The sequence below is a fragment of the Alligator mississippiensis genome, chromosome 15 (genome assembly GCF_030867095.1).
Source record: "Alligator mississippiensis isolate rAllMis1 chromosome 15, rAllMis1, whole genome shotgun sequence".
Taxonomy (NCBI): domain Eukaryota; kingdom Metazoa; phylum Chordata; order Crocodylia; family Alligatoridae; genus Alligator; species Alligator mississippiensis.
The window spans coordinates 16,120,779-16,190,306 of record NC_081838.1 but is presented as its reverse complement, the minus strand read 5'-3'; the positions used below and the strand labels follow the sequence as shown (position 1 = coordinate 16,190,306).

The 69,528-nt window shown below is 55.0% G+C and overlaps 2 protein-coding genes across 3 annotated transcripts; one reads left to right on the top strand and one right to left on the bottom strand.

The window, feature by feature from the left end:
• Positions 1-9,609: 9,609 nt before the first annotated feature.
• On the bottom strand, positions 9,610-13,913 carry LOC132245513 (natural killer cell receptor 2B4-like). 2 transcript variants are annotated; one of them, XM_059718033.1, is made up of 4 exons: positions 13,823-13,913; positions 13,194-13,293; positions 12,827-13,114; positions 9,610-10,909 (listed from the first exon to the last, which is right to left on the bottom strand). In XM_059718033.1, the coding sequence occupies exons 2-4, from the start codon at positions 13,252-13,254 to the stop codon at positions 10,773-10,775; spliced, it is 486 nt and encodes a 161-aa protein (XP_059574016.1). In that variant the 5' UTR covers positions 13,255-13,293; positions 13,823-13,913; the 3' UTR covers positions 9,610-10,772. The 2 variants fall into 2 exon arrangements, with proteins under 2 accessions (XP_059574016.1, XP_059574015.1); XM_059718032.1 differs by having other exon boundaries at positions 13,194-13,508; positions 13,823-13,903.
• A 19,564-nt stretch (positions 13,914-33,477) lies between these two features.
• On the top strand, positions 33,478-40,655 carry LOC132245873 (T-lymphocyte surface antigen Ly-9-like). The gene is made up of 6 exons (XM_059719074.1): positions 33,478-34,093; positions 34,173-34,457; positions 34,816-35,178; positions 35,824-36,084; positions 36,429-36,548; positions 40,537-40,655. The coding sequence occupies exons 1-6, from the start codon at positions 33,799-33,801 to the stop codon at positions 40,653-40,655; spliced, it is 1,443 nt and encodes a 480-aa protein (XP_059575057.1). The 5' UTR covers positions 33,478-33,798.
• The last annotated feature ends 28,873 nt before the right edge of the window (positions 40,656-69,528 follow it).

Sequence of the window (69,528 nt, the reverse complement as noted above, 5' to 3'; positions counted from 1 at the left end):
TCTCACTCCTGAAGTGCGCGCTGTTTGCTGTTTTACTGTCTTTTTTTCACTCTTAGTTTAGCATCTTCAAAGCATTCTTTTAGTTGTGTAAATCAAGAGAGTCCCAAGCAGTAATTGATGGGATAATGCTGTTAATTAACCTGCTCATTACTGGTTATCAGAAATTTCTAATTTGAATGAGTTACCTTCTTCAGTGACAAGAGGCTATCCAGTTTGCAACATATCAAGAAACTGATTAACAGCCAGGAAAAACATACTAAATCAGGAGGAGACATCTATCACTTATGGAGAATGTCTCTTCCTGCACATAAACACGAGTTAGTCACAAAATAAATATTTACCATACTAATTAATGAAGCATGGACATTTCATATGGTTACACACCAGACAACTAAGAGTCTGCCTGAAATCATCCTGAATAGAGCAAGATAAGCTGGGAGAGATACTTCATTATTCCTTCTTGGATGGCCTAGCCATGAACTCGCACCTTCTTGCATTATGCAATTAGCATCAGTATTCTGTATTTTAACTTTTGTGAGTAGGCCCAAGCTTAGCATGAGTTTCAGAGTCATCACCCCACGTCCTCCATCCTCAGGTCGGTGATTTGTGCTGAGAGGTCACCGGGGAGCTGCAGGTGGCCCCTATAGCGTTTGTCTGTCACATTGACACCCGGGCTGGGGGTGGGGGTCGTCTCCTGGTACCAGCACTGCTAGACTGCCTATGCCAACAGTTCAGGCAACACTCTTCAATCTCTCCCCTCCCGGGATCCCAATAAGGAAGGTGACTGTCTCCCCTGGTGTCCTGGCCAGCTGCATCAGGGCTGCATCTGCCCCTGCTCTGGACCATCCTGCACTTGACAGGGGACAACGCAAACTGAGGGTGACAGAGCTGGATCCCCCACGAGCACAGGCAATGCTCTGCCCAACCCCGGGCAGCCCTTCCTGCACAGCCCCAGCACCTGCCTGCAGCCAGGCAGGGGCAGCTCCGAGGCTCTCGTGCCCCCTGCCCTGGCCTTTGTGCCCTGATTCCTCCTGCTCCCACCCCTGCCCATGAGCAGCAGGAGGAGGTGCAGGGCTCTGGGCATCCTGGGCGCTAAGCTCTATCCTCCCCGCTCCCTGGCCCAGCCCCCATGCACATCCACAGGCCCAAGCAGCAGTCCCCCATCTGCAAACTCCTCCCACATGGAGATTTCTAAAACTGCAAAAGTTTCTTTCCAGAATCAAAAGAACCACCCCCGCCCCCAACACACATACACACAATTTCCCATTTCAAATGCATATAAAGACCCAATACTCTTTGACCGAGGTCTAGGAGACATTCAGAACAGAAACCTTCGGAGGGCAGTAGCTGGTGCTTACAAGGCCACTAAGCTGTTTGCAGGCTGCCTGCCTCATGTTTCTGTGTAGTGCTCAGTGTTATCCCCTCACCCCCTGGCACAAGTGACAGTGCTAATACCAGTGTAAGTGCCCATGTGGCTGCAGCTCCCCGGAGCTCCCATGCTGGGGCAGTGCTGGAACAAAACTGCAAGACCAGAGACCATCCCTGCCTTGCAGAAACCAGCAGTCTGCGTTCACCCCCGGGTTACTCAGAGACGTGGTGCAATTTCCATCCCTGGAGGTTTTTAAGACCTGGCTAGACAAAGCCTTGGCTGGGATGATGTGGCGGGGCCTAGTACCACTTTGAGCAGGGGACTGGACTAGACACAACCACCTGATGTCTGTTCCCACACCAATTATCTGCACCGGGGGAAACACAGCCCCTTCTTACTTAACCTGAGTGTGGAAATGCAGGAGGCACAGCAGAATGGGACAGAGAGCTTCCCCCATTACAGCAGGCATTTGAAGGGCGAGCAGGCATTGGGGAGCTAGGCTTGAAGGAGTCAGACAGAGACATGACTTAGGAGGAACCAAGCCGACTTCCCCACAGAGGGGTCTGTTTCTGCAGGCCCCGGGTGCTCATGGTGCATGCAGCAGGGAGGACATTACTAGAAAGCAGAATTGCTTCTGGTGAGACTGAGCCATGCAGACACCCTTGCTATGAACAGCAAAGACATCAAGTACTGAAGCAGACCTGAGTGAGCCAAAGGGATGTGGTTACAAGCTGGGACAGGTGTGACGTACAGCGGCTTTTTGGGAGGGCTTGGCCCCCGCCTTGATACGGTGAGAGCTTGCAGAGACATGACCAAGAGGCTTCTTCCACGCTGCAGACACTTCCACTGCAGCGGCTGCATGCTTCCTGCCTCACGTTCCTTCTCCTGTGTGGTTGGGCACTGGCCATACAGGGTGCAGAGCACTCACGGCAGTGCCAAGAGGTATATAAAGCTTCAGAGGAGTAAACCTCATACCTGTTCTGTCATCACCTTAGCAGGAAATACCAGCAAAGAGACAGGTGTGGAGTTGGGGGCGGGGGGGGGGGCTGGAGGATGGAGATGGCCACCCAGCACCTGCAGCTGCACAGTGAGGTGAATGGGAACATTGCACTTGGCACCCATGGCATGAGAGGTAGGGCCATGTGAGGCTTTGGACAGAGCTTCGGATATGGAGAAGCTTCGGACACTTCGGGGTCCAAACCAGCACATCTGGGTCAAAGTGCTGGCACCAAATTGGGCTACCCAAACTGGTGCAGGGGTTTGAGGGGAACTGCACCCCAAATTCTTGCAAGCAAAACTCATATCACGTCTAGGCATTACAACATGGGGAGGGGGCGTGACAACTGCAGGGGTGGTAGCCTATGCTGAGGCCACAAAGCCTGCCAGGTTTGAAGAAGATTGGTGCAGGGGTTTGAGGGGAAATGCCCCTCAAGCTGTGCACAAACAAAACTCGTGCCATGGGTGACACTGCGTATGCTAAGGTGCAGCGGGGTGATAGCTGCAGGGATGGTGGCCCCTGCTGTGACACCGGCCAGCTGTGGAGGAGATCGGTGCAGGGGGGTCCTGGGGCCCTGCACCCCTAGCTGCTGACAGGCAAGACTCCTGCCATGGGTGCTTGTGGGACTGACTATCTGTCTTGAGGGGTGGGAGACACTACTGCAGGCCTGGCTGCTAAGCTACTGTGTTACCAGTTACCAATCAATCATGATTCACTGGGGATCAGCTCAATACACAGGACCTAGCTAACGTAGCCTGTTAATTGCCATCAATGAGCACCTACAAAACCAGGCTAAGGAGAGGAAAGAAGCAATACAGACAATCAACTGCCCAAGACAGACATGGAGGTGGGAGGCTAACTCTGCATTACCCGGGTCAGGATGCTACTCCACCGAGAAAGTGCTGCTCGCCGCTAGGTGCGGGGCGAGGAGCGGCCAGGAAGGCAGCCCAGAGCTGGCTCACCTGGGAGGGAGGCTGCGGGGGCGCTTGGCTTTGGCCCAGCGAGCTGCAGCTGCCCGGGTCCTTGACCGTCTCCCTGGCGGCCTTCCTGCCTGATCATGGCCGCTGCCCCTGGCGGATTGGTACAAGAGGCACTGGGCAGCGCAGCCTGGACAGAGACAGACACGGCAGGGTGCGGGGCGGGATTGCCGCTGAGCTGCGAGCAGGGAGGCAGCGGTTGTGGGTGCCAGTTGCAGGTTGGTGGCCCTGGGTCTGTGCTGGGCAGTGATGCAGTGCGCACCCTGCATCTACGTTGCGTCCCACTGGATCCAGCATCAGCCCTCCCTGCTCCCCTTTGGAGCTGCCCCGAGGCAGGGACAGCGGTGCCCCAAGTGTCAGGAGTGCAGAGGTGGCAGGGGAGCTGTTGTGCCCAGTGCAGCTATATTGGGTCTTGTACAGGGTACAGAGACTAAGGCACAGGTGTCCTAAATTAGAAGCACGTTTATTGAACCCTGTCGGATACAACCGTAAATGAATAATGAAGTATTTGCAGTGGTTATAATTATAGACCTGTACTTAGTGCAAAGCAAGAAAAGATGCTGACCACCCCAAGTTTGAACGGAGGTGTTGTCACTGCATGGCCAGTCCATGAGCTCTTTTCCAAGGTTCCCAACTCTTTTGTCTGCAATATGGATGTTAGATAGGCAACTGGATCATTCAGGACTAGGTTCAGGAGGGTACATGCCCTCCCCTTTCTTTACATACCAGATAGCTTGCATTTCTTAATACAGAAAATCAACTTAAGCCTTCCTGCTAATGCATATTAACAATCATGGAATCATAGAAAATAAGGGTGGGAAGGGACCTCAGGGGGTCACATCCAGTCCAACTCCTGCTCAAAGGAGGACCAGCCCCGACTAGATCATCCCAGCCAAGGCTTTGTCTAGCCGGGCCTTAAAAGCCTCCCAGGATGGAGATGGCACCACTTTTCTGGGTAATCTGTCTTGGTGTTTCACCACCCTCCTCATGAGAAAGATCTTCATAACATCTAACCTCAACTTCCCTTGCTGCAGCTTGAGCCCTTTGCTCCTTGCTCTGTCATCTGCCCCCACTGAGAACAGCCCAGCTCCATCCTCTTTGCAACCCCCCTGCAGGGAGCTGAAGTCTGCTATTCAACCCCCCCTCAGTCTTCTCTTCTCTAGACTAAATATGCCCAATTCCTGCAGCCTCTTCTCACAAGTCCTGTCTCCCAGCCCCACAACCATTTTTGTTGTCATATGCTGGACTCTCTCCAGTGTGTCCATGTCATTTCTGTAGTGGGGGGCCCAAAATTGGACACAGGACTCCAGATGTGGCGTCCCCAGTGCCGAACAGAGGGAAGAATCACTTCCATGACCTGCTGGCAACACTCCTAGCAATGCAGCCCAGGATGCCATTAGCTTTCTTGGCAACAAGAGCACCCTGCATACCCTGCTCATACCCGTCTTCTTGCCCACTGTCACCCCCAGGTCCTTTTCTGTGTAGCTGCTGCCCAGCCAGTCAGCCCCCAGCCTGTACCGCCACATGGGATTGCTCCGTCCTAAGTGCAGGACTTTGCACTTGTCCTTGTTGAACCTCATGGGACTCCTTTTGGCCCAATCCTCCAATTTGTCTAGGTCACTCTGAATCCTAGCCCTATCCTCCAGCGTATCTACTACTTCCCCCAGCCTGGTGTCATCTGCAGTCTTGCTGAGGGTGCACTGCATCCCATCCTCCAGGTCGATGATGAAGACATTGAACAAAACTGGCTCCAGGACCAACCCTTGAGGCATTGCTCTTGATACCAGCTGCTTCTGTTTGCCAAAAGTGGTTACCTTTAACTAGGAGTCTCTATTCCAAGGTCATCTTTTCATTCTTAGGCTGGGGTAGGTTTGCTCTCACTGTTCCTCTTGTGCTCAGGCTATATTTATTCAATTTAGTTAGCCAACTCTCCAATTTGTTTTAAGCCAGAGAGAGTATTATTCCAGCTGCTCCTTTGCCTGGATGCTTGTCTTGACCACAAGCTAAGTATGCACTTAAGCTAATCACAAAGATCAAAACCCAGGCCTGAAGGCCTCTGGGTCCCAACACAGCACCCTGCGGGGTCCCTGCTCCTGGGTCCAAGTCTGTGTAAAACCTCCCCATAGGCACCAGGGCTGGTGTCTGCAGGAGCAGCAGGGCGAGCCACCTGGCCGAGCAGTGTCATGGCTGGGCAGAGGTGCAGAAGCAGGGACCAGGCCAGACACCTGGGAGGGCATGTGTCCAGGGCTGGTATTCAAGGGGGCACAGAAGTGCAGGGACTATGACATGGGCAACACTGATGCCTGAGCATGTCCTGAGTGCTGTGGTGCAGGCCCTAAGGCTCTTGCGAGGGTGGGGGAAGCATTGCCCCTGACAGGGTTCAGAGACGGAGGAGGGAAGGTTTGTTTAGAGGCTGCAGTTGCCCTGGGGCAGTGATGTTTGGGCCCATAAGTTCAGGCAATCCCTGCCTACAGATGGGTCCCGGGGTCTGCTGGGTCTTCTGGGCAGGGGAAGAGGCAGCTGTGGGGGGGCACCCTGTGTGCCAGGGTGCCTGTGGGCCTGTAGTGCTGGGCACTGCATTAGGGACTGGCCTCTGACACTCACCGATGGACCCTGCAGACCCACAGCCTGCTGCTGCTCTGTGCTGCACCCTCCCCCAGGCTTTCCATCCCAGAGGGAAGCAGGGTCCATGTGGGCTGGGCCCTGCTCAGTCCCGTTTCTCCTGCTTGCCAGCCATGATGTACACTGCCACGGTCCTGGTGATCATCGCCCCAGCACCAGCAGCAGGATGTGCCCCTTGGCCTGGTAGTAGGACAGCGACAAGGCTGGATCTAGAGCAAGGCAGTGGGTCAGAGCCAGGGAGAGGGGCTGGGTGCCCCTGGGGCTCAGCACGGGGGGCGGCGGGGAAACAGCACCCTCAAACTCACCAAGCACAAACAGCTGAAAGTAACTGGTGACATTAGAGCCATCCCCCAGCTTCAGGTCCATGGTGTAGAGGCCACTTTGTTTCTCTGTGACCGAGTTAATCTGCAGCGAGAGATTGCCAGGGTGGAAAGAGACTCTGTCAGCAAAGGGCAGTAATGGATTGGCCGAGGTACTTTTCTGATCGTGTCTGAGGATCCAGTAATGCTCTGAACGTAGTTTCACTTTCCATTTGACTGCCGCCCAGTACGACGGCCATGTCTTGGGCTGCAGCTGAACCGTCTCCCCAACAGCAGCCTCCACTTTTACTTCTTGACAACCTGGGGATTCAGAAGGGCAAGGGGGAGAGAAGGGTTCACAGACTTCTCAGCTCCTTACTTCTCTCCGGAGCAAAGGAGCAACACGGATTGAGGGCAGTGGTGCTGGATCCCCACGCACACAGGCATTGCCTTTCCCAGCCGCAGACACCCCTGCCCGCACAGCCTGGGGCTCTGTCTGCTGCCAGGAGCAGGAGGAGGCATGGGGCCCCAAGGCCGGAGACCCAGCCCCACCAGTCTGCCAGGCTCTTGGATGCACTGATCTCTAGTATCCAGGAGGTTGATGAAATGGAGCTCATAGGCTCGTCTTTGGGAAGTGTTGTGTAAGTTTCCTTTGAGGATCAGGACTGAGAGATTGGAGGAAGAGTGGCTCTCCTGTGAGAAATGTGCCCCCACCGGTAATTGGGTATTTCTGTCTTTAATGGATTTCCGGTGTGCATTCATTCAGGTGCGCAGTTGTTGTTTGGTCTCTCCAGCATATTTTCCATCAGGGCATTTGGTGCATTGGATGAGGTATGTTACATTTCTGGAGGTGCAGCTGTAAGATCCTGGGATGCTGATGGCTCTGTTGTGGGGTGCAGTGATAGTGGGGGTGGTGGAGATGTGTTGGCAGGTTTTGCATTTCTTGTCATGGCACGGTCTGGATCCTTTTGGTGTGTTCTGGCCTTGAGGGAGTTTGCTTCTGGTGATGAGGTTGGTGAGGTTGGGTGCTTGTTTGAAGGTTAGGATGGGTGGCCCTGGGAAGATCTTTTTAAGAATAGGGTCTCTTTCTAATATGGGTTGCAATATTTTGAGGATGGTGCAAAGGAGGCACTTATCTGTGTAATTGCACAGCGGTTCGACATCGATGGTGGCCGTGCCCCAGCTGATGGCATTGCTGACATTGCAGTGATAGAAGGTGTTGCTGCTGCTTTTAGTGATCTCCAGCTGCAGATCGGCTTGATGTTCTTGGAGCCAACAGTCCTCTGGGGCTGGGCTGGAAGATATGCCTCGAGACCTGCTGTAGGTGACCCAGGCAGCTTTGGGCACCAAGCAGGACAGGGTAAGGTAGCAGCGTCCACGCTCCTGGGAAGTAGATGCCTTGATGTTGGGCTGCTGGACACAGTCTGGAAGAGGAAGTCCCAGTGAGAGGGGCTGGGTGCCTCGGGGGTGAGCACGGGGGGAAAGCGGCACCCCCAAACTCACCCAGCACAAACAGCTGAAAATTATTGCTGATTCCAGATCCATCCCCCAGCATCAGGTCCATGGTGCAGAGGCCACTTTCTTTCTCCGTGACCGAGTTAATCTGCAGCGAGAGATTGCCAGGGTGGAAAGAGACTCTGTCAGCAAAGGGCAGAAACGGACTGATCAAGGTGCTGTTCTTATTATGTCTGAGGATCCAGTAGGTCTGTGAACCGTGTTTCACTTTCCAGTCGATTGCCACCAGGACAACGGCCATGTCTGGGCTGCAGCTGAACCGTCTCCCCAACAGCAGCCTCCACTTTTACTTCTTGACAACCTGGGGGTTCAGAAGGGCAAGGGGGAGAGAAGGGTCCGCAGACTTCTCAGCTCTTTAGAGAAATACAGGCTGCCGCACACTTCTCTCGGGTGCAAAGGGCACTTAGAGGCAAGCCGTGTCTTGTATTTTCTACAGAAGAAGTAGAAAAGATGCTTCTCCCTGGAAGCTCCTGCTGCTTTTCGATATCCCTCATCCTAGCCCAGGGCTTCCCTCTGCAAAGCACGGCACAAACACGGCTCCCAAAGACAGTCTCTGCTCCAAAGACCCCCCTCTCCCATGCCTGAGCTCGCCCCAGGCTGCACCCAGAAAGTGCTGCTCGCCGCTAGGAGGAAACCCGCCTGCCTGGGCACGGTCTTTCCCCCGTCAGGTGAGGCCAGGAGGGGCAGGAGGCGGCGCGGGGCCCCGGGCATCCCGGGCACGGCGCTGGGCGGCCGCAGGCTCGGGGCCTGGAGGCGGCGGCGCACGGACACCGCTCCCGGCCGGACACGGGCTCCCCGGGCCCGGCCCGGCGCGGCGAGCGGCGCACACGGAGGGGCCCGGCCCGGGCTGCCCGCGGGGAAGGCGGCGGCGGCGGCGGCACCGGGGCCAGGAGCTCCCCGCGCGGGGTCAGCGCCGAGCCCCACGGCCCGCGTCCAGCGCCGAGCACCGGGGCTGCCCTGCTGCCGGCCCGGCGCGGCCCGGCCCGGCCCCCGGCTCCAAGGGCCCGGCCTGGCCGCCAGCTCTGCCGGTGCCTCTGCCCTGCAGCCCCGGCCTGGCCCGGGCACGGAGCGCATGTCAGGCGGAGCAGCAGCGTCCGCGGCGCGGAGCACGCACGAGGAGCCGGGGCTGCCCCTGGGTGTCCGGCCCGGGCCCGGGCAGCGAGGCCGGCGCGGGGCGGGGCGAGGAGCGGCCGGGAAGGCAGCCCGGAGGCTGGGAGATAGGCTGCGGGGGGCGCTCGGCTTTGGCCCAACGAGCTGCAGCTGCCCTGGTCTTTAAGCGTCTCCCTGGCGGCCTTCCTGCCTGATCATCGCCCCTCTTGCAGCACATTACGGTCCCCGCGCTCCTGTGCCTGCTACCCCCCTCCCAGGCTACTCAGATGCCCCGGGCACCGCTGCCCCCGGGGGTTGCTACAAGAGGCACCGGGCAGCGCAGCCTGGACAGAGGCGGACACGGCTGGGGGGCAGGGGGCATCTGTGGCGCTGCCGGGTGAAGCGAGACAGGGGTTAGGCAGGGGCGGGGTTGCCGGCAGGGGGCCCTGGGGCTGTGCCAGGCAGCGATGCAGTGCCCACCCCGCTGGCACTAGGCCGGGCTCTGCTGGGGGGTTTCCAGGACTGGCAACTGCTGTCTGAGTGCCAGGCAGAGGCAGGAGGAGCTTGAGGCTGGAGCCGTCCTCCTCCTGGGGACAGCATCAGTCCCCCTCCGCTCCGAACTGGTGTGGACGCAGAGACAGCAGTGCCCCTGGTGAGACGAGGGCATGGCGTGGTGTGGGAGCTGTTGCATCCAGTGACGCTGTATTGGGTCTTGTACCAGGTAAGGGGACTAAGACACTGTTGTCCTAAACTAGAAGCAAGTTTATTGAACCCTCTCCTTTCTTTACATACCAGATAGCTTGCATTTCTTAATACAGAAAATCAACGTAAGCCTTTCTCGTAATGCATATTAATAATTTTACTTGTGTTTGCCAAATTATGGTAACCGTTAACTGGGATTGTCTATTCGGAGGTGATGTTTTCATTCTTAGGTGGGGGTAGGTTTGCTCTTTTGTCCAGGCTATATTTATTCAAATTAGTAAGCCAACTTCTCGATTTGGTTTCAGGCAGGGACAGTATTTTCCCACCTGCTCCTTACACTGCGTGCTCATCTTGACCACAATTCATGCAAAGCACAGAGCTTAAGCTAAGCCCAAAGCTCAAACCGCAGGCCAGGAGGACTCTGGGTCCCAACAGAGCACCCTGCGGGGCCCTGCTCCTGGGTCCAAGTCTGTGTAAACCTGGGAGCCAGGGCAGGTGGCAGCAGGACAAGCCCCTTGGCCCAGCAGTAGAGCAGTGCCCTGCCTGGGAAGAGGAGCAGGAGCAGGGGCCAGGCCGGGCACTGGGGTGGGTGCAGTGGAGGCAGGCTTTCAAGGAGGGGCAGGAAGTGCAGGGGCAGGCAGCAAGGCTTGTTGGGAGCTTCCCCCTGATGGGGCTGGGCTGGGTTTGTTGCAAAAGAGAAATGGGGGGGGGGAAGAGGGTGCTTGGGCATTACCCCTGCCAGTGGAGATCCTGCCTCCCAGGGACGTTGGCACCCACAATGCTGATGGCTGAACAAGCCCTGGGGGCCACGGTGCAACCCCATGGGGCTCTAGGGGAGTAGTTGGGGGAGGATTGACCCTGAGGGTTCAGAGAGCAGACAGTGCAGAGGAGGGAAAGTTTGTTTAGAGGCTGCTGCTCCCCCGGGACAGCGGTGTTGTGTCTTGCCCGTGTCTGTGGGTCCCTGAGCCCAGCCAGTGACTGCCTTGCAGACTGGGGGCCATGGTCTGTTGTCCCCGCCGGGCACGGTAGGAGGCAGCGATGGGGTGGCACTTCTCCTCCAGGGCACCTGTGATGCTTTAGGAACTGGTCTGTGTCGCTGGGAGTCGGACCCCCGCAGCCCACTGGCTGCTTCTCCTCCTTGCTGCAGCTTTTCTATCCTTCCCTCCCAGAGCAGAGCAGGGCTGGTGTGGGCTGGGCCCTGCTCAGTCCTGTTTCGGCAGCTTGCCAGGCATGATGTGCACCGCCACGGTCCCGGTGATCAGCACCCCCAGCACCAACAGCAGGATGAGCCCCTTGGCCTGGCAGTAGGACAGCGATGAGGCCGGGTCAGGCGTGTTTGCTGGAACAAGAGCAAGGCAGAGGGTCAGAGCCAGGGGGAAGTGCCTCGTGCTGCCCCGTGGTGTTTGCGCTGTTTGCCGCTTTTATCGGTGTTTATCCCCCAGTTCTGGGCACCGCACTTCAGGAGGGATGTAGACAGCTTTGAGAGGGTCCAGAGGTGGGCTACTCGCATGATCCAGGGACAGCAGGGCAGGACCTGCGAGGAGAGGCTACAGGACCTGAACCTGTTCAGCCTTCACAACAGAAGGCTAAGAGGGGACCTGGTGGCCATCTATAAACTTACCAGGGGGGACCAGCAGGGAATGGGAGAGACCTTTTCCCTCGAGCACCTCCTGGAGTAACAAGGAATAATGGCCATAAGTTGTTAGAGAGTAGGTTCAGACTAGATATCAGGAGGCGCTACTTCACAGTCAGGGTGGCTAGGAGATGGAACCAACTTCCAAGGGAAGTATTGCTGGCTCCTACTCTGGGGGTCTTCAAGAGGAGGCTTGATGATTATCCAGCTGGGGTCATCTGAGGCCAGTTTCCTCTCCTGCCCAGGGCAAGGGGTCAGACTAGAAGATCTGCAAGGTCCCTTCTGACCCGACATCTGTGAATCTACTAATCTATGACTTTAGCTGTGTAGGACCCCGCGTCCTCCGGCCTCAGGTCGGTGATGTGCAGTGCGAGGCCGGCGTTGGGGACACGCAGGCGGCCCCTATAGCGCCTGTTTGACACAACGACACTCGGGGGGTCTCCTGGTCCCGCCGTTGCTAGACTCTGTGCCAATCGTCCAGGCAGCAGTATCTAATGTCTCCCCTGCCGGGATCTCGAGAGGAAACGTGACCGTCTCCCCCGCGGTGCCGACCAGCTCTGTCGGGGCGGCGTCTGCACCGGCTCCGGACCATGCTGCACTTGCCGGGGAACAACACGGACTGAGGGCGACCCCCGCGCACACGGGCATTGCCCTGCCCAGCCCCGGCCGCTTCTGCCGCTCCGGGTGCAAGATCCCTGTCCCGGCCGGGCAGGGGCAGGTCCGAGGCTGTAGTGCCGCCGGCCCCGGCCTTTGCCCCCGGCCTCCCCCGCCGCCGGCCCTGCCCCGCTGCGGGGCTCGCCCTGCCGGGAGCTCGGCGCTGCCCGCGCCCTTCCCGGGCCCTCCCGCCCCGGCCCGGCCCGGCCCGGCCGCGCTCCCCGGCCCGCGGCAGCGCCAGCAGGAGCAGGAGGAGGCGCGGGGCCCCGGCCATGCCGGGCACGGCGCTGGGCCGGCGGCTGCGGCCGCTCCGGGGAGGCGGCGGCTCCGGCCACGCTGCTCTCGGCCCGGGCCAAGCGGGAGGCGGCGGCCACGGACCCACAGCCCGCCCGGATCTGCCGGGGAACCAGCGGGCCCAGCTGGCCGGGGCCAGGGCGATGCGGCTGGGACGACGGCGGGATCCCGGCGGCCCAGGACCCAGGGGCTGCCCCAGCCAGGACACAGGTGCGAGCCCCGGTCTTGCTGCCGGGTCTGACCCCGCCTGGGCAGGGACAGGACGCCGGGGGGGCGGGGGGGCGGGGGGTCCGCCGTGCCCTGCCCCGTGTGCGCACAGAGCGGGCGGAGGCCGGAGCAGGGCCCGGGCTCCTCCTTGCGCCTGGGGCTGGGCCCGGCTGGTTCCCGCTGCGGAGCTGGGGCCGGTTCCTGTCGGGGCAGCCCGGAGCCGCCTCCCTCCCCACCCGGCTTCCCACCAGGATCGCCAAGGCCGGAGACCCAGCCCCACCAGTCTGCCAGGCTCTCGGAGGAGCCAGACCGGGATGGAGGCTGGGGCAGCTAGAGCATCCTCACGGATGCTAGGCCCCTTCCTCTGGTTTCATTCAGGCCAGGCTCACGAACCAGCTCCATGAGACCCAGGAAGATGCTAAACATCCCTGTCCTCCCTCATATGTCCTGTGCAAAGGGGGCACTTACCTGTGTAGTTGCACAGTGGTTCGACATCGATGGTGGCCATGCCCCAGCTGATGGCATTGCTGACATTGCAGTGATAGAAGGTGTTGCTGCTGCTTTTAGTGATCTCCAGCTGCAGATCAGCTTGATGCTCTTGGAGCCAACGGTCCTCTGGGGCTGGGCTGGAAGATACGCCTTGAGACCAGCTGTAGGTGACCCAGGCAGCTTTGGGCACCAAGCAGGACAGGGTAAGGTAGCATTGTCCATGTTCCTGGGAAGTAGATGCCTTGATGTTGGGCTGCTGGACACGGTCTGGAAAGAGAAGTCCCAGTGAGAGGGGCTGGGTGCCCCAGGGGGAGCAGGGGGAGGAAAGCGGCACCCCCAGACTCACCCAGCACAAACAGCTGAAAATTCCTGGTGATTCCAGAGCCATCCCCCAGCTTCAGGTCCATGGTGTAGAGGCCACTTTCTTTCTCCGTGACCGAGTTAATCTGCAGCGAGAGATTCCCAGGGTGAAAAGAGACTCTGTCAGCAAAGGGCAGTAATGGACTGGCCGAGGTCCTGTTCTGATCGTGTCTGAGGATCCAGTAGCCTTCTAAATGCAGTTTCACTTTCCAGTTGATTGCCACCCAGGACAATGGCCATGTCTTGGGCTGCAGGTGAACCATCTCCCCAACAGCAGCCATCACTTTTACTTCTTGACAACCTGGGGGTTCAGGAGGGCAAAGGGGAGGATAAGGGTTCACAGACTCCTCAGCTCTTTAGAGAAATACAGGCTGCCCAACAATTCTCTCAGGTGCAAAGGGCACTTAGAGGCCATCTGTGTCTTGCATTTTCTATAGAATAAGTAGAAAAGATGCATCTCCCTGGAAGCTCCTGCTGCTTTTTGATATCCCTCATCCTAGCCCAGGGCTCCGCTTTGCAAAACACAGCACAAACACAGCTCCCAAAGACACCCCTCTCCCATGCCTGAGTTCGCCCCAGGCTGCAGCCGGGGAAGAGCAGCCCCTTGTCACTCACCTCCAGCTTGGAGGAGCAGAAGGAGGGAGAGCAGGAGGGGTCCGAGAGCCCCCTTCATCCCAGCTGAGCTGTGCAGGGCAGGTGAGGGGAGACCAGGTGGTGGAGAACAAGGTTATGTGGCCAGGCTGAAAAAGTCAGATCGAGGAATGATGAATAATGAGGAAACAGGCTGACTTCCCCTTGAGTGTTCAATCCTGCAGGCCCTGAGCACCCCAGAAGTGCAAGCAACCCTGCATAAAGCAGGGGAGAGGTGGCTTGAGTGAGGCTGGGCTGCAGCTCCATCATTCAGCAGCAGAGGAAGTGTGAGATGAAGCCCAGGGCAGCGTGACCGGGTACTGGGTTCCCCTTCCAGCACCCTGCGGCCCCAATCCTGCTGGGGCATGTCAAAGCCCTGACTCAGCAGTGCCTTCTGGAACATAGAAAGCCCCTCCCAACTCTGCCCGCTGGCACTTCCTCCTGGTTCCTTCGTGGCTGCACAAAGCGGGAGCGGGCAGAGAAGTGCAGTGACAGGGTGAAACTTTGTGGAACAGATTTCTTTACTGGAGATTCACTGCACAGGAATAAGGAAAGGAGCAGTTTGGGGGATGGAAGCGGTTAACCAGGGCAGAGGGGTTAATACTGCCATCCCCAGGTAGCTCAGCCAGGATCCATAGGGCTGCCCACCCTTTCTCCTCTCCCTAGCTCTGCTCCATGCTGGGACAGGAGCCAGTCTCAGCCCCAGCATAGCCAAGAGCTTTCTGCGCTGAACTAGTGCAGTACAGGCTATTCCTGTTGTTGTTACCTGTGTGACGGCCCCGGGGCCAGGTCGGCCGCTGCCAAGGAGGCAGGAAACAGGTCGTGTCCCAACTGTCCACTAATTGTACCCAATGCATGAGGCAAACATGGATCCAGGGGCTGATCTTATGTCAAAGTGCCACTGCTCGTGCCTGCCAATGCAGTGAGGATGAGATATGTACCAGCCATGAGATGTCCAACTTCCCCCAATCCAGGCCCTCTGCTGGCAACACTCCTACTAATGCAGCCCAGTATGGCATTAGCTGTCTTGGCACATAGGGCACACTGCTGGCTCATATCCATCTTGTTGTCCCCAGGTCCTTTTCTGCAGAGCTGCTGCCCAGGCAGTCGGCCCCCCGGTCTGTACCGCTGCATGGGATTGCTCTGTCCTAAGTGCAGGACTTTGCACTTGTCCTTGTTGAACCTCATGGGACACCTTTTGGCCCAGTCCTCCAATTTGTCTAGGTCGCTCTGAATCCTAGCCCTATTCTCTAGCATATCTACTACTCCCCACAGCTTGGTGTCATCTGCAAACTTGCTGCGGGAGCACTGCATCCCATCCTCCTGGTCGATGATGAAGACATTGGGCAAAACCAGCCCCAGGACCGCCTGGGGCGTGGATCTTGATACGGTCTGCTTCTGTTTGCCAAATGTGGTTACCTTTAAATGGGGGTCTCTATTCCAAGGTCATCTTTTCACTCTTAGGTTGGGATAGGTTTGCTCTGACTGAATTTGTTCCTCTTTTGCTGAATTTATTTAATTTAGTTAGACAATTTCCTAGTTAATTTTAAGGCAGGGACAATATTTCTCCACCTGCTTCTTTCATGGATGCTTGTGGTGACCACAGTTCAAGCTAAGCACACTGCTTAAGCTAATCACAAAGGTCAAGACCCAGGCTTGAAGGCCTCTGTGTCCCAACACAGCACCCTGAGGGGTCCGTGCTGCTGGGTCCAAGCCTGTGTAAATCCTCCCCTTGGGCACCAGGGCAGTATCTGCAAGAGCAGCAGGCCCAGCCCCTCGGCCCAGCAGTAGAGTGCCTTGCCTGGTTGGAGTAGCAGAAGCAGGGACCAGACTGGGCACCTGTGGGGGCACATCCCCAGGGCAAGTGTCCAAGGAGGGAAAGAAGGGCAGGGGCAGGTGGCAAGACTAGCCAGGAGCTCCCCTCTGTCAGGGCTGGGCTGGACTGGGCTCACGGCAAAGTGGAAATAGTGTGGGGGGACCTTGGGCACTAGCCCTGCCAGTGGAGACCCTGGCACGCAGGGACATTGGCACAGGGAAGGCTGATGGCTGAGCGTGCCCTGAGGACTGTGGTGCAGCTAGTAGGGCTCTTTGGGAGGAGGTTGGGGAAGCATAGTCCATGGCAGTGTTCAGAGAAGCAGATAGGGATGAGGGGGGAAGTTTGTTTAAAGGCTTCAGCTGGCCCCAGGGCAGCAGTGTATTGTTCTGCCCATGCCTGCAGGCCCCTGAGCCCAGCCAGTCCCTGCCCTGCAGACTGGGGGCCAGGGTCTGGTGGCCCCCCTGGGCAGTGGAGGAGGCAGCCTTGGGGTACCCTCTGCTCCAGGGTGCCTGTGGGCCTGCAGTGCCGGATGCTGCATCCAGGACTAGATTCTGGCACTGGGACACAGACCCCAAACACACACCGACAACTTCTTCTCCATGCTTCAGCCTCCTTACTTCCCACAGGGGAGCAAGGCCTGCATGGGCTGTGCCCTGTTCAGTTCTGTTTCAACTGCTTGCCAGCCATGATGTGCTCCTCCATGGTCCCAATGATCAGCACCCCCAGCACCAGCAGCAGGACGAGCCCCTTGGCCTGGTAGTAGGACAGCGATGAGGAGTGGGAGGGTGGTTGTGCTGGAACTAGAGGAAGGCAGCGGCTCAGAGGTGGGGAAAGTGGCTGGTGCTGCCCCATGGTGTTTGCCCTGCAGGGCAGTGGGGTTGGAGACAGCCCTTGGGGTGCTTCCAGGGGGAGGAAGAGCCCCACCAGGAGGTCAGGGCTGGGCCGTCCCTGCACAGAGATGGTGCGTGTGGCTCCCTCAATAGCAGGGTGAGGGGAGACTTGTACGGCAGAGATTTGGGGTGGGGAAGGGGCAGCATTTAGAGTCAGGTGCTTCCTTGCAGCAAATGTGTGGGCCTGATGCTTGTTCTCCGCAGGTGAAGGCTGTGCAGAGCTTTCCCATAAGACATGTTACCTGTGCAGAGGGCACTGGCACAGGCAGTCACCGTGGAGCTGCTGCTGACGGGGTTGTGCACGGTGCACTTGACGTTTACTGGAAGATGTGGGTGAGAGATGATCACGCCGGATCCTTGAGTGGTCGTACTGGGAGGTGGGGGGTCTGGGGCACTCCGGTTGTAGGTCACATTGCTGCCTCTGTTGGGGATGGTGCAGCTCAGGGTGGTGTTACAGAGCCCATTGACACAGCTCTGGGCATCACAGTCAATCATGAGCTGGGGCAGACACTCTGCAGGGGGAGGAAAGGAACTGTAAATGGGAGGATACAGGTGTGAAGGGAAGTAAACAGCACCCTGTCTTCCTGCAAGCATCTCCCTGAGACATTACCAGGAGAGCAGAGCTGCTGAGAGCACCAGGTGACAGAGCAGACAGGAAAAAAAAAAAGGCCTATTAGCCCCACCTTGGGCAATGCTGGGTCCATGCAGGAGGCTCCTGGGGGTGGAAGACCCCCGCAGGGATGTGTCCATGTGAGATGTGCCTGCTGACTGATATTTCTATACAGGCTCCTTGCTTGCAAATATAGACACACTTGAGCTCTTAGAGCAGAGGTGAGAAGGGTGCTGCACAAAACACGTCTTCACTCCGGCTGCAGCTGCAACACTCAGATCCTGGATCTGCAAAGTGTCCGTTTGTATATACTGTGTAAAAATGAGATGACATGCAATATGATACCAATTCCGATGTTCTTTTTAGTATGTTATTTGGAATGTTGTATTATCCTTTGTGAGGCCTCTGTTGGAAGTCGTTTTTGAGCCTTTTGTTATGGTATGGTATTCTAATAAAATGTTTTTAAGGGGAAAAAAAAAAGTTCCCCACTTTGCTGGTGTGTGGTGAAAGCAGAGACTGCTCCCCTGGACTGGGCACAGAAACAGCTGTGCTAATCCTGCCTTATCCACAGAGTGGGATTCACATCCCTGCCAGTGTATCCATCACTGTTCCTGTGCGCTTCCAGAACATTTACTGATTAGGCTGTTGCATTTCAGTGGGGAGGGAGAGATTGTCTTTGAGGCTCAGCGGGCAGAGACTGTTTAACTCCTGTCAAGTTAAACTAATTGTCAAGCTATTTTTGCAGCCGAGTAAAAAAAAAAGAAAGAACCTGCACTCACCGTAGAGGCGCAGTGTGAAGAACCTGGTGAATTCCCTGTTGTCTGTGGTGACTTGAGCTGTGTAGGAGCCCGTGTCCTCCAGCCTCAGGTCGGTGATTTGCAGTGAAAGGCTGTCGTTGGGGACATGCAGGCAGCCCCTATAGTGTTTCTGACACAAGGGCACTCGGGGGGGTCTCCTGGTGCCCTGCTTGCTCGACTGCCTGTGCCAACAGTCCAGCCAGCAATGTCTAATCTCTCCCCTGCTGGGATCACAAGGACGAAGGTGACTGTCTCCCCCCAGGGTCCTGACCAGCTCCATGGAGGCTGCATCTGCACCTGCTCTGGACCGTCCCGCACCTTGAAAGGAACCAACATAGATTCAGGGCGACAGCTGGACCTCACCACACACACGGCCATTGTCCAGCCCAGCCCCTGGCACCTCTGCCCGCAGAGTCCCAGATGCTGCCCCCCGCATGGGGAGCTCCTGCCCCAGGTGCTGCTGCCTTCCCCATGGGCAGCCCGGGCCGGGCACCTCTGTGTGCGCCGCTCCCTGCCCTGGGCCCAGGGAGCCTGTGTCCACCCAGGAGCGGTGTCCCTGCCCCGCCGCCTCCAGGCCCCAGATCTGCCTCCAACCCAGCCCAGTGTCTGGGATGCTCGGGGCCCTGTGCTGCCTCCTGCTCCTCCTGGCCTCACCTGGCAGGGGAAATACCGTGCCCAGGCAGGTGGGTTTCCTCCTATCAGAGAAAACCACATTCTTGGTAGGTGTAGTACCCTGACCCGGGTAACACAGAGTTACCCTCCCACTTTCACTTCCAGCAGTAAGATCTTGGCTACACACAGACCTTTTGGAAAAGGGAGACTCATTTCTTGCTTGCTTCTATGGCCGTAGGGCTGAGGGGAAGCGAAACTCATGGGCACCCAAACCCGAAGGCTTTGGGCTTGGGCCTGCAGGTAGGATGCCCGCCACAGGCTTTGGAAATGTCTGAAGGCCCAGGTGGGGATGGAGGATGTTTGCGGGTAAGAGGGCCACATATGGTTCTTCAATGGCTCACCGATTCAGAATTGATTTGTCTGATTGGACTTGGGACATGAAAAATTTTCCTGGCATACCAGTGGGGCTGGGTCTTCAGCCTTGGAGCAGCCCCCTGGATACCCCAGTGGTAAGCTGCAGAGCCGGGAGCACCGTTTCTCCAGTGCTGGGGCAGCCCCTGTGGCTGGGCTGCCTCAGAGCCAGGGGCCTGGAAGGCAGGGGTCCCCAGCCTTGGGAGTCTCCCAATGGGGCTGCCCCAGAGCCAGGGGCACTGACTGGTCCTCCTAGAAGTAGTGGGGCTCAGCATGGGTACCAGCCCTCCTGAGGGCACCACTCAGGCATGTCCCAACTCCCCCTTGCCCTGCACACGGCAAGCCCGGTTGATTGCATTACTGCAGCCTCATCTGTCCAGGCCCCGTGTCCTGCTGGCTCAGTGCAGAGATTTCAGGGCTGTGTGATGTGTGTCTGGACCCAAAAAGTGCTTGTGCAGACACCAGGCAGGAGGAACTTGTGAGTCTCTTAAAACTTCCTGACCAAGAGAGTGGCAATAAGGCCCACGTAGAAGGCTTTGCAGGGCAGGTCCCTCAGGTTTACTCTCACACCATGGGTGCCAAGGGCAATGTTCCCCTTTACCTCACAGTGCAGCTGCAGATGTGGGGTGTCTGTGTCCATCCTCCAACTCCCCCAGCTACTCCCCAAGAGCCCCATGAGGTTGCACCGTGGCCCCCAGGGCTTGTTTAGCCATCAGCACTGTGGGTGCCAACATCCCTGGGAGGCAGGATCTCCACTGGCAGGGGTAATGACCAAACACCCTCCTCCGCCTCATTTCCCTTTTGCAGCAAACCCAGCCCAGCCCCATCAGGGGGAATTCCCAACAAGCCTTGCTGCCTGTCCTGTCCCTGCACCTCCTGCCCCTCTTTGAAAGCCTGCCTCCACTGCACCCACCCCGGTGCCGGGCCTTGCCCCTGCTCCTCCACTCAGACAGGGCACTGCTCTACTGCTGGGCCAAGGGGCTCGTCCTGCTGCCACCGGCCCTGGTGCCCAGGGGGAGGCTCTACACAGGCTTGGACCCGAGAGCAGAGACCCCACAGGGTGCTCCGTTGGGACCCAGATGCCTTCAGGCCCAGGTTTTGAACTTTGTGCTTAGCTTAAACTCAGTGCTTTGCTTGAATTGTGGTCAAGACAAGAATGCAGTGTAAGGAGCAGGTGGGAAAAGAGTGAAAAACCTACCTCCACCTAAGAATGAAAGCATCACCTTGGAGTAGAGAATACCATTTAAAAGTAACTATAGTTGGCAAACACAAGCAAAATTATTAACATGCATTAGGACAGAGGTGGACAAAATGTGGCCCAGGGGCCGGATGCAGCCCCCCAAGCCATTCTATCCAGCCTGCGGGGCCCCTAAAACATTTAGAAACTTAATATTTATTTGCCCTGGGCTGCCTGTCATGCGGCCCTCGATGGCTTGCCAAAACTCAGTAAGCAGCCCTCTGGCCAAAATAATTGTCTGCCCCTGCATTAGGAGGAAGCACTACATTTATTTTCTGTATTAAGAAATGCAAGCTATCTGGTATGTAAAGAAAGGAGAGGGCACAGACCCTTCTGCACCTAGTCCTGGGCAATCCGGTCACCGATCCAAGATCCAGAACTCAGACGAAGGAGTCGGCAACCTCATAGAAACCTCACAGACTACCCATCCAGAGTCGTTGCCTCCATTCAATCTTGGGGTGGTGAGCATCTGTTTTTTTTCTGCTTTGACTAACTACAGTTCACAGATTAATAAGTCCTGAAAATGCTTCATTTTTCCTTGAGGGTTGTATCTGAAAGGGTTCAATTAACTTGCTTCTCATTTAGGAAACCCGTGTATCTGTACCTGGTACAAGACCCAATACAGCATCACTGGATGCAACAGCTCCCCCCACCCCTGCGCACTCGTGTCACCAGGAGCACTGCTGTCCCTGAGTCCACACCAGTTCGGAGCGGAGGGGGCCTGATGCTGTCCCCAGGAGGAGGACGGCTCCAGCCTCAAGCTCCTCCTGCCTCTGCCTGGCACTCAGACAGCAGTTGCCAGTCCTGGAGACCCTCCAGCACAGCCCGGCCTAGTGCCAGCGGGGTGGACACTACATCGCTGCTTGGCACAGCCCCAGGGCCCCCAGCCGGCAACCTCGCCCCTGCCTAACCCCTTTCTTCCTACTCCTAGCAGCGCCACAGATGCCCCCTGCCCCCCAGCCGTGTCCGCCTCTGTCCAGGCTGCGCTGCCCGGTGCTTCTTGTAGGAACCCCCGGGGGCAGCGGTGCCCGGGGCATCTGAGTACCCGGGCCGGGGGGTAGCAGGCAACGGAGCAGTGGCCATAATGTGCTGCAGGAGGGGGGATGATCAGGCAGGAAGGCCACCTCCATTGCCTTTCCTGTGGGCAGCCCGGGCCGGGCACCTGTGTGTGAATATACGGGGAAAGACCGTGCCCAGGCAGGCGGGTTTCCTCCTAGCGGCGAGCAGCTCTTTCTGGGCAGGGTGGTACCCTGACCTGGGTAATGCAGAGTTAGCCTCCCATCTTCACCTCCAGCGGGAAGATCTTGGCTACACCGGACTTCATGGAAAAGGGAGACTCCTTCTTAGCATGGTCCTGCGGCCGTAGGGCTGAGGGCAAGCAAAACTCGGGGGCACCTGATCCCCGAGCCCTCTGGCTTGGGCCTGCAGGTGGGATGGCTGCCAGAGGATTTGGAAATATCTGAAGCCCAAGGTGGGGGTGGAGGATGCTTGCAGGTCAGAGGACCACATATGGTTCTTCAATGACTCACAGATTTGGAATTGATCTGGCTGATGGGATGTGGAATATGACATATTTTCCTGGCAGACCCATGGGGCTCGGTCTTCAGCCTTGGAGCAGCCTGGCATTTTGTAGTAGGACTGGAGTTTGCTCAAAGCCTTGACATCCTGATGGGGTGCCCCAGAGCCAGGGGCATTGAGTGGTCCTCCTGGAAGTAGTGGGGCTCAGCATGGGTCCCAGCCCTCCCGAGGGCACTGTTCAGGCATGTCCTGCCTCCCCCTCCCCCTGCACATGCCAAGCCCAGATGATTCATGTTACTGCAGTCTGGATGGTCCAGGCCCAGCTTTTCCCCAGTGTCCTACTGGCTCAGTGCAGAGATTTCAGAGCTGTGTGATATCTGTCTGGACCCAAAAAGTGCTTGTCCAGACACCAGGTCCCCATAGCTCCATGGCAGTGAGAGGGTGCTGAGTCTCAAAACTTCCTCACCAAGGAAGTGGCAATAAGACCCATGGAGAAGGCATTGCAGGAAAGGTTCCTAAGGGTTGCTCTCATGCCTTGGGTGATAAGAGCAATGTTCCCATGCTCCTCGACGTGCAGCTGCAGGATGCAGGGTGTCCACCTCCATCTCCCCCGCCCTCCTCCTCCATGCCTGTCTTTGTGCCAATATATCCTGCTGAAAGGGTGACAGAACGGGTATGAGGTTTTCTCCTTTGCAGCTTTACACACCTCTTGGCACTGCTGTGAGCGCTCTGCACCCTGTATTGGGAGTGCCCAACTGCAGAGGAGAAGGAACAGGAGGGAAGAAGCACACAGCTGCTGCGGTGGAAGTGTGTGCAGCATGAGCATGCCTCTCCGTCATGTCTCTGGAAGCTCCCACCATATCAAGGCAGGGGCAGAGCCCGCCTGAAAAGCCACCTCGCTCTGGCTGTCTCAGGTCCTCTTCAGTACTTGATGCCTTCGCTGTTTCTGGCAAGGGCATCTGCATGTCTCAGTCTCAATGAAAGCAATTCTGGTTTCTAGTAAGGTCCTCCGTATTGGACGCACCCGCGGGCACTCGGGACCTGCAGGATGGAGCTCTGCATGGGGAAGTTGGCCTGGGTCCTCCTCACTCATGTCTCTTTCTGACTCCTTCCAGTCTTGCTTCCTGGTGCCTGCTTGCCCTTCACATGTCCTCTGTGATGGGGGAAGCTCTGTGTCCCTTTCTGCTGTGCCTCCTCCTGCATTTCCAAGTTCAGGGTGAGTGAGAAGGGGCTGCATTTATCCCGGGTGCAGCTGGTAGAGGTTATGGAATCACAGGAAATTGGGTGGGAAAAGACCTCTGGGGGTCTCATCTCGTCCAGACCCCTGCTCAAAGTGGTACCATGCCCAGCTACATCATCCCAGCCAAGGCTATATCTAGCCAGGCCTTATAAGCCTGCAAGGTGAAGATTGCACCACATCTCTGGGTAACCCTGGGGCAAGTGCAGGCTGCTGGTTTCTGCAAAGCAGGGACGGTCTCTGGTCTTGCTGTGGTGCCGCTTGTTCCAGCGCTGCCCCAGGATGGGAGCGCCTGTGACCTGCTGCTGCATGAGCACTTACAGGAGTATTAGCACTGTCACTTGTGCCAGGGGGTGAGGGGATAACACTGAGCAGTGCGCAGAAACACAAGGCATGCAGCCTGCAAACAGCCTAGCGGGCTTGGAAGCATCTGCTTGTCCTCTGAAGGTTTCTCTTCTGAATGTGTCCTGTGTGGCAGAAGGCCACCTCTGTTTCTCCCCAAAAGCTGCTCTGTGACAATTTGGTTAGGATTGGCCCAGCTGAGGAAACACACCTTACCCTATCTCTTTAGGTAACCTAAGCTGGATACATTCCTGAGGGAGGGGGGAAATCTGCTCCCTCTGCCTATGTGACTGGCCTCACACCTGGGTGAGGGGCTTGGGCTCCCTGGGGGAGCTAGGAACTTCCAGTCTGCCCAGCAACTAGTGATGCATTTCAAATTGGTTGACTGACAGACAACAGGTGCTGGCCTCCATTGGACCAGGTAAAGGAGGTCACAAGGGCTATATACGTTAAGGACTGCCCAAGAGGAAGGGGGCAGCAGCCATGAGAGAGCCTCAGAGAGAGAGAATAGCTGCACCATCTGAAACTTGCTCTCTCTCTTCAAAACTCATGATCAAGGAACTGCCTGCCTCCAGAGGGGATCTCCACCTGCCTCTGGATGATACCTGTGAGTAAGCTACCTGAGATCTAACTAGATATATAGTTTGCAGTAACTCAGATGTGTGATCAAAGGCTACCCAGCCATGCCAGTTTGCTCTATGGGATTTCTCTGATATTGCTCTACTCTGTATCCTATTCCAACCTAGCAACTAGTGGACCAGGTAAAGGAGGTAACCAATAAAGTTCTTTGTACCTAGCGTGGGAGACTTATTGGGTGTGGGTATGCCTTGGGGTCCCCTTGGTTCAGCTGACTAAGGGAGACCACTACTTGTACTTCTGACTGAGGGAAGCACCCCCAAGTTCTTGAAGTGAGTCAAGTACCCTCGAGGGCTACTAGGCCTGTGTTACCCAGGGGATGCAGGGCCAGAATCAAGGCCAGCCCTAGGTGGTGGCAGTTTGAACCCCAGGCTACCGGGTGTGCTCCACGAAGGGGGTCAGCCAGATGTGAGGCACCCCCATGGAAGCATAGTCTGGGGAAGGGAATAGAGTCACTGAAAACCCTTGAGCAAACAATTTCTAATTTGGCATCGGGTCAACTAGACAGTGTAGATAGCTAGGATGGCTGACGAGTATGACCACATGAGCATGGGCGAATTGAGAGAGGCAGTGAAAGAGACTGGCCCTCCAGTGAGGCAGGAGCAAAAGAAAGAAGACCTGATTAAGATGCTGTGTGATAATGATCAGGCCTCAACATCTCCTCCACGCTTCCAGTCAGCAACCGCTGATGGCTCCGAGGGGTCACCCTCTGCGTGGGACCTTTGGAGGTACCAGCTGCAGCTAGCTCAGGAGGCCCAGTGCAGGCACGAGCTAGAGGTGAGGAGGATAGGGCTAGTGGAGAAGGCAGCACAGCGTGAGTATGAAGCCAAAGAGGCAAGGCTCAAGCATGAGTGTGCACTTGACCTAATTCAGAAGCGGCCAGACACCGGCGTCCCGATCAATCCAATTCAGCAGGTGCAGGACACACCCTCCAGACTGAGCACCCCCGTCTTCCCTCACTACAAAGATGGAGATGATCCAGAAGTATTCTTAAGTAACTTTGAAAACCAAGCGCGCCGGTGGAAACTGGGAAAGAATGAGTTCATGAGACATATTGCTGCACAGGTAATGGGCGACCTGTCTGTTATCTTGAGCAGCCTGCCCACTGAGTCAATGGGTGATTATGATGCCTTTAAAGAGGCTGTTCATTTATGGTTTAGGTTAGGACCGGATAATTTCTGGACAAAATTCTGTAATGCCACCCCACAGCCAGGAAAGTCAATGAATGAGCTTGGGGCCTGGTTGTGGGACTCACTCCTCAATAGGGCAGACAGAGCCAAAGCTGCCACCAGAGAGCAGGTGCTGGACCTCATAGCGCTGGACCAATTCTATTCCCGATGCCCAAGGGAGATTAAACTCCTGTCAAGGACAGGGACCCCAGAACAATCCAAGAGGCCGCTGAAATTGTGGACCAGCCATTGCTACATCGAGAGGGGCTGGACAAAAGGCCTCCCTCCTTTGGGAAGGAACAGAAAGGGTTCCAAAAAGGGGGGAGGATAGGGCCAGGCCCAAAATGGGAAAGGGGGCCACCTCCTGCAGAGTGCAGGGCAGCCCCAGATTCAGTCAAGCCACCCAATTTGGAGAAGAGGAGTTACTATAACTGTGGGGTGTCTGGCCACCTCAGGCCTAAGTGCCCAAAGCTAAGCAACACCACCAAGCCTGTCACCCATGCAACAGCTGTAAGCAGTGAGGAGGGAGACATATACCTGTTGCTACAGGATTACAAACCCAGAGGAGATGATGGCTACCCACCAGAATGAGATAATGGTAAAAGGGAGAGCCCTCATCAGGGAAATGAACACAGGGGCCAATGTGTCATTAATTAAAGCCAACCTCGTTTCACCCTCGGATATAGTCCCGGGGAGGACCCTTACCTTACAAGGGATGGGGGCCCCAGACATTCAAGGTACCAGTAGCCCGTCTCCCCATCCAGTGGAGCGACTGTGGGACGTGCATAGAACTAGGAGTGCTGGAAGAGGGTCCTGCCCCCGCATTGGTAGGGTGGGATATTATGGAGCTCAAATCCCTGCAGAGGGAGATGGACCACTTCCTAGAGCCCTACCATGGTAATGTGGTGACTCGTCAACAGAGTAGACAGGCTAAGGCAGGAGGAGTGGAAACCTCCCAGGGCCCAGTCACCCAACTGGCTGTGGAGGCAGAGGAGGAGAAGGGAGAGGCTCCCTCTGGCTGAAGCCATTTGCCAGTCAATGGGGAAACTGGTACCCTCAAGTTTGGGTTAAATGACAGCCCCAGGGAGGAGCCCGGTCAGTCAGTGGCAGAGGAAACCGAGACTTTTGGGGAGAAGTTGGAGGATATCCCCATGGGTGAAGGTGCACTCCTTACAGGAGTACCCAAACTCCCAGCTGATTGCTTAGCCGGGCAGAAGGAGTTCAAGCAGGAGGTTCTCGAGGACACCAGCTTGGAAGAACTCCGACGGGTGGCCCAGGAGCAAGAGACAGCGTTCCCCCCTGGTAAGAGGGAACAGGTGATCTGGGATAAGGGACTTCTCTATAGATTGTGGGTGCCTAGGAGCCATGCTGAGTCCTGGGAGCCCTATCGCCAGCTCGTGGTACCTCTTAAGTTCAGGCAGCAATTGGTTTCTATAGCTCATGATTTACCATGTGCTGGCCACATGGGCAGGGATTGGACTCGCCAGCAGCTGCAGATGAACTTTTATTGGCCCAGAGTTGCCCAGAATGTGACAGACTACTGCAAATCTTGTGAGACGTGCCAACGGACGGGCAAAAGTGGGGACAAGAGAAAGGCTCCCCTCCAGCCCCTCCCTATCATTGACCAACCCTCCGAAAGAGTGGGGACAGACATTGTGGGCCCACTGAGGCACAAGACTCGTAGAGGGAAGAAATACATCCTGACTCGTGTGGATTTCGGGCCCTGGTACCCAGAGGCAATTGCCTTGACTTGCACGGAGGCACCCATAGTTGCTGAAGCCCTGACCCAGATCTTCTTCCAGCTGGGTTTCCCCTCGGAGATCCTGACTGACAGAGGTGGGAACTTCCTGGCGGAGGTGATGAAGTGCCTGTGGGGGTGCTGTGGGGCGAAACACTTCAAGACCACAGCCTACCACCCTCGGACAAATGGGCTGGTGGAAAGGTTCAATGGGACCTTGAAAGGTATGCTAAAGGCCTGTGTGGACTCTAATCCCAATGTCTGGGTCTTTGGGGTCCAGCTCCAAGTGTCAGAGGCCAGTCCCTGATGCAGCACCCAGCACTGTGGGCCCTCAGGGCACACTCAGCTATCCGCATTGCCCCGCCTAGGTCCCTGCATGCCAGGCTCTCCACTGGCAGGGCTAGTTCCCCAGGGGGTCTTTCCTGCCAGCTCTGATGTCCCACCAAGAGGTCTGCTCCAGGCTGGCCTCAGTCCCAGGGGCTGGGGTGGGAGGTGGGAGCAGGGCATTGTCTGCCGGCCCGGCTGTGGGACCCAACTGGGAGGAAGCACGTTGGAAGCAAGACCTCCCTATACCAGAGCAGGAGCCCTGGGGGGCTGGCAGCTCATGGGGTGGGAGGGATCAGGGCAACCTCTTCCTGGGATGTGGCCCAGAGCGTGTCGGCTGGTGGCGGGTGAGGTGAGCTGATCAGCCTCGTGCGGTCCTGACCCTCAAGGCCCCGTCCAACTCCTGGGAACCAAGAGGCTATCAAAGTGTTTCCTGGAAGCGCTGAGAACAGACCTCAGGGCCCTTCCAGGAAGAGTCAGGAACACAACCTGGTGACTCGGGTCCTGCCAGAAAGAGCTGGGATCGGACCCAAGGCCTGGAGGCCTGCCTTGCATGCACAGCAATGCCTTTCTTGTGCATGGCACAAAGCGAAGGCTGGGCACTGCCCTCAATCACTGGAGCTTCCCTCAAAGCTTAGCCAACCTGCGTGCATGTCTCCCCAGCCCAGCTGCAGCTGGAGATCCTTGGAAGCAGCAGCAACACCTATCGCTGCAAGGCCAGCAATGATGTCAAACTGCTGTGCAACTCCTCAGGTAAGTGCCCCTTTGCACCAGACATGCAAGGAGGGACAGGGATGTTAAGCACCTTCCTGTGTCCTATGGAGCTTGTTCCTGAGACTGGCCTGGATGAAACCAGAGGAAGGGGCCTTGCAGAGCTGCCCGGCACTAAGGATGCTGTAGCTGCACCACCCTCCACCCTGGCGTGGTTCATCTGAGAGACTGGCAGACCAGTGGGGCTGGGTCCCCCGGGCTTGTGAGGTGAGAGTTCAGTGGGGCAAGGCGAGGCCAGCAGCTTGGGGGAGCCAGGTGGGGAGTAAAGGCCAGGACAGGAGGCACAAGAGCCCCAGAGCTGCTCCTCCCTGGCTGCGAGATAGGGGCCTTGGACCCTGTGGTCCTGGCACCATGCTAGAAGCAGACATGAGTGCCCAGAGTTGGGGGTGCTGTGCCACGGCCCCACAGACAAGGCAGGGGCAGGGCCCTGTCAGCGGACAGCGTCTGAGGCTCTGCGGGAAGAGGTGCCAGGGGCTGGGCAGTACAATGCCCATGTGTGTGGTGGGGTCCAGCTCCGTCACCCTGAATCTGTGTTGTTCCCTTTCAAGGTGCAGGACTGCCTGGAGCAGGTGCAGATGCAGCCTCCATGGAGCTGGTCGGGACCCTGGGGGAGACGGTCACCTTTGTCTTTGTGATCCCAGCAGGGGAGAGATTAGACATTGCTGGCTGGACTGTTGGCACAGGCAATCTAGCAAGCATGGCACCAGGAGACTCCCCCCCCGAGTGTCCTTGTGTCAGAGAATTGCTATAGGGGCCGCCTCCGTGTCCCCAACGACGGCCTCTCACTGCAAATCGCCGACCTGAGGCTGGAGGACGCGGGGTCCTACACAGCTAAAGTCATCACAGACAAGAGGGAATTCAACAGGTTCTTCACACTGCGCCTCTATGGTGAGTGCAGGGTTTTTTTTAACTCTGCAGCAAAAATAACTTGACAATTAGTTTAACTTGACAGGAGTTAAACAGTCTCTGCCCGCTGAGCCTCAAAGACAATCTCTCCCCTCACTTTGCAACAGCCTAAATCCTGGAAGCTCACAGTGACAGTGATGGATACACTGGTAGGGATGTGAATACCACTGTGTGGAAGAGGCAGGATTAGCACTGCTGTTTCTGTGCCCCGGTCCAGGGGAGCAGTCTCTGCTTTCACCACACAGCCGGAGTGAAGATGTATTTTGTGCAGCGCCCTTGTCACCTCTGCTCTAAGAGATCATGAGTGTGGATATTTGTGAGCAAGGAGCCTGCATAGAAATACCAGTCAGCAGGCGCATCTTACACCGGACACATCCCTGCGGGGGTCTTCCATCCCCAGGAGCCTCCTGCATGGACCCAGCATTGCCCAAAGTGGGGCTAATAGGCCTTTTTCCTGTCTGCTCTGTCACCTGGTGCTCTCAGCAGCTCTGCTCTCCTGGTAGTGTCTCAGGGAGATGCTTGCAGGAAGGCAGGGTGCTGTTTACTTCCCGTCACACCTGTATCCTCCCATTTACAGTACCTTTCCTCTCCCTGCAGAGTGTCTGCCCCAGCCCACGATTGACTGCGGTGCCCAGAGCTGTGTCAATGGGCTCTGTAACACCACCCTGAGCTGCACCATCCCCAACAGAGGCAGCAATGTGACCTACAACTGGAGTGCCGCAGACCCCCAGGCCCCCAGTACGACCACTCAAGGATCCAGCGTGATCATCTCTCACCCAGATCTTCCAGTAAATGTCAAGTGCACCGTGCACAACCCCGTCAGCAGCAGCTCCACGATGAGCGCCTGTGCCAGTGCCCTCTGCACAGGTAACGTGTCTTATGGGGAAGCTCTGCACAGCCTTCACCTGGGGAGAACAGGCATCAGGCCCACATGTTTGCTGCTAGGAAACACCTGACTAGATGCTGCCCCTTCCCCACCCCAAATCTCTGCCCTACAAATCTCCCCTGACCCTGCTACAGAGGGAGTCACACGCACCATCTCTTCAGGGACGGCCCAGCCCTGACCTCCCGATGGGGCTCTTCTTCCCCCTAGCAGCATCCCAGGGGCTGTCTCCAACCCCACTGCCCTGCAGGGCAAACACCATGGGGCAGCACCAGCCACTGCCCCTGGCTCTGAGCCGCTGCCTTGCTCTAGTTCCAGCACAACCACCCTCCCACACCTCATCGCTGTCCTGCTGCCAGGCCAAGGGGCTCGTCCTGCTGCTGGTGCTGGGGGTGCTGATCATTGGGACCATTGTGGCTGATAAGCAGGCAAAACAGGACTGAACAGGGCACAGGGTCTCCACTGGCAGGGCTGGTGCCCAGGTCCCCCCACACTATTCCCCTTTCCTGTGAGCCCAGCCCAGTCCAGCCTAGCCCAACCCCAGCAGAGGGGAGCTCCTGGCCAGTCTTGCCACCTGCCCCTGCACTTCTGTCCCTTCTCGGACAACTGCCCTGGGCATGTGCCCGCCCAGGTGCCCGGCCTGGCCCCTGCTCCTACTCTTCCATTCAGGCAGGCAGTGCTCTACTGCTGGGCCAAGAGACTCATCCTGCTGCTACCAGCCCTGGCGCCCAGGGGGAGGCTTTACACAGGCTCGGACCCAGGAGCAGAGATCCTGCAGGGTGCTGTGTTCGGACCCAGAGGCCTTCAGGGCTGGTTTGACTTTTGTGCTTAGCTCAAACTGCACGCTAAGCTTGAATTGTGGTCAAGACAAGCATCTGGTGAAAGGAGCAAATGGAAAAATACTGTCCCTGCCTTCACACTTAACAGGAAGTTGGCTAACTAAATTGAATAAATATAGTCTGAGCAAAAGAGGAACAGTGAGAGCAAACATACCCCCACCTAAGAAGGAAAAGATGAGCTTGGAATAGAGACTCCCAGTTAAAGTTAACCACATTTGACAAACAGAAGCAGCTGGTATCAAGAGCAGTGCCTCACGGATCGGTCCTCGGGCCGGTTTTGTTGAGTGTCTTCGTCATCGACCTGGAGGATGTGATGCAGTGCACCCTCAGCAAGTTCGCAGATGACATCAAACTGCAGAGAGGAGTAGCTACCCTGGAGGGTAGGGCTGGGATTCAGAGTGACCTAGACAAATTGGAGGACTGGGCCAAAAGGAGTCCCATGAGGTTCAACAAGGACAAGTGTAAAGTCCTGCACTTAGGACGGAGCAATCCCATGGGGCGGTACAGGCCGGGGCTGACTGGCTGGGCAGCAGCTCCAGAGAAAAGGACCTGGGGAAAAGGAGATGAATATGATCCAGCAGTGTGCTGTTGGTGCCAAAAAGGCTAATGCCGTACTGGGCTGCATTGGTAGGAGCATTGCCAGCAGATAGAAGAAAGTGATTCTTCCTCTTTATTCAGCACTGAGGAGCCCACATCGGGAGTCCTGTGTCCAGTTTTGGCCCTCGCTACAGAAAGGAGGTGGACACATTCGAGAAAGTCCAGCGGAGGGCAATGAAAATGGTTCATAGGCTGGGGCACGTGACTGGTGTGGAGAAGCTGAGTGCACTGGGCTTACTTAGTCTGCAGAGGAGAAGACTGAGGGGGGATTTAATAGCAGCCTGTAACTCCTTGCAGGGTGGTTGCAAAGAGGATGGACCTGCACTGATCTCAGTGGTGGCAGATGACAGGACAAGGAGCAATGGGCTCCAGTTGCAGCAACACAGGTTGAGGTTAAATATTAGGAAAAGCTTTCTTACTAGGAGGGTGGTGAAGCACTGGAATAGTTTCCGCAGACAGGTTGGGAAATCTCCATCCTTGGAGATATTTAAGACCCAGCTAGACAAAGCCTTGGATGGGACGGTGCAGCTGGGGCTGATTTTGCTTTGAGCAGGGGGTGGGACTAGATATGACGTCCTGAGGTCCCTCCAACCCTCATTTTCTATGATCCTCTGATGGTAAGTTGTCATTGAGGGTAGAGGCCTGTCCCTTGCACCGTGGGTGGGCAGCCCTGCAAGAGTCTACAAATGCCTCCAAGGCAAGGATTTTGGCTACACAGTTTATAGTGATGAGGGATTGCTGTGAGGCTCTCCCTCTAGCTTCCTCCTTCTGGCTCAGTGAAAGTGAGATGAGGGGACGTCTGAACCCCAAGGCCTCCAGGCTTGGAGCTTGCTTGCAGGAGCCTGCCATGGATTATGGAAGTATTTCATGCACCAAAGTGATGAGCTTGGGAGAGACGAGACAGGCTGGTGGTAGCACCACATAGACTGGAACCATTGAGCTCTGCTCAGTGGAAACTTGGAACTTAATTCGGAACAGATTTGGCCTGGAAACAGAATTAGTTTAAAAAAAAAAAAAAATTAGAAGTGAGTATAGGCTTCTTTGCATGGTTTCAGTGTCACGGTATTGCAGCCGTGCAGTCATGGGAAGCAATCTCAGCCCATCTGCTCAGCACTTAGCAGACAAGTGTAATGGGGCAGCACGTTTGTTGGGGGTAACAAGGGGCATTTCAGGTCAGTGAGCCAGGGGACAGGGAATGCTCCTGGCAGTTTCACTAGGATGCCAACCCGCAGCTTCCCCATGCACACAGCACCCAGTTTGGATTAGAGCCCTGGGATCCTGGAAACACTGAGACAGTTCAGCTGGCCAAGCAGGATTTGCTCTTTCTAGGCAGCGAGGCAGGTGGGCCTGGGTGGGGGGAAGTTGTACATCCCGTGGCTGGTACATACCTCATCCTCACTGTATTGGCAGGCAAAAGCAGTGGCACTTTCATGTAAGAGCAGCCCCTGGATCCGTGCTCATCTTATGCATCGGGTGTGATCGGTGGACAGTCGGGCTGCGACCTGTTTCCTGCCTCCCTGGCAGTTGCCGACCTGGCCCTGGGTCTGTTATGCAGGTAACAACAGGAATAGCCTTTACTGCACTAGCTCAGTGCAGAAAGCTCTTGGCTATGCCGAGGCTGAGGCTGGCTCCTGTCCCAGCATGGAGTAGAGCAAAGGAGAGGGGAAAGGGTGGGCAGCCCTATGGATCCTGGCTGAGCTGCTGAGGGATGGCAGTATTAACCCCCTGCCCTCCTTTAACCTCTTCTATCCCCGAATCTGCCCCCTTCCTTATTGCTCTTCTCTGCCTATTCCCCCTTTGTGCAGCCACAGAGGAACCAGGAGGAAGTGCCAGTGGGCAGGGTTGGGAGGGGGTTTCTATGCTGTGGGACAGGTTGCTGAGTCAGGATTTTGGCAAGCCGTGGCAGGATCGGGGCCTGAGGGTGCTGGAAGGGAGACCCAGCATCTGATCACACTGCCCTGGGCCTCTTCACACACTTCCTCTGCTGCTGGGTGATGGATTCACAACCCAGCCCCACTCAAGCCAATGTTCCCCTGCTTTATGCAGGGTTGCTTGCACGTGTGGAGTGCTCAGGGCCTGCAGGATTGACCACTCAAGGGAGAAGTCAGCCTGCTTCCTCATTAGTCATCATTTCTCGATCTGACTTCTTCAGCCTGGCCACATAACCTAGCTCTCCTCCTCCTTGGCTGCACTCTCCTGCCCTGTGCAGCTCAGCTGGGATGAAGGGGGCTCTCGGAGCCCTCCTGCTCTCCCTCCTTCTGCTAGTTCAAGCTGGAGGTGAGTGACAAGGGGCTGCTCTTCCCCCAGTGCAGCGTGGGGCGAGCTCAGGCATGGGAGAGGGGGGTCTTTGGATCAGAGACTGTCTTTGGGAGCCGTGTTTGTGCAGTGCTTTGAAGAGGGGAACACTGGGCTAGGATGAGGGATATCAAAAAGCAGCAGTTGCTTCCAGGGAGATGCATCTTTTCTACTTCTTCTGTAGAAAATGCAAGACACGGCTTGCCTCTAAGTGCCCTTTGCACCCGAGAGAAGTGTGAGGCAGCCTGTATTTCTCTCAGGAGCTGAGAAGTCTGTGAACCCTCCTCTCCCCCTTGCCTTTCTGAACCCCCAGGTTGTCAAGAAGTAAAAGTGATGGCTGCTGTTGGGGAGACGGTTCGGCTGCAGCCCAAGACATGGCCGTCATCCTTGGTGGCAATCAACTGGAAAGTGAAACTTGGTTCACAGACCTACTGGATCCTCGGACATAATCAGAACAGGACCTCGGCCAGTCCGTTTCTGCCCTTTGCTGACAGAGTCTCTTTCCACCCTGGCAATCTCTCGCTGCAGATTAACTTGGTCACGGAGAAAGAAAGTGGCCTCTACACCATGGACCTGAAGCTGGGGGATGGCTCTGGAATCACCAATAATTTTCGGCTGTTTGTGCTTGGTGAGTTTGGGGGTGCTTCTTTTCCGCCGTGGTGACCCCCAGGGCACGCAGACCCTCTCACTGGGACTTCTTCTTCCAGGCCATGTGCGGCAGCCCAAGATCAAGGCATCTACTTCCCAGGAGTGTGGATGGTGCTACCTTACCCTGTCCTGCTTGGTGCCCAAAGCTGCCTGGGTCACCTACAGCTGGTCTCGAGGCGTATCTTCCAGCCCAGCCCCAGAGGATCATTGGCTCCAACAGCATCAAGCCGATCTGCAGCTGGAGATCAGTAAAAGCAGCAACACCTTCTATCACTGCAATGTCAGCAATGCCATCAGCTGGGGCATGGCCACCATCGATGTTGAACCGCTGTGCAACTACACAGGTAAGTGCCCCCTTTGCACCAGACATATGAGTGGGGACAGGGATGTTTAGCATCTTCCTGGATCCTATGGAGCTGGTTCATGAGCCTGACCTGAATGAAACCAGAGGAAGGGGCCTAGCATCATTGAGGACGCTCTAGCTGCCCCAACCTCCATCCCAGTCTGGCTCCTCCGAGAGCCTGGCAGACTGGTGGAGCTGGGTCTTGGGCCTTGGGGTCCTGTGCCTCCTCCTGCTCCTGGAAGCAGGCAGAGCCCTAGGCTGTGTGGGCAGAGGTGCCTGGGGCTGGGAAAGTCAATGCCCGTGTGTGCGGGGATCCAGCACCGCTGCCTTGAATCCATGTTGTCCCCTGTCAAATGCAGGATGGTCTGGAGCAGGCACAGAAGCCCCCACAACAGAGGTGGTCAGGACCCCAGAGGCCGCCCTAACAGAGCTGGTCGGGACCCCAGGGGAGACGGTCACGTTTCCTCTCGAGATCCCAGCAGGGGAGACATTAGATACTGCTGCCTGGACGATTGGCACAGAGAATCTAGCAATGGCGATAGCAGGAGACCCCCTGAGTGTCGTTGTGTCAGACAGAAGCTATAGGGGCCGCCTGCGTGTCCCCAATGACAGCCTCTCACTGCATATCACTGACCTGAGGCTGGAGGATGCGGGGACCTACACAGCTCAAGTCAACACAGATAAAAGCCAATTCACCAGGCTTTTCACGCTGCACATCTATGGTGAGTGCTAGCTTATTTTAATCTGTACCAAAAATAACACTGACAGTGTAGGAATTAAAGAGTCTCTGCCCAGGAAGCCCCTGTACCAGTCTCTCCTCTGCAGGTGAAATGCAACAGCTAGTTAATATAAAGGTCTGGAAGGGCACAGGAAAGGGGATGGATACCTCCAGGGGCTGTGAATCCCCCTCCCTGGAAGGGGCAGGATGAGCACTCCTACTTGCGACCAGTCCAGGGCAGCAGTCTGTCAGTGGGGGGCACTGGACAGATCCGGGCTGTGAGCATTACAGCTGCAGCTGGAGTAAATACACATTGTGCAGCACCATTGTCACCTCCACGCTAAGAGCACACAAGTGTGGATATTTCTGAGCAAGGACTCCTGGACAGAAATATCAGTCATCAGGGGCATCTCACACCAGACACATCCCTTTGGGGGTCTTCAATCCCCAGGGCCTGCTACAGGGACCATCCAGCATCGCCTGAGGTGGGGCTGATAGGCCTTTATCTTCTCTGCTTTGTCACCTGGTGGTCTCAGGGGCTCTGCTCTCCCAGTAGTGTCTTAGATAATTGCTTGCAGGAAGGCGAGGCGCTGTTTTCTTCCCTTCACACCTGTATCCTCCCATTTTGGTTCCTTCCCTCTCCCTGCAGAGCGGCTGCCAGAGCCCATGATTCACTGCAATGCCCAGAGCTGTGTGAATGGGTCCTGTAACATGACCCTGAGCTGCACCATCCCCAATGGAGGCAACAAGGTGACGTACAGCTGGAGCACCCCACAGCCCCTCCGTATGTTCAGTCAAGGATCCATTGTGATCATTACTCACCCAGATCTTCTGATAAACGTCACGTGCACAGTGCAGAACCCCGCCAGCAGCAGCTCCACGATGGCCTCTGTCAAGGCCCTTTGTGCAGGTAACATGCCCTGTGGGGAAGCTACATGCAGCTCACACCTGGGGAGAATGGTCCTCATGGTGCAGGCTGTTGGGGGGCCACAAAGCACCTGACTCCAGGCAGATGCTGCACCACTCTCCAGCCCAAATTCCTCCCCTGCAGATTTGCTCTGACCCTCCTACCTAGGCAGACACATGCACCATCTCTGTGCAGGGAGGGCCCAGACCATGGAGCTCCCTGCAGGGCTCCTCTTGGCCCTGGAAGTACCCCAGGGGCTGGCCCTATCCCTGCTGCCCCCCCAGGGCAAACAGCGTGGGGAAGCACCAGCCCCTTCCCCCTGGCTCTGACCCTCTGCCTTGCTGTAGTTCCAGCAACCATGCCTGCCCAGGCCTCATCACTCTCCTACTGCCAGGCCAAGGGGCTCATCTTGCTGTTGGTGCTGGGGGCGCTGATCACCGGGACCGTGGCAGTGCACATCATGGCTGGTAAGCCACTGAAACAGGACTGAGCAGGGCCCAGCCCACACCAGCCCTGCTCCGCTCTGAGAGAGAAGGATGAGGGGAGGCTGCAGCACGGAGGAGAAGCAGCCGGTGGGCTGCAGGGGTCTGACTATGAGTGTCGGAGACCAGTTCCTAAAGCAGCACGGGCGCCCTGCAGAAGTTTCACCCCATCGCTGCCTCCTCCCCTGCCCAGGGGGCCAAACGATCAAGACCCCAGTCTGCAGGGCAGTCACTGGCTGGGCTCAGGGGCACACAGACATAGGCAAGGCACAACACTGCTGTCCCGGGGGCAGCTGCAGCCTCTACACAAACCTTCCCTCCTCTGCACTGTCTGCCTCTGAACCCTCAGGGTCAATGCTCCCCCCACGGCCCAAGAGCCCCCTGAGGTTGCACCATGGGTCCCAGGGCTTGTTCAGCCATCAGCACTGTGGGTGCCAACGTCCCTGTAAGGCTGGCTCTCCACTGGCAGGGGTAATGCCCAAACACTCCAGCCCCCCATTTCTCTTTTGCAGCAAACCCAGCCCAGCCCCATCAGGGGAGAGCTCCCAACATGCTCTGCTGCCTGTCCCCGCACTTCCCACCCCTCCTTGAAAGCCTGCCTCCATGGCACCCACCCCGGGGCCCGGCCTGGCCCCTGCTCCTGCTCCTCTGCCCAGGCAGGGCACTGCTCTCCTGCTGGGCCAAGGGGCTATTCCTGCTGCCACTGGCCCTGGTGCCCAGGGGGAGGCTTTACACAGGCTTGGACCCAGGAGCAGAGACCCCCCAGGGTGCTCTGTTGGGATCCAGAAGCCATCAGGCGTGGATTTTGACCTTTGTGATTGACTTAAGCTCCATGCTTTGATTGAATTGTGGTCTAGGCATTTGGAATTTTTGCCTTATATAAAGCTTGTAAGTTTGTAACCCGCAAATGTAACTTGCCTGTCGCAAGTTTAACCAAAATGATAAAACTAACTGTTTGTGGAACTGACTGACCCTCAAAGACAAAGCTATAGCTGTGAGATTAGCTGACCTAACTGTTTTTGCTCAAAGTTCAGCCTTGATGATAAAAACTGGATCCAACCGCCAGGCCCATCCAGCACGTTCCAGGAAAGCATGTATCAAGAAAGCGTAGTCAGAGAAATCTAAAGGGGTTGGATTTAGGTGGAGTAATGTTAATGTCAAACCTGAATATGCTGCATTGTAATTGCTTATTGGATAAACCCGAGTCTGTAGTAAACTTTTATAATAATTTTTAACACCTTTTCATCCCATAGGGTAACAGCTCTAGGGCAAGATTGTGGGTGGCTCTAAAGCCAACAGATTAGCCTAAGACTAGGTACAAAAAGTGCATGCGTCAGGTAACCAGCAGGAAGGCGGGAACAGAACTGTAATTGCTTTCCAAGCCCGGACCCCGAACCCCCAGTGTGAGTGAAGACTGGATCCTGATCAAGACAACTTCCCCGGTAATCCCTCTGACAGTGTCGATCGGAGACGCCTGACTTTGCTGGAATCACTTGGCGCGCACCTGGCATTGAGGGACTATCGTTAAGGACTTGCAGGCCAAGCCCTATGAGGAGAGACTGGGGCACCTGGACCCCTTCAGCCTCCGCAAGAGAAGGTTGAGAGGCGACCTTGTGGCTGCCTATAAGTTCATCACGGGGGCACAGAAGGGAATTGGTGAGGTTTCATTCATCAAGGCGCCCCTGGGGGTTACAAGAAATAATGGCCACAAGCTAGCAGAGAGCAGATTTAGACTGGACATTAGGAAGAACTTCTTCACAGTTAGAGTGGCCAAGGTCTGGAACGGGCTCCCAAGGGAGGTGGTGCTCTCCCCTACCCTGGGGGGTCTTCAAGAGGAGGTTAGATAGGCATCTAGCTGGGGTCATCTAAACCCAGCACTCTTTCCTGCCTATGCAGGGGGTCAAACTTGATGATCTATTGAGGTCCCTTCCGACCCTAGCATCTATGAATCTACTTAGCACTGCACGCAAATACAAGGCAGGCAGCCTGGAAAGAGCTTAGCTGGCTTGGAAGCATCTGCTTCTGATCCCATGGAAGTGTCTGCTCTGAATGTTTCCTGCACCTCTGTTGAAGAGTATTGGGTCTTTACATGCATTTGAAATGGGAAATAGGCAGGGTTGATGATCCTTTCATTTTGAAAAGAAGCTTTTGCAGCTTTGGAAATCTGTGTGTGGGAGGAGTTGGCAGGTGTGGGGATGCAGCTTGGGCCTGTGGGGTGCATGGGCGGGGGACAGAGCTTAATGACTCAGAAGATGAAAACTCAGATGCATGTCCCTGAGCTGAATGACCCTGGGGCCTGGGCTGGGTGACTGCTAGTTAAATCAGTCTGTGCTCAGTGGAGCTACCTGCTAGCTGCTCATCAAGGGCTGTCTCAACCCGGATGTGGGGTTGCAGGTACCCAGGTCTGTGGGAAGCCTGGACCCACCTGTTCTCCAGGCTCTCAGCCCAGCTCTGCCGGGGCCTTGGAGCCAGACAGCATTTCCCCGCTGGAGTTAGGAATGTTTCAACCCTCCTCCCCTCCCTCCCCTCCCTTCTCCTCCCAGTCCTTTCTGAAGCACTAAGTTGTAAAGAAATGGCAGTGGCTGCTGAGGAAACCATGCTGTTAGTACCGAAAATAGATCATCGGGTTGAAATGAAATCATGTGGACAATGCGACTCAGCTCTGGAGGGCACTATCGGATTGTGACACTTGTTAAGAAGGACAGTCATGTGGACCTCAACACAGCCTCCCTGCTAGGCAGGAGAATCATCTTCCATCCCAGGAATCTCTCGCTGCAGATTGAGCTGGGTAACAAGTCAGAAAGTGGTATCTATTTTATAGATATGACATCTGCATCCAGCAGTCTCGATACCACCTGCTTCCATGTGTCTGTGTTTGGTGAGTATCTGGGCCCTGCTTCCCCCCAGCCTCACCTATTTGGGGGCACCCACTGCCCTCAGCCCCTCTCACCAGGACTTCTCCTTCCAGGCCGAGTCTGCCAGCCCAACCTTACAGCACTCTCTGCTCACCCAGGGCATGGACGGTGCAATGTTACCCTATCCTGCCAGGTGCAGGATGCCAATGGAGTCACTGACAGCTGGTCCTAAGGTGCATCTTCCAGCCCAGCCAGAGAGGACCAGCTGCTCCTGGGGCATCAATCCCAGCTGCAGCTGGACATCACTGCAGGCTGCAATGACACCTTCTATCACTGCAACGCCAGCAATGCAGCCAGCTAGGGCATGGCCACCATCCATGTCAAACCGCTGTGCAACGTCTCTACAGGTAAATGTCCCCTAGTAGGAACCTGACTAGGGGTTGTCCCTGTCTGGTCTGAGGGCCCCTTTGAGTCACCCCAAAGCAGAAATGAGCTTGCTGTTGGAAGCAAGTTCTTGTCTACAGAAACCCAGAGAACAAGATTTACTGGAGACTTGCACCTGCCTGCTCCCAAGCTTTGCATGCTCATGGGCCAGACTTAGTGCTGGGACTTGGGAGGTATTTAGACACTTTGCTCTTGTGGATATAAAGAGCCTTAGAGTTATGGCCCATAGTTATTCCATGCCCCAGTTTCTGGACTTGTACACTCAAAGTGATACTGCCATTGCTAGTGCTGGGCAACAGGTTGTCCCACCATATGAATTAATTGGTTTTACCTGGTGATCAGACCTGACTCCCCAGACTACAGGTCAACCTGCCATAGCTCTGAGCTCTCCTATAACCTATAACCTCCTATAACCAAGCAAATACTGTTTCCCCGTCACCGCAGTTACAGTAAAGGGCATTTCCTCTGCTCTGAGTGGCATTGTGAGAGACCTGGCGTCGGGCACTGGGATTGCCCACTTTGGGACCCCAACCCCATTCACAGCCCAAGACTCCCCCTGGGACCCTTCCTTGGTACTGCCTGCTCCTGCTGACTTGCAGCCAGGAAGGGACTGCAGCCCTGCCACAGGCTGATTGCTGCCCCCAGCTCTGACCCGTTGCCTTGCTCTGTTCCAGCCTCCTGGCTGTCCTACTGCCAGACCAAAGGGTTCGTCCTGCTGCTGGTGCTGGCAGTGCTGATCACCAGTACTGTGGCAGTGCACATCATGGCTGGAAAGCAGCCAAAACAGGACTGAGCCGGCCCTACTCCCCTAGGAGGGAGGGACTGTGGGAGGCGTTTGCCTGCAGCTTCGAAGGGTTTGCTTTCATGTCTGCAGCATGCAGGTGAAGCAGCTGGTGCGTCTGTGGGGGTCCGAGTCCCAGCACCCAAGGCCAGTCCCTCATGCATCCCCCAGCACTGTGGGCACCCTAGAGCAGATGGTCCCCCACACCTGTCTCCTCCCCTGCCCAGCGGGACCTGCAGCCAAATCCATCTGGCAAAGGGATACCTGGCACAGGAGCTGTCAAGACCCCTGGGAGGGAAAGGACAGCAGCAGCGAAGTGGAGGTGGAGACAACCAGAGTGGAAGACCCTGGCCCTCAGTCTACAGGACAGGGACTGGCTGTGTGCAAGAGCCCACAGACACATGGGGAAAGGGGTCGTGCGGAAAGGCACTTGATGGTGGGCGTCTACTACAGACCGCCTCACCGGGGGATGAGCTGGACCGGGAATTCTCCGGTCAGCTCACGGGGGCTGTAAAGGGATGTGGTTGTCATAGGTGACCTACACTACCCGGACATCTGCTGGGAGGAGTACTCAGCCAGGTCTGACCGCTCACGTAGGTTCCTAGCTGAGATACAGGACCTCCACCTACCCCAGGAGGTGCACAGTGCCACCAGGGGAAATGCCTTGCTGGACTTGGTTCTTGCCACAGGCAAGGACCTGGTGAGGGGTCTGCAGGTACTCGGCCACCTGAGTGACAGTGATCATCACCTGCTGAAGTTTACCATTCTGGGCAGGGTGGTGACAGCAAGCAGCAAGACAGAGGTCCTTGACTTCAGGAGGACCATCTTCTGTAAGCTAAGAAGGTTAGTAAGAGAGGCATTGGGATCTCAGAGCTTCGGTGAGATGGGAGTCCAAGACGGGTGGTTGTTCATCAAGGAGACGATCCTCCGAGCTTAAAGGGAGTCAGTGCCAATGTGCACCAAGGGGGGCAGGAGTGCTAAGTAGCCCACATGGCTCAGTAAAGGCATCCAGGGATGCCTGAAGGCAAGAAAGGAGACGTACAAGCAGTGGAAGCAAGGGGCTATCACTAAGGAGTATTACACCTCCATTGCTCAGGATTGCAGGGAGGCTGTTAGGAAGGCCAAGGCAGAGATGGAGCTAGGGCTAGCGACCAGAATTAAGGATAATAAAAAGTCCTTTTTCAAATACATAAGAAGAAAGAAGAAGGCACGGGGTAATGTGTGGCCCCTACAGGACAGGCTTGGCAATCTGGTGATTGCAGCAACCAAAAAAGCTGACCTCTTTACTGAATTCTTTGCCTCCATATTCCCGAGCAGGGTTACGGATGGACCCAGGGGAGGCACCACCATGCCTAGGGTGAGGGACAACCTATTTAGGGAACTTTTGGAGGGGCTGGACTTGTTTAAATCAGTAGGTCCATTTGCTCTTCACCCGAGGGTGCTGAGGGAATTGTTGAGAGTCATAGTGGGGCCCCTGGCATGGCTCTATGAGCACTTGTGGGGCACTTCCAGAGGATTGGAATAGGGCCCGTGTGTTCCCCATTTACAAGAAGGGGAGAAAGGAGGACCTGGGCAACTATAGGGCAGTTAGTCTCATCTTGGTCCTTGGGAAGACCTTTGAGAAAATGATCTATGAGCACATCTGCACGGGCCTAACAGGGGAGGTAATGCTCAGGGGCAACCAACATGGGTTCATTGAGAGCAGGTCCTGCCCGACTAACCTGGCTTCTTTTTATGATCAGGTTACAAAGTCCCTGGACAAGGTGTTAGGGTAAATGTCATCTTCCTCAACTTTAAGAAGGCCTTTGACACGGTTTCCCACTACATTCTCTTAAAAAACTTGGTGACTACTGCATTGATGCCTGTGGCAGAAATGCCACCGTCTGTGCCCCTCTCCAGACATCTGTCTCTGCCAGTGTGAGAGGCTGGTGTTGAATCCCTCAGGGAGGGGGATCTTCCTCCCTGCCCACATGACAAAAGGCTGGTGCCTCCAATGTGGATTCTCTGGTCACCTGGGGAGGGGGAGGGAAAAGCCCCGCTCATGGGCCCAGGTAGCCAGTGATGCTTTTTAAATTGGTTGGCTAGTGGCTCAGCAGCTTCGATTGGACCGGGCTGCTGCGTTCAGAAAGATTATTTAAAGGCCCGGTCCAGGAAGGAGGCAGCCATTAGCCATGCGGTCATCCAGGTGAATCTGAAACTGGGAGAGGAGCTTCACCAGCTGAAACTGGCTCTCTCCTCATAACTGCATGCTCAAAGAATGCCCTGCCTCCAGAGGAAAAATTCAACCACCTCTAGATGATGCGTGTGAGTGAGCTACTTGAGATCCGACTAGATATTTAGCTTACAGTAACTCAGATGCAAGATCAAAAGGCTACCTCAGCCATGCTGGTTTGCTCTATGGGATTCCTCTGATATTCCTCTGATATTTCTAGGATACTGCTCTACCTTTTCCCCTGTTTTCACCCTACCCCCTGTAACCAATAAAGTTCTCCGTTGTGACCGGTGTGGGAGACTTATTGAGGGGTGGGTCTAAATTATGCCGAGGAGGCCCCTTAGGTCTGGGGACTAAGGGAGACTTTCCTATTAAGCCCCTGACTTGGGAAGTGCCTCAAGTGCTTGTATTGGGTCTAGTACCCGTTGAACGATCAGGCCTGCGTTCTCCAAGGTGCGCAGAGCCAGAATTGAGTCCAGAGCCTTGGATGGTGGCAGCGGGAACCCCAGGCTAGCGGGTGTGCTCCAGGGAAGGGGTCCGCCCGACCGGAGGCACCCCAGGGAGGCACTCAGAGCCTGGAAGGTGGGCGGCTCAAGGCAGGAGCGCCCCCTACTGGCCCGCCACAATGCCTACACTGTCAGATGGGTGGCAAATTGGCTGGATGGTCACACTCAAAGGGTGGTGGTGGATGGGTCATTTTCGACCTGGACAGATGTGGGCAGTGGGGTCCCTCAGGGCTCGGTCCTGAGGCTAGTACTGTTCAACATCTTCATCAGCAATCTGGATGTAGGTGTGGAAAGCACACTGTCCAAATTCACTGACAACACCAAGATGTGGGGCAATGTGAGCATGCTGAAGGGAAGGGAGAGCATCCAGGTAGATCTAGAAAGGTTGTAGAAATGGGCAGATGAGAATAGGATGGCATTCATTGCAGACAAGTGCAAGATGCTGCATCTAGGGAATAGGAACCAGCAACACACCTATATGCTGTGAGCACCCTTTTTTGTCAGCAGGGTGGCAGAAAGAGATCTTGGAGTCATTGTTGACTCCAGCATGAACATGAGCTGCCAATGCGAGGAAGTGGTCAGTAAGGTTAACCACACCATGTCGTGCATCTACAGATGCATCACAGGCAGGGACAGGGATGTGATCCTTCCCCTCTATGTGGCACTGGTCAGGCTGCAGTTGGAGGACCGCCTCCAATTCTGGGTGCCACAATTCAAGAGGGATGTGGCTAGCACTGAGAGGGTCCAGAGAAGGGCCATTCACATGGTCAAGGGGCAGCAGGGCAGGCCCTATGAAGAGAGGCTAAAGGCCTTCATCTATTCAGCCTCCACAAGAGAAAGCTGAGGGGGGTGGCCATTTACAAACTCACCAGGTGGGACCAGCGGAAATTGGAGGAGGCTCTGTTCCCTGGGCACCACCTGGGGTTACTAGGAATAATGGCCACAAATTGTAAAGTAATGTTTCCTGATGTCCAGCCTGAATCTTCTGTCTAACAGTTAGGGCTGCCAGGCTCTGGAATGGGCTCCCAAGGGAGGTAGTGCTCTCTCCTACCTTGGGGGTCTTCAAGAGGAGGCTGGACAGATATTTGGCTGGGGTGATATGATCCCGGCACCTGTTCCTGCCCAGGGCAGGGGGTCAGACCTGGTGATCTGTTTAGGTCCCTTCCAACCCTAAGTGCTATGACACAGGCATCACAAACTGATGCTGCCCAGGAGCGGCCCCATGCTTGGCCTCTCATCCACTGCAGCACAGCCCTTACTGGCACAGCGCAGCAAAGACTCAGGACCCAGGAATTCAGCTACTTGATGAATCCAAGAATTGCCCCAAAACTGCAGGAGTCTGCCCCTTTCCACCCCCTGCACTGACTGATGCTGCTTGGGTGGGGAGGTCCCAGCAGCCCAGCACCTAGGACCTGCCCCTGCCAGGGCACAGCTTCAGGCCCTGGCACTCAGGGACCTGGTGCCCTGTTCTTGATGCCAGTGTCTGATCCTACCTGGACTGGACAGGCTGCAGGTGTGGGGGCATAGTGGTCACCGCCCATCCCCCTGGCTCCATATCAGTACAGAGGGGTCAAAAATTGGAGAAAGAGGTGGTGCAGTGAGCTGGGCTATTTCTTGCACCGCCCTGAGACTGGTGCCTGGCATGGGGAGCTTGTGTCCTTACAGCTGTATGTACCTGGCCCAGGAGAGCTGGGCCTGGCTGGAGTTCACCCTAGAGTGCTCCTGGCATTGCTCCTATCCTGGCCAAGGAGCCATGAGGGGCAGCTGCATCTGGGACATAGATAGGGGCAACCATGGAGACTGAGCTGCCAAAGAGCAATCTGCCAAGGTGCCACAGAGACTGTAGATCACCTCCTATGGCTCTGCTCACTCACCTAGGAGGTGTGGAAGAAGGTAAAGTGTCTGGGCAAAGCAGTGACAGGGGTTGAACAGCTGTGAAGAGAGGTGATGCTGCACGGGCACCAGACTAAACCCCAGGGAGCCTGTCGCCTGCTTCCATCAGTTCATGTCCAGTGTCAGGAGCGAAGCAAAGTGGAGGTGGAGACGACCAGAGTGGGAAAGAGCGATGAGGACAGCAGAAGTGACTGCAGCGGTGGGTCCTCCTGCGAAAGGGACAGCTAATGAACTGAGTCTCAAACCCCGTGTTCAGGGACTGGAGTGAGACGGGGCTGGAGGGAGATGACACCTTGAGACCCCTGCATGGGAGCGCTATTCTGGGGTGCCTCTATTATAACGGTGCGCGGGCTTTCTACTGGTGGGTTAATGAGGTAATGAACAGCGACTACAAGGTGTGTATATACATAACTTTATAAATATATGAGATAGTTTTACAGCAAAAAAATTAAAAAGCTGCGGCCTCTGAGTAAGTTCCTCCTCTGCAGGTCTGTGTGTCTGAACCCTGCTAGGATCGATCCTCCTCTCCCCACGGCCCCATCCGCTTGCACCACAGACCTCAGGGGCCCTCCATCCTCCCTTCGTGCCGGGCTGTCTGCTGCCCCCGCCCCGGGTCCCTTTTCAAGCAGCAGTGGCGGCGGCGGGGCCGGGGACAAAGGCCGGGGCCGGCGGCACGACAGCCTCGGACCTGCCCCTGCCCGGCCGGGACAGGGACCTTGCACCCGGAGCGGCAGGAGCGGCCGGGGCTGGGCAGGGCAATGCCCGTGTGCGCGGGGGTCGCCCTCAGTCCGTGTTGTTCCCCGACAAGTGCAGCATGGTCCGGAGCCGGTGCAGACGCCGCCGCGACAGAGCTGGTCGGGACCGCGGGGGAGACGGTCACGTTTCCTCTCGAGATCCCGGCAGGGGAGACATTAGATACTGCTGCCTGGACGATTGGCACAGAGAGTCTAGCATCGGCGGGACCAGGAGACCCCGCGAGTGTCCTTGTCACAGACAGGCGCTATAGGGGCCGCCTGCGTGTCCCCAACGCCGGCCTCGCACTGCACATCACCGACCTGAGGCCGGAGGACGCGGGGTCCTACACAGCTAGAGTCAACACGGATAAAAGCAAGCTCCCGACCATGCTGCACTTGGCAGCGAACAGCACGGATTAAGGGGGACCCCCGCGCACACGGGCATTGCCCTGCCCAGCCCCGGGCACCCCTGTCCACACAGCCCCGCCCCGCCCCGCCCCGCCCGCTCCTGCCGCTCCGGGTGCAAGGTCCCTGTCCCGCCCGGGCAGGGGCAGGTCCGAGGCTGTCGTGCCGCCGGCCCCGGCCTTTCCCCCGGCCTCCCCCGCCGCCGGCCCTGCCCCGCTGCGGGGCTCGCCCTGCCGGGAGCTCGGCGCTGCCCGCGCCCTTCCCGGGCCCGCCCGGCCCGGCCCGGCCCGGCCCGGCCGCGCTCCCCGGCCCGCGGCAGCGCCAGCAGGAGCAGGAGGAGGCGCGGGGCCCCGGCCATGCCGGGCACGGCGCTGGGCCGGCGGCTGCGGCCGCTCCGGGGAGGCGGCGGCTCCGGCCACGCTGCTCTCGGCCCGGGCCAAGCGGGAGGCGGCGGCCACGGACCCACAGCCCGCCCGATCTGCCGGCCGCACAGCCCCGAGCACCCACATGGCAGATAACACCCTCAGTGCTCTGGTCCGGGCTGCATGAACCATAACTGGACCTACAACCAGCAAACATCCTCCACCTCCACCTGGGGTTTCAGATGTTTTCAAATCATTTAGCGGGTATCCAACGTGTAAGCCCAAGCCCAAGCCCAGAGACTTGGGGTGTGGATGCCCCTGGGTTTCACATGCTCTAGGCCATATGGCCACAGAAGCAAGCTAGGAAGAAATCACCCAGGTCCATAAAATAGGCATAAAGCCAAAATCTTCCAGTGGGAAAGGAATATGGGAGGTTTATTACTATACATTACCTCCAGGGGTACTCTCTTGCCCCTGGGAAAACCGCCTTAGTGGTCATTGTATCTCCTGTACCTGCCTCGCAGGGCTGGATGCCCCAGAGAGGAACAATGCAGGGAGCTCTGCAGGGTGAACACGAGCAAGGCCCAGCTTTCCCATGGGCCAGGGAGATGCAGCTGGAAGGGCACAAGCTCCCTGTGCCAAGCACCAGCCCCAGAGCATTGCAAGAAGGATCCCAGTTCACTTTGCCACCTTCTCCTCCAGCCTTTAACATGTCTGTTCTGATATGGGGTCAGTCTGTCTATGCCAAGGCGGATTCAGACACTGGCATCAAGAACAGGGGACTGCACCCCAAGCACCAGGACTTGGAGATGTTTCCTGGCTGGGGCAGCTCCAAGGTTAGGGGCCACTGGGAACCCCCCACCCTGCACCATTTCTAAGCCCAGGGGACAAATGTGGGGAAAAGTAGGTGCAGCTCCCAGCCTGGCTCCAAGGGAACTCAGGGCCAGTAGCTGAGCTGGGCTGACAGCCTGGAGAACACATGGATCCAGGCTTCCCGCAGACCTGTTGGGGCTGAGACAGCCCTTGATGAGCAACTAGCAGGTAGCTCCACTGAGCACAGCCTGATTTAGAAAGCTGTCACCCAGCCCAGGCCCCAGTGGTATGTACCAGCTCAGTGCCATGTACCTGGGTTTTAACTTTCTAAGGCTCTAAAATCTGTCTTACCCACACCCTCATGCACCCCACAGACCCAAGCAGCAGGCCCCCACCTGCAAACTCCTCCCACATGGAGATTTCTAAAGCAAAAAAGGTTTCTTTCCAAAATGTGAAGCTGTCCCCCACCCCCCTGACTTTGTAGTTCAAACACATATCAGGACCCAGTCCTCTTTGACTGAGGTCCAGGAAAAATTGAGAACAGAAACTTTCCAGGGGACAGGGAGCAGATGTTTCCAAGCCCACTGGGCTGTTAGCAGGCTGCCTGCCTTGTGTATCTGTGAAGTTCTTGGTTTTATCCCCTCATGCCCTGGTACAAGGAACAGTGTGTTACCCTTGTATGTGCCCATGTGGCTGCAGCTCCTAGGACCTCCTGTGCTGGGGCAGCGCTGGAACAAATGGCACCACGGCAAGACTAACGACTTGTCCCTGCCTTGCAGAAAACATCAGCCTGCGCTCACCTAGGGTTACCCAGACGGGTGGTGCAGTCTCCATCCATGGAGGTTTTTAAGGCCCAGCTAGACAAAGCCTTGGCTGGGATGATGTAATTGGGGCTGGTCCTGCTTTGAGCAGGGGGTTGGACTTGATGTGACCTCCTGAGGTCCCTTCCCACCCCCATTTTCTGTGAATCTATAACCTCTCCTGTCTGCACCCCGGGTAAACACAGCCCCTTGGCACTTACCGTAAGCTTGGGAATGCAGGAGGAGGCACAGCACAAAGGGCAGAGAGCTTCCTCCATCACAGCAGGCATGTGAAATGCCAACAGGCAGAGGGGAGCGAGGCTGGAAGGAGATGTGGTTACAAGCCAGGACATGTCTGACATGTAGCACTTTCTCAGTGGGAGTGTCTGCTCCTTCCCTGCTATGGTGGGAGCTTGCAGAGAGCGAGAGAGGCATCCTCTGCACTGCACACACTCCAACAACAGTCGCCGTGTGCTTCCTGCCTCACGTTCCTTCTCCTCTGCGGTTGGGCACTGGCCGTACAGGGTACAGGGCTAGAGATGTGTGAAGCTGCAGGGGAGAAAGACTCAGGCTGGTTCTGTCACCCCTTTAGCAGAAAATAATGGCACAGAGACACGCGGGGAGGTGGGGGGAGCTGCAGGATGGACATAGATGGCCAGCGCCTGCAGCTGCACCAGGAGGTGAAGGGGAACATTGCCTTTGCACCCATGGCATGACAGCAACATTGAGGGACTTCCCCTGCAACATCTTCTGCATTTTTTTGCTGAGAAAGTTTTAAGAGACCCAGCAACCTCAGTTCCTTGTTGCACTTATAAAGCTATAATTAGTACCCATTGAGGTGTTGGGGCTTAAGGCCCATTTTCTGGAAATGGGGAGTCTCCTCCTTATCTTAGTCCTTCAGCCATATGGCTGAGGGCAGGTGAAACGTGGGGGCATCCAAACCCCAAGCCTCTGGGCTTGGGCCTGGACTTAGGATGCCTGTCAAAAGACTTTGGAAATATCTGAAGCCCCTGGTGTGGGTGGAGGTTGTTTGCTGGCTGTTTGGGCACTTATGGTTCTGGACTGCCTCACGGATTTGGACTTGATTTGGTTGATTTGGCTTGGAATATGAACAATTTCTTAAGAAAAAAAAAAAGCTAAGATAGGCACCAACAAGGAATAAAACTAAATTGCAGAAAAAGACTCTTTCCCACTATGAAACGAGCTATTAGTCCTTGTAATATGTTAGCTGCAAGAGATTTTTACCCTAGCAGGCAGGAAGCAGTTGATGGCAGCTTTCACCAAGCGTGGGTCCTTCACTCATGCGCTCGTGGTGCAGGATGGCTTCTGCATTTTCTCTGGACTGCACACCTTGCTGGCACTTCTGTCTTGCTTTACGCTGTTTAATGTTATAGCTTCAAAGCATTTTTCTTTGATGGCTGGCCGATTAAAATCCTAACAAAACAGGGAGGAAAAGGGTGACCATCATGTTACAATTGTTAAATTGCCTGGCTGCTGTTTTTGGCTTTGACCAGGTGTGAAGACCTGTGTTTCTTGCGATTAAATGTGATGGGCCTTGAGTGACCAAACAGGATGCTAGGGGCATTGGTAACCGGTCGGGTGGCCATCAGAGAGGGCATTCCAGTTTTCTGCTACTTTGTCTTCTGTTCTCTATCTGGACACCTTTATGTCCTCTATTTTTCTCTTCAAGAGTAACATAGAGGACATAAAGGCATCGGGTTTTGTATCAATAGAGGACAGAGGACAACCAGCTTGTCCTCTATGATGGCCACCCTAGTGACCGGACCCATCTTTGGGTATTTATCAATGGGGCAAATTTGCAATAGCTTGTACCAGGATGGTCTGCTTACAAAACTCCAGACATACAAATGTCTGAATCATTCAGTGTAACACCTTAGACCCTGGATGCCTGATGTGAGAAATGTGAGGATGTCACATACAGGACATTTTCCCTGTATTCATTGCACCTTTTACAGGTTTTACATGAAATGTATATTTAGTCTTTAGCTGCTAGTTCAACTGAAATGTATATGTAGTTTCCTTTCCTTTTCTAGTTACACTGACTCCGTCATTCTTTTTCTTGTTCTTTTAGCTTGGATATACACATGTGATGAGTGTGTCAGGTGTCTGCCAACAATTTTCCTTTTAGAGGAACCATCAGTCTAATTATTTTATGGCATGGGTCTGGTATTGGGTGCCTCAAGCTTCACTGTGTCTACACCCTAATGGGTTGCAGCCATCATGGAGACTTTTTTTTTTCTTGTGGCAGTCTTGTCACCACAACCCAGTCTTGCCCCAGCCACTTCCTTGCATTTTTCTGCAAGAGACACCATCCAAGCTTTTACAGACAGCACCCATGTCGTGAGAGCAACCCTGAGGGACCTGCCCTGCAAAGGCTTCTCCATTGGCCTTATTACCACTCTCTTGGTCAGGAAGTTTTAAGAGACTCAGGAGCTGCCACTGCCATTGAGCTACCAGGACTTGGTTTGTGGACAAGCACTTTCTGGGTCCAGATGGACATCACACAGCCCTGAAATCTCTGCAGTGAGTCACCTGGACACTGGGGAACAGCTGGGCCTGGACCAACGAGGCTGCAGTAACAACAATCATCCAGGCTTGGTGTGTGCAGGGGGAGGGGGAGGCAGGACATGCCTGAGCGGTGCCTTTGTGGGGCCTGGGACCCTTGCTGAGCCCCACTACCTCCAGGCAGTCAAGTCAGTGCCCCTGGCTCTGAGGCAGCCCCATTGGGAGAATGCCAAGGGCTGGGGACCCTTGGCTTTCAGGTCCCTGGCTTTGGGGCAGCCTGGCCAACCCCAGTGCTGGGGAAATGGTGCCTCTGCCTCTGCGGCTTCCCACCAGGTTCTCGAAGGGGCTGCCCCAAGGCTGCAGACCCAGCCCCACCAGTCTGCCAGGCTCTGAGATGAGCCAGACCAGTGTGGAGGGTGGGGCAGCTGGAGCATCCTCAGCTCAGGGCAGGTCTGTGAGGCCCCTTCCTCCGGTTTCACCCAGGCCAGTCTCAGGAACCAGCTATATCGCACCCAGGAAGGTGATAAACATCCCTGTCCCTCCTCGCCTGTCTGGTGTAAAGGGGCATTTACAAGTGGAGTTGTACAGTGGCTCAACACTGCTGGTGGCCATGCCCCAGCTGAGGGTACTGCTGGGTTGCATGTTTGGAGGTCACTGCTCTATCCAGCAAGCTCCAGCTGCAGTTGGGCTCTGGAGATGTGCACATGGGGCAGGCAAATCTTTCAAGTGAGCTCCAGCGATTAAGGGCAGTGCCTGATCTTCCCCTTGTGCCATGCACAAGGAAGGCATTGCTGTGCATGCAAGGCAGGCCTCCAGGGCTTGGGTCCGATCCCAGCTCTTTCTGGCAGGACTCGAGTCACCAGGCTGTGTTCCTGACTCTTCCTGGAAGGGCCCCGAGGTCTGTTCTCAGCTCTTCCAGGAAAAGCTTTGATAGCCTCTTTGTACCCAGGTGCCTCCACAGCCAAGACCCTGTGCAGCTGATCAACTCACTCGGCCTTACCTACTGCCAGTCGACATGCTTTTGGCCTCCTGGGAAGAGGCTTCCCTGATCCCTGCTCATCCCGTGAGCTGCCAGCCCCCCAGGGCTCCTGCTCTTGTATCGATAAGTTTTGCTTCCAATGTGCTTCCTCCTAGCTGGGCCTCATGGCCGGGTCGGCAGACAACACCCTGCTCCCAGGTCCTGCCCCAGCCTCTGGACCTGAGGCCAGCCTGTAGCAGACCCTTTGGTGGGACGTCAGAGCTGGCAGGAGAGACCCCCTAGGGAAATGGGGGGCAATCCTTGAGAAATGGCCCTGCCAGTAGAGATCCTGGCATGCAGGGCAGAGGCATGGGCAATGCTGATGGCTGAACACTCCCTGAGGGCTGTGGTTCAGCCCAATGGGGCTCTTGGGAGGTGTGTGGCAAGATTGTCCCTGGCAGGGTTCAGAGACACAGACAGTGCAGAGGAGGGAAGTTTAGTTTAGAGGCTGCAGCTGCCCTTGGGGCTGTGGTGTTTTGTACTGCCCGTGTCTGTGGGCCCCTGAGCACAGCCAGTCCGTGCCCCAAAGCCTGGATACTGGGGTCTACTGGTCCCACTGGGCAGGGGAGGAGGAAGCTATGGAAGAGACACTCTACTCCAGAGTGCTGATGGACCTGCAGTGCCAAGCGATGGATCAGGAACTGGCATCCGATACTCAGATTCAGACCCCCGCAGACCCACCAGCTGCTTCTCCTCAGTGTTGTAGCCTCCCCCAGTCCTTCCCTCCCAGAGGGGAGCAGACCCAGTGTGGGCTGGGCCCAGCTCAGTCCCATTTCAGCTGCATGCGAGTCATGATGTACACCTCAGTAGTCCCAGCGATCAGCTCCCCCGGCACCACCAGCAGGATGAGACCCTTGGCTTGGCAGTAGGACAGTGATGAGGCCTGGGAGTGCAGCTGAGCTGGAACAGAGCAAGGCAGCAGGTCAGGGCCAGGGGGAAGTGGCTGGTGCTGCCCTGCGGTGTTTGCTCTGGGGGGCAGCAGGGATAGGGGCAGTCCCTGGGTGCTTCCAGGTGGGGTGGAGGAGACTTGCAGGGAGCTCTGGGCTGGGCCGTCCCTGCAGGGAGATGGAGCATGTGGCTCCCTGGGTAGCAGGGTCAGAGGGAATGTGCAAGGCAGGGACTTGGGGTAGGGAGGGGGCAGCATCTAGACTCAGGTGCCTCAGGTTAGCCAACCTGGCACCCTCATGCTCATTCTCCCCAAGTGCGGGCTGCATGGAGCTTCCCCACAGGGCATGTTGCCTGCAGAAATGGCCTTGGCAGAAGCCATGGTGGAGCTGTTGCTGGCGGGGTTGTGCACTGTGCACGTGACATTTATCAGAAGATCTGCATTAGAGATTATCACGATGGATCCTTGAGCGGTCATACTGGGAGGGTCTGGGGCTCTCCAGCTGTAGATCACATTGCTGCCTCCATTGGGGATGGTGCAGATCAGGACAGTTTTCAGGATCCATTTGCACAGCTGTGGGCATTGCAGTGAATTGTGGGCTGGGGCAGCTGCTCTGCAGGGAGACAAAAGGAATTGAAATGGGAGGATACAGGTGTGAAGGGAAGAAAACAGCACTTTGCCTTCCTGCAAGCATCTCCCTGGGACACTACCGGGAGAGCAGAGCCCCTGACACCACCAGGTGATACAGCAGATGAGATAAAGACTCATTAGCCCCCTTCAGGGTCGCTGTAGGAGTCTCCCGTGGGTGGAAAAACCCCATAGGGATGTGTCTGGTGTGAGATGCCCCTGATGACTGATATTTCTAAACGGCTTTTTGCTCAAAAATAACCATGCTCATGAGCTCGGGAGGTGACAAGGGCGCTGCACAACATGTCTTTACTCCGGATGTGGCTGTAACACTCAGAGCTTGGATCTGTCCAGTGCCCCCTGCTTTGCTGATGTGTGGGGAAAGCAGAGACTGCTCCCCTGGACCGGGCACAAGCACAAGCACAAACGTTCATCCTGCCCCTTTCTACAGAAGGGGATTCACATCGCTTGGGGGTATCCAGGACCATTCTTGTGCTCTTGTGTGCACACAAGCAGAAGTGCTCATCCTGCCCCTTCCACGGAGGGGTAGCATCTTTGTGCCCTTCACAGACCTTTACATTAACTAGGCTGTCACACTTAGATCGTAGAGGAGAGATTGCCTTAGTGGGCAGAGACCGTCTAACTCCTACATGATTGAGTTATCTTTGCTACAGAGATAAATAACATATGACTCACCATAGCTGTGCAGTGTGAAGTGGCTGGTAAATACGATTTTATCCATGTTGACTGTAGTTTTGTAGGACCCCATGTTAGCAAAAAAAACCCTAGGATTTTGGACTAGCCCAGGGATTGACACGACACCTCGTTTGATGAGTGATGGAAGATTTTAAATACTTATAGTAAATAAAGCCTAAGTCAAGTGAGCCCCAACCAAATCAAAGCCCAGTAACTAGCTGTACGGTGATGATTTCTCACCAAACAGGCGACGAAGAGGCAGTCTTTTTCTCTTCAACTTTTCGAGCAAGTCGGGCACATCAGCAACTGGTGTCAGAGAGATTTCTTACTCTTGAAGTGCGCGCTGTTTGCTGTTTTACTGTCTTTTTTTTACTCTTAGTTTAGCATCTTCAAAGCATTCTTTTGTAAATCAAGAGAGTCCCAAGCAGTAATTGATGGGATAATGCTGTTAATTAACCTGCTCATTACTGGTTATCAGAAATTTCTAATTTGAATGAGTTACCTTCTTCAGTGACAAGAGGCTATCCAGTTTGCAACATATCAAGAAACTCATTAACAGCCAGGAAAAACATACTAAATCAGGAGGAGACATCTATCACTTATGGAGAGTGTCTCTTCCTGCACATAAACACGAGTTAGTCACAAAATAAATATTTACCATACTAATTAATCAAGGATAGACATTTCATATGGTTACACACCAGACAACTAAGAGTCTGCCTGAAATCATCCTGAATAGAGCAAGATAAGCTGGGAGAGATACTTCATTATTCCTTCTTAGATGACCTAGCCATGAACATGCATCTTCTTGCATTATGCAATTATCATCAGTATTCTGTATTTTAACTTTTGTGAGTCGGCCCAAGCTTAGCATGAGTTTCAGAGTCATCACCCAGCGTCCTTCATCCTCAGGTCGGTGATTTGCACTGAGAGGTCGTCAGGGAGCTGCAGGTGGCCTCTATAGCGTTTGTCTGTCACAATGACACCTGGGCTGGGGGTGGGGGTCGTCTCCTGGTACCAGCACTGCTAGACTGCCTATGCCAACAGTTCAGGCAACACTCTTCAATCTCTCCCCTCCCGGGATCCCAATAAGGAAGGTGACTGTCTCCCTTGGTGTCCTGGCCAGCTGCATCAGGGCTGCATCTGCACCTGCTCTGGACCATCCTGCACTTGACAGGGGACAACGCAAACTGAGGGTGACAGAGCTGGATCCCCTGTACGCACAGGCATTGCCCTGCCCAGCCCCGGGCAGCCCTTCCCACACAGCCCCGGCACCTGCCTGCAGCCAGGCAGGGGCAGCTCTGAGGCTCTCATGCCCTCTGCCCTGGCCTTTGCACCCTGACTCCTCCTGCTCCTGCCCCTGCCCATGAAGAGCAGGAGGAGGCGCAGGGCTCTGGGCATCCTGGGCACTAAGCTCTATCCTCCCCGCTCCCTGGCCCAGCCCCCAAGCAGCAATCCCCCATCTGCAAACTCCTCCCACATGGAGTTTTCTAAAACTGCAAAAGTTTCTTTCCAGAATCAAAAGACCCCCCCCAACACAATTTCCCATTTCAAATGCATATAAAGACCCAATACTCTTTGACCGAGGTCTAGGAGACATTCAGAACAGAAACCTTCAGGGAACAGTAGCTGATGCTTACAAGGCCACTAAGCTGTTTGCAGGCTGCCTGCCTCATGTTTCCGTGTAGTGCTCAGTGTTATCCCCTCACCCCCTGGCACAAGTGACAGTGCTAATACCAGTGTAAGTGCCCATGTGGCTGCAGCTCCCCGGAGCTCCCATGCTGGGGCAGTGCTGGAACAAAACTGCAAGACCAGAGACCATCCCTGCCTTGCAGAAAACAGCACCCTGTGCTCACCCCCGGGTTACTCAGAGACGTGGTGCAATCTCCATCCCTGGAGGTTTTTAAGACCTGGCTAGACAAAGCCTTGGCTGGGATGATGTGGCGGGGCCTAGTACCACTTTGAGCAGGGGACTGGACTAGATGCAACCACCTGATATGTGTTCCCACCCCAATTTTCTGCACCAGGGGGAAACACAGCCCCTTCTCACTTAAGCTGAGTGTGGAAATGCAGGAGGCACAGCAGAACTGGACAGAGAGCTTCCCCCATCACAGCAGGCATTTGAAGGGCGAGCAGGCATTGGGAAGCTAGGCTTGAAGGAGTCAGACAGAGACATGACTTAGGAGGAACAAAGCCGACTTCCCCACAGAGGGGTCTGTTTCTGCAGGCCCTGGGTGCTCATGGTGCATGCAGCAGGGAGGACGTTACTAGAAAGCAGAATTGCTTCTGGTGAGACTGAGCCATGCAGACACCCTTGCTATGAACAGCAAAGGCATCAAGTACTCAAGCACACTTGAGTGAGCCAAAGGGATGTGGTTACAAGCCGGGACAGGTGTGATGTACAGCGGGTTTTTGGGAGGGCTGGGCCCCTGCCTTGATACAGTGAGAGCTTGCAGAGACATGGCTAGGAGGCTTCTTCCACGCTGCAGACACTTCCACTGCAGCGGCTGCATGCTTCCTGCCTCACGTTCCTTCTCCTCTGTGGTTGGGCACTGGCCATACAGGGTGCAGAGCGCTCACAGCAGTGCCAAGAGGTGTGTAAAGCTTCAGAGGAGTAAACCTCATACTAGTTCTGTCATCACTTTAGCAGGAAATACCAGCAAACAGGCAGGTGTGGAGTTGGGGGCAGGGGGGGGCTGGAGGATGGAGATGGCCACCCAGCACCTGCAGCTGCACAGTGAGGTGAATGGGAACGTTGCACTTGGCACCCATGGCGTGAGAGCTAGGGTCATGAGAGGCTTTGGACAGAGCTTCGGATCTGGAGAAGCTTCGGACACTTCGGGGTCCAAACCAGCACATCTGGGTCAAAGTGCTGGCCCCGAATTGGGCTTCCAAAACTGGTGCAGGGGTTTGAGGGGTACCGCACCCCAAATTCTTGAAAGCAAAACTCATATCACGTCTAAGCATTACAACATGGGGGGGGGGGTGTGAAAACTGCAGGGGTGTTAGCCTATGCTGAGGCCACAAAGCCTGCCAAGTTTCAAAAAGATTGTGCAGGGGTTTGAGGGGAAATACCCCTCAAGTTGTGGACAAACAAAACTCGTGCCACAGGTGACTCTGCACGTGCTAAGGTGCAGCGGGATGACAGCTGCAGGGATGGTGGCCCCCAGCTGTGAAGGAGATCGGTGCAGGGGGGTCCTGGGGCCCTGCATCCCTAGCTGCTGACAGGCAAGACTCCTGCCATGGGTGCTTGTGGGACTGACTATCTGTCTTGAGGAGTGGGAGACACTACTGCAGGCCTGGCTGCTAAGCTACTGTGTTACCAGTTACCAATCAATCATGATTCACTGGGGACCAGCTCAATACACAGGACCTAGCTAATGTAGCCTGTTAATTGCCATCATTACCTGGGTCAGGGTGCTACTCCACCGAGAAAGTGCTGCGCGCCACTAGGTGCGGGGCGAGGTGTGGCCGGGAAGGCAGCCCAGAGCTGGCTCACCTGGGAGGGAGGTTGTGGGGTGGCGCTCGGCTTTGGCCCAACGAGCTGCAGCTGCCCGGGTCCTCAACCGCCTCCCTGGTGGCCTTCCTGCCCGATCATGGCAGCTGCCCCTGGCAGATTGATACAAGAGGCACCAGGCAGTGCAGCCTGGACAGAGGCAGACACGGCTGGGTGTGGGGCGGGATTGCCTCTGAGCTGCGAGCAGGAAGGCAGGGGTTGTGGGGGCCGGTTGCAGGTTGGTGGCCCTGGGTCTGTGCCGGGCAGTGATGCAGTGCGCACCCTGCATCTACACTGCATCCCACTGGATCCAGCATCAGCCCTCCCTGCTCCCCTTTGGAGCTGCCCCGAGGCAGGGACAGCGGTGCCTCAAGTGTCAGGAGTGCCGAGGTGGCAGGAGAGCTGTTGTGCCCAGTGCCGCTATATTGGGTCTTGTACAGGGTACAGAGACTAAGGCACAGGCGTCCTAAATTAGAAGCAAGTTTATTGAACCCTGTCAGATACAACCGTAAATGAATAATGAAGCATTTTCAGCAGTTACAATTATAGAGCTGTACTTAGTGCAAAGCAAGAGAAGATGCTGAAGAGGAAAAGGGGGCTTTCTGCTACAGAGACATTGAACAAAACTAGCTCCATGACCAACCATTGAGGCAATCCTCTTGATACCGGCTGCTTCTGTTTGCCAAATGCTTAAGCTAATCACAAAGATCAAAACCCAGGCCTGAAGGACTCTGGGTCCCAACACAGCACCCTGCGGGATCCCTGCTTCTGGGTCCAAGTCTGTGTAAAACATCCCAATAGGCACTAGGGCCGGTGTCTGCAGGAGCAGCAGGGCGAGCCACCTGGCCCAGCAGTGTCATGGCTGGGCAAAGGTGCAGAAGCAGGGACCAGGCCAGGCACCTGGGAGGGCATGTGCCCAGGGCAGTCACCCAAGGGGGCACAGAAGTGCAGGGGCAGGGGGCAAGACTGGCCAGGAGCTCCCCTGTGCCACAGGTGGATTGGACTGGGCTCACTGCAAAGGGGAAATGCTATGGGTGGGCGGAGGGGGTGGATCTTGGGCACTAGCCCTGCCAGTGGAGAGCCTGGCATGCAGGGACTATGATGCCTGAGCATGCCCTGAGCATTGTTGTGCAGCCCCTAAGGCTCTTGCAAGGGTGAGGGAGGCATTGCCCCTGACAGGGTTCAGAGACGGAGGAGGGAAGGTTTGTTTAGAGGCTGCAGTTTCCCTGGGGCAGTGATGTTTAGTAATGCCCGTGTCTTCGGGCCCATAAGTCCAGCCAATCCCTGCCTACAGAGGGGGTCCCAGGTTCTGCTGGGACTTCTGGGCAGGGGAAGAGGCAGCTGTGGGGGGCACCCTGTGTGCCAGGTTGCCTGTGGGCCTTGTAGTGCTGGGCGCTGTATTCGGGACTGGCCTCTGACACTCAGAGATGGACCCTGCAGACTCAAAGCCTGCTTCTGGTCTGTGCTGCAGCCTCCCCCAGGCTTTCCATCCTGGAGGGAAGCAGGGTCCATGTGGGCTGGGCCCTGCTCAGTCCCATTTCTCCTGCTTGCCAGCCATGATGTTCACTGCCACAGTCCCAGTGATTAGCGCCCCCAGCACCAGCAGCAGGATGTGCCCCTTGGCCTGGCAGTAGGACAGCGACGAGGCTGGAACTAGAGCAAGGCAGTGGGTCAGAGGCAAGGAGAGGGGCTGGGTGCCCCGGGGGCTGAGCATGGGTGGGGGGGTAGGGGGAGAAGCAGCACCCCCTAACTCACCAAGCACAAACAGCCGAAAGTAACTGGTGATATTGGAGCCATCGCCCAGCTTCAGATCCATGGTGTAGAGGCCACTTTCTTTCTCCGTGACTGAGTTAATCTGCAGCGAGAGATTCCCAGGGTGGAAAGAGACTCTGTCAGCAAAGGGCAGTAATAGATTGGCCGAGGTGCTGTTCTGTTCGTGTCTGAGGATCCAGTAGGTCTGTGAACCAAGTTCCACTTCCCAGTGGATTGCCAGCCAGTAGAACGGCCATGTCTTAGGCTGCAGCTGAACCATCTCCCCAACAGCAGCCTCCACTTTTACTTCTTGACAACCTGGGGGTTCAGAAGGGCAAGGGGGAGAGAAGGGTTCACAGACTTCTCAGCTCCTTACTTCTCTCCGGAGCAAAGGAGCAACACGGATTGAGGGCAGCGGTGCTGGATCCCCACGCACACAGGAATTGCATTTCCCAGCCCCAGACACCCCTGCCCGCACAGCCTGGGGCTGTGCCTGCTGCCAGGAGCAGGAGGAGGCACAGGGCCCCAAGGCCGGAGACCCAGCCCCACCAATCTGCCAGGCTCTCAGATGAGCCAGACCAAGATGGAGGCTGGAGCATCTAGAGCATCCTCAGGGATGCTAGGCCCCTTCCTCTGGTTTCATTTAGGCCAGGCTCACAAACCAGCTCCATAGGCCCCAGGAAGATGCTAAACATCCCTGTCCTCCCTCATATGTCTAGTGCAAAGGGGGCACTTACCTGTGTAGTTGCACAGCGGTTTGACATCGATGGTGGCCATGGCCCAGCTGATGGCATTGCTGACATTGCAGTGATAGAAGGTGTTGCTGTCACTTTTAGTGATCTCCAGCTGCACATTGGCTTGATGCTCTTGGAGCCAATGGTCCTCTGGGGTTGGGTGTGAAGATACGCCTCGAGACCAGCTGTAGGTGACCCAGGCAGCTTTGGGCACCAAGCAGGACAGGGTAAGGTAGCACCGTCCACACTCCTGGGAAGTAGATGCCTTGATCCTGGGCTGCTGGACATGGTCTGGAAGAAGAAGTCCCAGTGAGAGGGGCTGGTTGCCCCGGGGGTGAGCATGGGGGGGAAAGCGGCACCCCCAAACTCACCAATCACAAACAGCTGAAAATTATTGGTGATTCCAGAGCCATCGCCCAGCATCAGGTCCATGGTGTAGAGGCCACTTTCTTTCTCTGTGACCGAGTTAATCTGCAGCGAGAGATTCCCAGGGTGGAAAGAGACTCTGTCAGCAAAGGGCAGAAACGGACTGTACGAGGTGCCGTTCTGATTGTGTCCGAGGATCCAGTAGTGCTCTGAACCAAGTTTCACTTTCCAGTTGATTGCCACCCAGAACGACGGCCATGTCTTGGGCTGCAGCTGAACCGTCTCCCCAACAGCAGCCACCACTTTTATTTCTCGACAACCTGGGGGTTCAGAAGGGCAAGGGGGAGAGAAGGGTTCACAGACTCCTCAGCTCCTTACTTCTCTCTGGAGCAAAGGGCACTTAGAGGCAAGCCATGTCTTGCATTTTCTACTGAACAAGTAGAAAAGATGAATCTCCCTGGAAGCTCCTACTGCTTTATGATAACCGTCACCCTAGCCCAGGGCTCCCCTCTGCAAAGCATGGCACAAACACAGCTCTCAAAGACAGTCTCTGCTCCAAAGACCCCCCTTTCCCATGCCTGAGCTCAACCCAGGCTGCACCCGGGGAAGAGCAGCCCCTTGTGACTCACGTCCAGCTTGGAGGAGCAGAAGGAGGGAGAGCAGGAGGGGTCCGAGAGCCCCTTTCATCCTGGCTAAGCTCCGCAGGGCAGGCGAGTGCAGACCAGGCGGTGGAGGTGGTGGAGAGCAAGGTTATGTGGCCAGGCAGAAGTCAGATCAAGAAATGATGAATAATGAGGAACCAGGCTGACTTCTCCCTTCAGCATTCAATCCTGCGGGCCCTGAGAACCCCATGAGTGCAAGCAACCCTGCATAAAGCAAGGGACAGGTGGCATGAGTGGGGCTGGGCTCTGGCTCCGTCATCCAGCAGCAGAGGAAGTGTGAGAAGAAGCCCAGGGCACTGTGAGCGAATGCTGGGTCCTTGCTTCCAGCACCTCAGGACCTTTTTTTTTTTTTATAAAACATTTTATTAGAAAACCAGACTATACCAAAAGACTCAAAACGACCTAAAATCAGAGGCCTCACAAAAGGGTAATACAACATTTCAAATAACATAATACAAAACATTGGACCTGATCCTATCGGGGCTTCACAAAACTCTGACTAAGGGTGCCTCCTGCAGCATAGAAACCGCTCTGCCTCCAACCCAGCCCGCTGCCACTTACTCCTAGTTCCTTCGTGGCTGCACAAAGCGGGAATGGGCATGGAAGTGCAGTGATGGGGTGAAACTGCAGTCTTTACTGGAGATTCACTGCACACAAATAAGCAGGGGGCAGATTGGGGGATGGAAGTGGTTAACAGAGGGCAGGGGGTGTTATGTGTCAGCTCTGTTCATGGGGGACCCTGGCACAGGACGCAGTCTGTCTGACTCACAAAGAACTCCCCCCTTCGCTCCCCCCCTACCTAAAGGACACTGATTAAGATGCAGTGGAAGACGCACCTAAAACCCTCCAGATAAGGGTGACAAGAGTGAAAAAACCACCCTAGGTCTCATTTGCAGCCAAGGTGGAACCAGATGACCATTCATTTACATGAGAGATGGAGAACAGAAAGCCTGAAGCAAAGACTGCAGTGTGTTCTGGGATCAGAGGAGCAGGGGAGCCCTGCATGATGGGGGATCTGTGCTCCAAATGCTAATCAACCCACATTTACACACATCCAGCACAGCATTTATCAGACCAGTTCTAATCTGGATTTACAAAGGACTTTCTCCCCGCCCCAGACACACACACTCCTCTAAGTTTAATAGGCATCTCGGGCCGTACGTTCCCCGGTCCCGCTATGTCGGCCTATTTCAACTTGATTGACTAAAACTCAGTTGTCGGGTTAGGGATGCTGAGGCAGGAGACTGAGTCAGAGCGGATATGGGCAACATTTGAACAATGGTAATGGGTTCATCACAGTGTCCAGCCTATTGGTGGCCTGACCACAGGTATTGTCATACTTTCCCCCAGACCACTGGTGGAAGTCCTCCTGCCCAAAGGTTATAAACACCCCAATAATTGCCTTAGGTCTGTTAAAAGATGATAAGAAGATCTGGAAAAGTCAGGCTAAGCTGAGGCTTGTTCAGAACAAGTAAAAATCCAAAACCCTGATGCTGCAAGCTATCTATTGTTTCTGAAGAAACCATGAGATATCCCATCAGTATATCTGCTATCCATAGGAATTTCAAGCTGGCTCCCAAGTATCTGGTTACTCCCTAGCCTTATGTGTTTCCTGATTATCAATCAGTTTTTCGAGATGTTCCAAACCAGATAACCCCTTGTCAAGAGAAAAGACAATGATTTACACTATTGGGAATGCTTCGAAGCAGCTGAACTGAGGGTATAAAAATCTGTAAAAAGCAGCAGTGTGTGTGCTGACACCATCCTCTGTTGTTCTTGCGACGCTGGAAGAACAGATCGTCTCCCTTGAAGGATCGTGCTATGAACTTTACCTGTCAGCTTTGCAACCCGAGTACCTTGGACTGATGAGATCCCAGCGCTCTCTCTCTCTTTTCTCTCTAGGCATAAGTTTCTGAACCTGAACTGTATTAGTTAAGCTTGAGCTAAGTTTCCCTAAATACTTAGTGAAACCAGGGTAATACTGTAATTGTTTGTGTTTGCTTTTCCTTTGCATGTCTATTACTATTAGTACCATTCTATATTTCATATGCTTAGCAATAAATAACTTTTATAGTCAAACTGATAGGAACTGGGTATATTTTTCCTTCTCTGCTTCTCCTTCCTCATGTGCTCTGCAGCAACGCTTCTTTTACCTAAGCTAAAGATCCCTGTGAAGCCCCAAAATACTGTGGGGTCAGACGTGCCCTTATGAACTGGATGATGGCCCATGAGGGTGTCAGCTGGACACCCAGTTGGATTCAGAGGGATTCTGTTCACCCGTGTGCTTGTGTCTGACTGCAGTGTATTGTTGCTCTGATGAACTGATTCTTGGCATATGAGGGTGTCAGCCTGTCCATGTTGATCAACCTGGCCGGGTCAGGCATGTGATGTTAATCTGTGTGTGTTTGTGTGTATGACTGATTTGGTGACTGGAGGAACCCAGCCCCATTGAAACGGAGTCCTGCAAGATAGCTTCATTGGGGGTGAGGACTTGCAGGAGGAAGATATACGGCTCTGTATAGAAACACAAGTAACACAAGCAGCACATTGACAGTATTATCAAGACCCTGAAATGTATCCCTAATAAATGAGCACACCCCAAAGTAACAGGCAAATCTGGTAACAGGGGGTAAATACTGCCATCCCCAGGCAGCTCAGCCAGGATCCATAGGGCTGCCCACCCTTTCCCCTCTCCCTTGCTCTGCTTCAAGCTGGGACAGGAGCCAGCCTCAGCCCCTGCATAGCCAAGAGTTTTCTGCGCTGAGCTAGTGCAGGACAGGCTATTCCTGTCGTTGTTATTACCTGTGTGACAGCCCCAGGGCCAGGTCAGCCACTGCCACGAAGGCAGGAAACAGGTCGCGGCCTGACCGTCCACCCATCACACTCGATGCATGAGACAAACACGGATTTTTTGGCTGATCTTACATCAAAGTGCCACTGCTCATTCCTGTCAATACAGTGAGGATGAGGTATGTACCAGCCATGGGATATCCAGCTTCCCCCCATCCAGACCCACATGCCCCGCTGGCTTGAAGAAGTCAATCCTGCTCGGCCAGCTGAACCGTCTCAGTGTTTCCAGGATCCCAGGGCTGTAATCCAAACTGGGTGCTGTGTGCACTGGGAAGCTGCGGGTTGGCATCCTAGTGAAACTGCCAGGAGGATTCCCCGGCCCCTGGCTCACTGACCTGAAATGCCCCTTGTTACCCCCAACAAACGTGCTGCCCCATTACACTTGTCTTCTAAGTGCTGAGCAGTTGGGCTGAGACTGCTTCCCATGACTGCACGGCTGCAATACCGTGACACTGAAACCATGCAAGGAGGCTATACTCACTTCTCATCCTTTTTTTTTTTTTTAGATAATTCTGTTTCCAGGCCAAAGCTCTTCCAAATTAAGTTCCAAATTTCAAGTGAGCAGAGCTCAATGGTTCCAGTCTATGTGGTGCTACCACCAGCCCATCGTGTCCCTCCCAGGCCCTTCACCCTGGGGCTTCCAATACTTCCATAATCCATAGCAGGCTCCTGCATGCAAGCTCCAAGCCTGGAGGCCTTGGTGTTCAGATGTCCCCTCATCTCACTTGCACTGAGCCAGAAGGAGGAAGCTAGAGGGAGAGCCTCACAGCAATCCCTCATCACTATAATCTGTGTAGCCAAAATCCTTGCCTTGGAGGCATTTGCAGCCATGGTGCAAGGGACAAGCCTCCACCCTCAACTACAGCTTACAATCAAATCATCATAGAAAATGAGGGTGGAAAGTGACCTCAGGATGTCACATCTAGCCCCACCCTCTGCTCAAAGCAAGATCAGCCCCAGCTGCATCATCCCATCCAGGGCTTTGTCTATCTGGGTCTTAAACACCTCCAAAGATGGAGACGTCACAGCCTTTCTGGGTAACAAGGACCAGTGCTTCACCATCCTGACAGTGAGAAAGCTTTGTCCTAATATTCAACCTAAACCTCCCTTGCTGCAGCTGGAGCCCATTGCTCCTTGCTCTGCCATCTGCCACCACTCAGATGAGTCCAGATCCTTCCTCTTTGCAACCAACCTGCAAGGAGTTAAAGGCTGCTATTTAATTCCCCCTCATCTTCTCTTCTGCAGACTAAATAAGCCCAGTGCCCTCAGCCTCTCCTCCCAAGTCATGTCCTCCAGTCCCCCAACCATTTTCTTTGCCCTCTGCTGAACTCTTTCCAATGTGTCCACAATCTTTCTGTACTGGGGGGCTCAAAACTAGACACAGGACTCCCGATGTGGGCTTCCCAGTGCTGAATAGAGGGAAAGAATCACTTCCCTCCATCTGCTGGCAATGCTCCTACGGATGCAGCCCAGGATGCCTTTAGCCTTCTTGGCACCCAGAGCACACTGCTGGATCATATTCATCTCTTTTTCCCCAGGTCCTTTTCTGCAGTGTTGCTGCCCAGCCATTTGGCCCCCGGCCTGTACCGCCACATGGGATTGCTCTGTCCTAAGTGCAGGACTTTGCACTTGTTCTTGTTGAACCTCATGGGACTCCTTTTGGCCCAGTCCTCCAATTTGTCTAGGTCACTCTGAATCCTAGTGTGGAATCAGAAAAAAAATAAATGCCTTAAACTTTGATCATATGAGTTATAAGATGACATAACCGCTTTGTGGGTAATTGCTGGCTCTGTATAGTAGAACAGATAAGGGAAAGTGTTTGTTCTTTGTAATTCCCTGCAACTGCTTTGCTCACCACAGCCTTGAAGATAGCAGAAAAAAAAAAGTATGTACAACTCTGATTTCCAGGTGCAAAAAGGAGGTTTGTGAACTTACCTTGCCTCCCCCATGGTTCCCATCCTGATATCAGCAAAGCAGTATGAGCTAATGTTTGTTTGTAACTGCTTTTCCTAGTAAACTCCACTATATGATCATGCGAGTTGTAAGCGACTGTTAAAAAGTATATAAGCCTCCTGATTTTGCTCCTGGGGAGGGAACCCGTTCCAAGTGCTTGGGAAATCCATGACACTTTGGAATCCCCCCTACAGCTGTAATTTCATTTGAATAAAAGCTTCTGCTGACCTGACTCAAAAATTTTGCTGCGTGTGTTTCCATGACAATTCCTGGTGCCATGACTCGGATCCAGAACACGTGTTGAGGAAGGAGGACCGCGGAATGCCCCCCCCGCCCCGCCCCGCCCTTGCCTGAACCCTGAGGCGCCAAACTTGAGAGGTAAGAGACCTAATTCAAAATCTCAATTGGGGTTTTGGAGGAGGACTGTCTGTAGGCTCCCAACTTGGCTGTGGTAACTGCATCTGAACCTTGTTAAAGCAAGTCAGTCTGAACCTTACTGCCGGCTAAAATTTTCTGTCGGGTAATCCTGTCTGGTAACATACGTTCTGTTCAGGGAGAATCTGTCTGAATCACCTCCATCCAACAACATGTTGGGCTCGCAGTTAGTTAACTGAGGCAAAGTGGGAGGTGGTCTGGCTGACTGAATGGATGTGTGTATGTATTTAGAAATATGAGCCACTGACCAGGTCTGGGACTACAGTTGGGTTCAGCCACCCCAATTCTGCCTGACAGGGCAGTTTTAAAAGCAAGGGGGCCCAACTGGAACCTTGTGACCCAGTGGACAGGGCTTCAGAGTGATTTTGTCTTTTCCAAACCCCTTGTTCCAGTAGCTTCTGCCAAAACAGAAGTGAAAGGATCCGTTTTGTGTTTCCCTCCCCATTTCCATTTTATGAGCCGGTGTCGGGTCAGAAGACTTTTTTCTGGGCGGTGAAAAACTGTGGGGCAAGGCACTGAGTGGCCCGGACATCCTAAATAAGCCTATCTTACGTGTGACTGAAAATGGGAACAGGTCAATAAAAACAAGTTCCAGTCCCCCTTAAGGGGACTCCAGCATACTTTATGCACACACACTATTCTCCTGTCACGGGTGATCCCGTGAAGCAGTTTCCACAGGAAGGAACATTTGATCAGGATAAAATAGTGCACTTAAGAGGGGCTTTAGAGTCCCGTGGATCCAAAAACCACAAAACCAGTGGGAAGCGTTCTTTTATTGGTATGATGAAATGTCCAAAATGTGGACAGAATCTCAAACTAGAAGTCTAAAAGACTCTCAAGAAAAATTAAAACAGCAGTTAAAAGCTGTTCCGGAAAAATTGGCTGCTACCCGAAATTACACGCTGGCCACCACTCCGATGTATCCAGCATTGCCTGGGACGCCCCCACTGTCGGAGCCAGCAGAGGATATCCTTGACTTTTGTTCGAACCCTGCTCTCCTGGGACAACCACATCAGCAACAATCGGTTCAACATCAGGCTGCAGCCCAGGCTAGTAACCCATTAGCTGAAGCTCCTTTGGTAAACTCATCCACGGAACTTAATAGTCCAGACTCATCCACCATATCTGCCACTCAATCATCACCAGTGTGGCAATTTACTCCTGGGTCACAACCCACCACAGGTGTATTTAAAAGAATGGAAATAGGCACAAAAAAATCTCCCATCAATCTTAGATCCCGAGCTGCACAAGCTTTCCCCCTAAGACAAATGCCAGACATTGGCACTGATGGACAAAATATAGTAACCGTGCATGCCCCCTGAACTCTAGGTGATCTCTACAATTTAACTCAAAAATTCCCAAAAATCAGGGAAGACCCAGAAAAATTTCAGGAAGAATTGCAAACTGTTATAAATTGTTATAATCCAACATGGGCTGACATTAATCAGCTCATGCAATCCATTTTGCTCAAGGAAACTATGCTGCGTCTGTACGCTGCCTGTACTTGGCCAGATCAAAACCCAGGGACTGGCCAAGACTTTATTGACAAGAGAAATGCTTTGGTTAGGGCAGTTCTCACAATTTGCCCAAAAAAGGCAGACTGGACCAAAATAAATACCTGTAAACAAAACAAAAATGAACACCCCAGTGACTATTTGGAACACCTTAAACAGGCATTTGAACGATATTCAGGAATGGATGACCCGGTCGGAAATGCTAAACAAGCAATAGTGGCAGCATTCATCCAGGGACTTAACCCTAAAATTGCTGAGAAAATTCAAACAGTAATTATTGGCTGGGAAACTAAAGATTTGACTAAAGTCCTTGCTGCAGCTAACCATTTTCATAACAAATTGGAACGGTCTAAAGACAATGCCGAGTTTAAGTTATTGGCCTTACAGATTTCTCAGTTGCAGGGTCCAGGTAGAGAAAGGGGACGAGGACAGGGAAGGGGAGGTCTGGGTAGATTCAGGGGAAGAGATAAATCCTCTGGCCCACAAAACCCAGGCTATGGGAACCAAGGTCATTATTGCAAGGCAGAAGGACATTGGAAATCATAATGCCCCAACCGCCCCGGCCAAGGACCCAGCCCCCACCTCCTCTTCCTGTCAATTTTCCCAGTGTTGAATAGGCCAGCCTGAGGGACAGTGACATCATCGCTCCTTTGCTTGCTACTGACCAATCTGGTCCCTTTGTTGAATGTCTTATTTCTGGTAAACTTATCTCCTGTCTTGTTGACACTGGAGCTTCCCGCTCCACGCTAAGGGCTACTGAATTTCCTTTCCTACCTCATTCTCCTGAAACTGTAAATGCTGTCAGTATAGGTGGACAACCTATCCCACATCCCATCTCTGAACCTGTCTCCATCTCTATTGTCCCTTTGTCTGAAAATCATGCCTTTCTTCTTAGCCCCTGTGCACCTGTCAACCTTCTTGGTAAGAATTTGCTGTGTAAACTGGGATGCGTGATTTATTGTAGCCCAGATGGTGTTTACCTTGAGGTACCGGAACATAGGGAAACCGAGCTTGTGGCTTTGCTAACCCAGGAGTACTCTGATCCTGACACTTCCTACTTGCAAGAGGAACTGTTGCCACGAGCACCTCCACAGCTGTGGTCCACCCATGCGAATGAAGTGGGGCACATGCTGAGTGCTGAACCAGTGCATATCATCCTGAACCCTGCCAAGCCACTTCCTCGTGTCCCACAGTACCCCATCTCAAAAAAAGCTGAAGAAGGAATCAAGCCTGTCATTTCCTCACTCCTTGAGCAAGGGATTATTGTCCCAATACACTCCCCTTGTAACACACCTATCCCACCTGTCAAAAAACCTGGTAAAGATACTTATCACTTTGTGCAAGACCTTCCAGCTGTAAATGCTGCTGTTTTACCCGCTTTCCCCGTGGTCCCAAACCAAGCCACTGTTCTTTCCTGTATCCCTTCAGATGCTACATATTTCACAGTAGTGGACCTTTGTTCTGCTTTTTTCTCTATCCCCATTCATGAGGATAGCCAGAATCTGTTTGCATTTACTTATCAGGGATTCCAATATACCTGAACAAAACTCGCTCAGGGATATACAGAGTCCCCCACCCTGTTTTCCCAGATCCGGAAGAAGGATTTAGATCCTATCATGTTCAAAGTGGGGGTCCACCCTTGTTC

Coding starts and splice junctions, on each gene's coding strand:
- LOC132245513 (XM_059718032.1), bottom strand. CDS start 13,880: ATGAAGGGGGCTCTCGGACCCCTCCTGCTCTCCCTCCTTCTGCTCCTC. Junction 13,115..13,193: donor TTTTCAGCTGTTTGTGCTGG/GTGAGTCTGGGG, acceptor TTCTCTTTCCAG/ACCGTGTCCAGCAGCCCAAC. Junction 10,910..12,826: donor ACCACTGTGCAACTACACAG/GTAAGTGCCCCC, acceptor CTCTTGTTCCAG/CAAACACGCCTGACCCGGCC.
- LOC132245873 (XM_059719074.1), top strand. CDS start 33,799: ATGGCTGCTGTTGGGGAGACGGTTCGGCTGCAGCCCAAGACATGGCCG. Junction 34,094..34,172: donor TTTTCGGCTGTTTGTGCTTG/GTGAGTTTGGGG, acceptor TTCTTCTTCCAG/GCCATGTGCGGCAGCCCAAG. Junction 36,085..36,428: donor TGTCAAGGCCCTTTGTGCAG/GTAACATGCCCT, acceptor GCCTTGCTGTAG/TTCCAGCAACCATGCCTGCC.